The 72,089-nt window shown below is 34.9% G+C and overlaps 2 protein-coding genes, 2 long non-coding RNA genes and 2 pseudogenes across 5 annotated transcripts; 2 read left to right on the forward strand and 4 right to left on the reverse strand.

Annotated features, from left to right (window-relative positions):
- Nucleotides 1–19,990: 19,990 nt before the first annotated feature.
- On the reverse strand, nt 19,991–23,698 carry LOC145164273 (pre-mRNA-splicing factor SLU7-like; annotated as a pseudogene). Its single transcript, XR_013739799.1, has 14 exons — nt 23,617–23,698; nt 23,471–23,526; nt 23,109–23,240; nt 22,905–23,017; nt 22,766–22,836; nt 22,351–22,514; nt 22,208–22,268; nt 22,042–22,136; nt 21,845–21,957; nt 21,567–21,652; nt 21,424–21,463; nt 21,266–21,330; nt 20,884–21,104; nt 19,991–20,384 (listed from the first exon to the last, which is right to left on the reverse strand). The product of XR_013739799.1 is annotated as a pre-mRNA-splicing factor SLU7-like (transcript).
- A 1,059-nt stretch (nt 23,699–24,757) lies between these two features.
- Nucleotides 24,758–26,055, reverse strand: LOC145162740 (2-alkenal reductase (NADP(+)-dependent)-like; annotated as a pseudogene).
- A 16,016-nt stretch (nt 26,056–42,071) lies between these two features.
- Nucleotides 42,072–43,147, forward strand: LOC145162741 (Cytochrome c oxidase biogenesis protein Cmc1-like protein). Its single transcript, XM_079081800.1, has 3 exons — nt 42,072–42,281; nt 42,704–42,851; nt 42,931–43,147. Exons 1-3 carry the CDS (start codon nt 42,227–42,229, stop codon nt 43,007–43,009), a joined length of 282 nt encoding a protein of 93 aa, XP_078937926.1. The 5' UTR covers nt 42,072–42,226; the 3' UTR covers nt 43,010–43,147.
- Nucleotides 43,148–43,851: 704 nt separating this feature from the next.
- Nucleotides 43,852–44,954, reverse strand: LOC145162742 (uncharacterized). The gene is made up of 4 exons (XM_079081801.1): nt 44,890–44,954; nt 44,695–44,785; nt 44,445–44,608; nt 43,852–44,381 (listed from the first exon to the last, which is right to left on the reverse strand). The coding sequence occupies exons 2-4, from the start codon at nt 44,740–44,742 to the stop codon at nt 43,967–43,969; spliced, it is 627 nt and encodes a 208-aa protein (XP_078937927.1). The 5' UTR covers nt 44,743–44,785; nt 44,890–44,954; the 3' UTR covers nt 43,852–43,966.
- An 861-nt stretch (nt 44,955–45,815) lies between these two features.
- On the reverse strand, nt 45,816–53,132 carry LOC145162743 (uncharacterized). The gene is made up of 3 exons (XR_013739290.1): nt 53,070–53,132; nt 51,181–51,230; nt 45,816–45,911 (listed from the first exon to the last, which is right to left on the reverse strand). It is a non-coding gene; the product is annotated as an uncharacterized LOC145162743 (long non-coding RNA).
- A 9,295-nt stretch (nt 53,133–62,427) lies between these two features.
- Nucleotides 62,428–63,015, forward strand: LOC145162744 (uncharacterized). The gene is made up of 2 exons (XR_013739291.1): nt 62,428–62,616; nt 62,741–63,015. It is a non-coding gene; the product is annotated as an uncharacterized LOC145162744 (long non-coding RNA).
- Nucleotides 63,016–72,089: the final 9,074 nt, after the last annotated feature.

Genomic DNA, 72,089 nt, shown 5'->3' on the forward strand with positions numbered 1-72,089 from the left:
CACTCTCGGGCTCTAGAGATCATATCGTTTAGGGTCTCGCACCCTGAAATACTCATGAACTTCCTAATGTCATCCCGCAGCATGTCGTGATACATCACTTTCTTCATCTCCTCATATGCTACATATTGCGGTACCAATAAAGCCCTCTCCCGAAACTTGGCAGTGATCTATGCCACAGTCTCCGTGCTTTGGCGGAGATCCAGAAACTCTCGCGCCAACTGCTGTACCTCGATCGCTGGTGCAAACTCAGCTCGAAACCTGGTCGAGAAGTCATTCCACGACATAGCATCGTCTGTATCATCACCCAACACACTAACGACCTCTTCCCACCAATCATGTGCCTGATCCTTCAACAGGCAGGATGTATATCTGACCTTCGCTTCCTCGGGGCAGAAACTTGTCCTAAACACGTTAGCCATATCTGCTAACCACCTCCTACTGATAATGGGATCCCTCTCCCCATGAAACGCAGGAGCTCCACAAGCACGGAACTCTCGGAAAGTCAGTGTGCGAGCTCCAGTGATAGCCATAACCTCCGTACGAAACGCGCCCAAGCGCTCAGCCACTATCTCTGAAACACAACGAGAAATCTCTGATGAAACGAACTCTTGCAACTACTTGCTAATCAGCTCAACGTCTGCACTTGAGCCAGAACCCGATCCTGGACCATCTCCCTGAGAGCTCATCTCCAACTGAAATACAACATTCCAAAAGTCAACACATAACCAAGGGTCCCTTCCCCATAAGCTTCTTAGATTCTCCAAGACTTTCACCGATTCGAGTATGGATCCTGTGCTTTCAGTAGTACGGGCCCAATACTACCTTCCACACCTATCCATACTTTCCTCGACAATCATCCTGAATCCTCTAAGTCACTTTCTCAATACAAACACCAGAACTCACTATACCGCACCGCTAGGCTCACTGAAGCATATCCTAGGCTTACCCTAGGGAAATCTCCAATCCCAAACCCAGTCCTCATCTGCTGTAAGACTCTTCATAATGCCAATTAACCACTACATGAATACCATCACATGTGAAGAGGCTCGGATAATCCTTCGAGTAAAGGACTCGTCCCTACAACGGTTAGACTCATACGAGAGTTGCACAATAGGGTCAAATCCAGCACTCTGATATTATTCAACCCTGGTCACATGTGACTTAACGTATTCATCTAACAGCTAACTCCCATCACTCGAAGTCTCACAAAGCACAGAGCAAGTAGCATTCAGATAACGGAAAATCTAACCAAACAAGCCATTCTATCCTCTTATCAAGAATCTATACTAGCATGTAATTCAAAGGCTCATACAATCAGGCATAACCTAAATAGGCCATCCTACTACTGACTGATCAGTTCTAGCATGCAGATCTACAAGATCACATAAGCATACAAGGTAACTCTCCTAGATCCTTAGCCATAATCTAGCATGCGAATCACATAATCATATCATATCACATACAAACATTTATTGGTATTTTGGGAACCATTTACTTGAGCTCGGCCGATTGCACACATCACACCCCTTTCTTTTCAAAGTTCTTTTCTCTTTTTAAAGTCCTTTCAAAATTCTTTTTATAAAAAAATGATTTTTCTTTTGAAAATTTTCAGACTAAGTCCTCATTTTGAGTCTAGACACACCCAAGAGTGTTCCCAGATCCCTCAAACCAAGGCTCTGATACCAACTTGTAACATCCCAAAATTCAAGACCAAAAATTTCATTTTTATTTAATAGAAAAACACTTAACAACTTTGTTCCGAACATTGAAAACGTTTCATTTAAAATAAATATCAGAGTCTAATCCCAAAGATCACATAATGCGGAATAAAAATGGGTGAATGCGATGCGATCCGCCCGAGCTCCTTTTCTGAAAACTGAAGGTACCTGAAACCAAAACTGTAAACCGTAAGCACGAAGCTTAGTGAGTTTCCCAAATACCACATACCATACATATCAACTGGGCTATACATGCCATACATACTGTGAACCATACATATAAATCATATATCAAATAAGTTGCTATGTTTCGCATATAGTCTTGCCGTTATGCCACAGGCCGCCACGTGGTCTTTCTTGCCAAGCCGGGGACCACCCCCTGGGTATTACAGACAAGTGCCAAGAGCCGCCTCCTAGTCTTCCACGCAAGTATCACAAAGAAACCTAGCATACATACTACTCTACTTAGCTAATGAGCATACAGTGTGCTACGAGCCACCTCCTGGTTTTTCATGCATATTGCCTAGGGCTAACCCCCGGGTCTTCCTATCATACATAATAACATACTGGGTGTCAAGAGCTACCTCCTGGTCTTTCATGCATATTGCCAAGGGCTAACCCCCGGGTCTTCCTATCATACATAATAACATACTGGGTGCCAGGAGCTACCTCCTGGTCTTTCATACATATTGCCTAGGGCTAACCCCCGGGTCTTCCTACCATACATAAACTAAATGGGTCGGCATTGTGGCCGTAGACCCATACAAACAGTGAGGAGACTCACCTTGCACTGCTGAAGTCCGGCTGATACCCCTCTGGCTGCTATCTGGCAATTCCTTAACTGCTGATCCTTCGGCTCCCTGAGCTAGCAATACCAAAATATCACTTAGTCCAAATCAATAATCATTCTTAGGGTAAACTGACCATTTTACCCCCTAGTACAACTTGCTCCCTATCTAAGGCCCAACACTAGGTAGGCTTCCCAAGCCCACTAGTGGCCCACTAATGGCCCAATTTGCTAAATTGGGCCCAATCCTTCTAATGAGCCTTACCCTAAGCCCAAACATATTCTTGGCCCAAATTATCTAACTTCTGATGGCCCACTAAGGCCCAAGGAACCAAAATCCCCTGCATGGCCCAAACCGAGGCACAAAACAAACCAAACACATATCTGATGAGTATGTTGGGCGTAACCCTATGTACGCTAAGCATACAAGCTAAATGGTGTGTACGCTGGGCGTACCTGCATGTACGCTCAAGGTACTCCGTTGTTAAGTCACCTTCGCTTTAAGTGCTTAATACTCTACTCCAGAAGCTACAAACATAGATCCAAGTCCTTTTCAACGTCTTAAACCATAAAGTCCTTCACTTGGTGGCTTGCAACCCACCAATAGAGCCCAAACTTGAAATATGATAACTAACTTCCATGGAAATGGTCTTAACTCATGCATGAATCCATTAGGACATCCAAGATGGCAACTTTCTGCCTTAGGGACTCATTTAGAACTGAGAGTAGCAACTCCAAGTCCTAGAAATCAGATTGAACCACAAAGCTTCAACCTTTGGACCAAAATGGTCCAAAAACTCAATCTAAGAGATCTAAGGAGATAATCACCAAGTTTAGATCTTTATAACTTGAAATGGTTAGAAATGAAGCAACAATCCCAGATCTGCACCCTCTCCTTTGAACCACCACATTGCCTTGCTCCTTTCTTGTTTGGAAAATGGATCCACAACACCAAGATGCTTCTCTAGTGACCTTCTAAGCTTCAAGAACACTCAAATATGGATTAGGGTTTTGTAGTAGCTCCTTTGGGGTGGAAATGGAGGCTGGCCTTCGATACATAAGGTTCTTTATATAGGGCTCAACCCTAAAATTAGGGTTTGGGAACTCTGAGCGTACGTTGGGCGTACGCCTCTCCGCACCCGTGTCACTTAATCCTCTATGTTGGGCGTATCCCCAGCTTACGATAGGCGTACTCGCGCGTCTACCACCTTGCATGCATGGTCCTTTCTTGCCATCTTTCTCCATTAAGGACCAATAATGCCAATAACTTCAAAGTGTTGTAATTCCTTCATTCCAAGTCCGTTTCCGACGAACTTTATATCCACAAAAAGGTGGCAGGAAGCCCTACGCTCCTAGTCACACCCCCAAGCCTAAAACCTTCCTAATAATATCAAGACACATAAAAAACTGGATCATCATATTACGCTTATGCCCTTGTCCTCCGAAGCCACAACCGGACATTTTCAAAACCGGGTGTTATATGTATGTTTCTAGAAAATCCAATATTTTCTTAAATGTGAACTGTAGTCTTAAACCCTAAGACCAAAAATGTAAGTAATGATGTGCTAAAAGTAGTATGTAGCTTTATCTTTTTATAAAACTATTGAAGTGTAAGTTACCCCATAAACAGAGTAGTGGCGCTAATCCCTATGTGAGTTATTATAACCATACTTAATACGACTAGTGGCCTGTACGACGTTCTTCAGGCGTCGAAGCTGGTAGACATTTGTCACCCTAGACTTCCGGTCTAACTGTAGCGAACAGCATAGGTGCGGGATAGTCAATCCCGTATAGATCTATACACAACGGTCTCGCTCTCCCTCCAGGAGACTCTGATTATAATGCAGGACTTAAGGTGTACTTTAGGTAAAGTACGTGAAGAGAGTGTGTCTCACAAGAGCCTTAACTGATTTATGTGAACTATGACTCCTTTTTCTTGTAAAACGAAATAATTATATCTTTGAATAATTATATGTATCTTCTGAAATGAAAGTGTGGTTTGTGACTTCAATACTATACCAATTATAGTTTATCTTGTTTGTTTGAAACTATTTATATAATCTTTTATATAAATATGAATGTGTATTCTTGTCTTAGTATTAAAATATCAAAACATAATATCTTTGGGTTGTAACCCACCAAATTAGTAAATGACTGTAACGTAACCATTTTTGCTAGAAAGGCTATCTTTTAATAAATGTTTTCAAAAACCATGGAGTTTTACAAATCATAAATTTTTCTTATGATTTTGTAACATAGATTTTGTTTGTTTTGTTAGCTTTGCAATTCAATCTAATATATATGTATCACAATAATTATACAAAAACTAGTATTAACCATACGTTATGCAAATAATATTTTATCTTTAACATAAGATGAAAACATGTAAAAAGTATGATAAACAAAGTTTTACTTGTACCCCCCCCCCTCCTAAAAACATGAAAAGCTTGAAAATATGGCGGTATGAACTCACCTTGAGTGGATTTTTGTGGATGATTTAAAGGATTGAGATGAGGATTTTGAGCTTGGAACTTGAATGGAGCGGATGAACTTCCAGGAAAGGTTATTATCCTAAGAATGTCAACACACAAAAAATGTGTGTAAAAATGGTGAAACTAACATAAAATCGTATATAAACACTAGGGTATTATGAAAATACTTACCAAAGAAAATCTAAGGATGAACTTGGGGCTTAAATCCTTTGAAACTTGGAAATGGATTCTTGACAGAAGGAGGAATTTTAACAATAACTAAGAAAATGGTGAGGTTTTGTGAAGATAATATTGTTTAAATAAAAGGAGTAGGATTGATGTGAAGTTTACTTTGATAACTGGTGGTTGATAAGAATAAATCCTTAAAGATCAAATAGATTAAAAACAGGTAAACAAGAACATGATATAATCAAACTGGTGCTGAATGATTAACAGTCACGCCTCAGGAGAACTCGATGAAGAATTGCTTCTGTAGTGGCGTAAACTAGGGTTACAAAGATAATTATGAGAGTTAACTAAAATATGTAGCATGCATGCACCTTATATACTATAACCCTAACAGTAAATACGAGTGGATAGACCCAACTCGTTTATACAAAATGGACTACACAAAACAGGCCCAATGACGCAACACTAAATCTTCAACAATCTCCCCCTTTGCGTCAATTGAGACCATAGCCATCTAGTTCTTGATTCGCTTCTGCACTTCGTAGACTTTGGGAATGAAGCTCAACAGCAGCTTGCAAACTTGAATATACCAAGTGATCACATCCTTGAAACACTTCACGTCATCCTTGTTGTTGCCCTTAAACTTCACAACCAGCTCCAGAATAAACTCCAGACAAGAAATAGTAAATAAGTGTTTGCTTCGAGATGAAAGTATAACTTGCGTCGATCTACTCCTGGACGATCTCTAGACGTGTATACCACAAACCATCCTTCCTTGTAAATTTTTCCTGGCTTGAGCTTCTCGAAGTCTTTCGAAGCTTCCTTTGGAACAGCACTTAGTTTATGCCTCAAAACAGTGGCAATATCCACATCCATCATTCCAACTTCCTGAATATAAGACCTGATCAAAAGTTGAAGATGGGACATCACAGGTTCGTACTTCTCCTTCTCTCTCAGCAGAATATTAAATATAACCATCCAGTCATGGGGTTTCAAGCAAGGCAGGTCTGCGAGAGTGAATTCGCAGGCTTGACATGCTGATCCTCTCGCAACTTTAAACTTTGCATTAGGGAAGCTTTCGGTGTTGATCGGCCCAGTGACCTTTACAGCAACAATCTTGCTCGCACTCCAAGTCTCGAACTGGGGCTTCATATGCTTCAAGTAGAAGGAAAACAACAATTGATCCGCAGTACTATCTGTGAAAGGTACATTAGCAACCTTTACAAAGGCACGAAACCTGAACGCCTTTGGTGTGATTGGTAGGTCTAATTGCAAATCCTGTGTATTTTGGATGTCAAAGGAAGCAATTGGATCTAACCAATACTGGCTTGGCATATCCACGGCTTGGTTTTGAATGCGCTTCAGGGTCCACTTAGGAAATAATAACATTTTGCTTTTAAGAGTGGCCTGAGCTTCCTTTTCAGCTCTTTCTTTCTGATCTGCCTCTTTGACAATGCGGGCATGTTCGTCTATCTCTGCCTCGCGAGCCTTCCGCCTTTTGAGCTCAACTTCATCAGGCTCTTCGTCTTCGCTATCATCAATAATGGGTTCATCGTTGAATAGCTTTTCTTTGTTCTTTGGTTCTTGCTTGATGACAGGAGGTTTAATTGGAGCTTTGGGGTTTTCATTCGTTTGAACTTTGGAGCTACCTTCTCCCCCTTGTTTTGGAAAAGACATCGGCCTCGAAACACCCTCCAAACGGTGTAACATAGCAAACACCGGTCTTAGCTTTTCAGACAAATTCTTCCTTACTATTATTGAGATCATGGGATCACGAGTCTCAATGATATCAGAGAGCAGTCCAGTAACGTCGGAGATACAACTTCTCGTGACTGTCTTTTCTGCTAGCAAATCATCGACCTGCTTTTCAGTGTAGTGAAGCTTGGTTTCCAAAACTTTACACTTTTCCTCCTTGATGGCGAGAGCATCTATGATGTTGTTTTCTGTTGCCAGATCCTCCTGAAGCATTGTGATTTTCGCAGCGAAAGAAGACTGGAATGCTTCATGATTAGACTGAAACACCTTGCGAAGTTCAACAAAGTTCGCCTTTTCCGCTTGGAACATGGCACCGACATTCTGAATAGCCTTGTTCGTAGTCGCGGTGTTGGCGTTGTAGGTGTTCTTGTAATCTTCCATGAATTCTATTGTGTCAGCAATTAGTTTATCGACTTTTGCGGTCGTTGCCTTGCAGACATCAGTAGAGTCAGAAACAACCTTGGACAAAGTAGAGACATTAGCAGTATGTTCCTTCGTAACGCGCTCAAGGATTGACTCAACAGCGGCTTTGGAGTAAGCCTCAGAAGTGGAGACTTTGGATGCGAGAATCAGTTGGTCAATCTTCTCATGAAGAGATTTGAGTTCCCCTTTCGTAGTAGAGACTTCGTCTTCACTGTCAATCCTTATTTGAAAAGGACTGTAAGAGAATCCGTCCAAATCATCATCTTCATCATCTCCGAAAATCATTTTCCGGGTCATCTGTGCGAATGGGAGAGATGGGTGGTGTAACATGGCTTGAAAAACCTGAAGTGTTAGCCCCCGTATCAGATACGTTGACTGAACTTGTAGGTGCAGTAGAGGTTTGAGGCGGAATGGTGGATTTTGTGAAAATAGGGATTGAGACTGGAATAGTTGTGGGTGGTTGAGATGATACAGGTGGAGGTAGAGGTGCGATGATAATTAGGATAGAAGTAGTTGTTTTTGGTGAGGGAGGTGGAGAAGGAACAGAATCATTAAGTGGGGGAGTTACCTCACGATTCGGAGATGGTGCGTCAGTGTGAACAGGTGGTTCGTTGTGAACTTGTTCTCCTTACTCATTGCGAATAGGTCCTTGTTCTTCAGTGCGAAAGGGCTCATCTTCTGTATTACGAACAGGGGGATCCTCCTCAATGCGAATCGAATCAGTATCGGAATCAAAATTTTCTCCTTCACTCTGAGATGGAGTAGGAGTGGGAGACTTTTGCCTTCTAGTGGGTTGCTTCCTTCGCTTTGGTGCAGCAGTAGAAGCAGCAGGAGCCTTTCGCTTTTTAGAGGGAGGTTTCGCAGCCTCAGAAGGTCCTTCTTTCGTAGTGTCGTTCTTGGTATCTTTCTTTGACCCTCTGCCCGCTTTCTTGGCTTTATCTGCCTCAGCAAAAATTTCTTGGAATTCGTCAGTTAATGGACGAGGTCCAGAAGGAGTAAGAGAACGATAACCTTCTAGAATTTTACTGGAGGGAGGAACATCAAGAAACATAGCTTCCAGAATCGAGCCGATGAATGAAAACTTTGACCTATCAGCCATAATGATACCAGTTGTATGGAGTGTTGCAATAGAAGCTATCAGTGCATCAGACATCACTAGAATTTTAAGGCGCTTTAGTGCTCTGTTAACGACGATGGTCCAGAATCTCGCATAAGAGATCTCACTGTGACGAGTAACAGAGTGAGTGCTCTGGATAAGTTGAGCCCAGAGGATAGAACCATAGTCAACATTTTGACCAGTATACAGGCCATACATCAGACCCATGAAGAGCTTGCTCACACAGTCGTTGCCAGTGACCCTTTCAGAAAAGTCTTTGAACAAGATAGTGAACAGGGCGTTCCATGTAGGTGGAAGATTGGGTTTCTTGAACTTGGAGACAGCAGTGAGATTTTCCTTGTACACCATCTGATAAAACATTTCCAAGTTAGCAGCGTTGGAGACGGTTTCCGGGTTGACCATGTTTTGAGACTGAGGGAGCCCTAACAGATTGCAGAACGGGTTTTGGAAATCGAGGTTGTATGATGATGGATGTCGAAGTATATCCGTTGTTCTTCCTTGACATAGTTGGCCATTGTGTATGCTTTGGAGAGAATCGATAGTGGAACATTCTCAACTTGAGACAAAGCAATGGTGAGAGGGGAGTATTTCAGGCACTCAATAAGAGGTAGTAGAAAGGGATCATATCTAACAGGATCCAGATCGATGATGAGGTTTTGATGTTGCTTAACGGCCAGAAGAGATGAATGAGCAGTTTGGTATTGAACAGAACGATTCACAGATGAAGCCGCCATTGATGAAGCTTGAAGAAGAAGATGAACAGTGGAGAGATTTGTAATCGCCATAAATCGTTGAGAGATTTTGAAAGTGGTAAAGAAATATGGAACCGTCAAAACCCTTATATACGATTTGATTTGGTGAGGAAAATCCGGAGAGAGAGTATCTCGAATACTGAACCGTCGCCTGAAAAAGAGCGATTTGACAGTTGTGATAAGTCAGAAGCGTGCGTCACGCGGTGTATTAATATCTGTCCGTTCAACTTTTCACGCGCCCGTTTGAATTCTTATCTTTTAAAACTTGTCGCGTCAGCTCATTTCCTTTCGCAGTAGAGAAATCACGTTGAATTCATACAACTGCGAACCTGAAAATTATTTGTAACCACGAACTAGACCTTTGGAAAATCACTAGGATCTTCGTGCAAGAGTGTCAAAGAAAAAGAAATAAAACGAAGTTTATCTGTGGTATGTTGTGATGTCTAACTAGAGACATAAATCTATTGATCTCAGGCAAAGATCTCTTTCTTCATAGTCAAGAGAGACTAAGAAGTGTCTGTGTGGTTTCCTGTTGAATACGATCAAATGTTTGATGAGAAACACCGAAAGGCATCTTTTAATAAGGCTTATAAAGGTGGTTCATCCTTCAACCAAACTACGAACTTGACATAAGTGTGAAAGTTGGAAAAGGTACTCGTGTGACCAGTGTAGCCTGTTGAACGAGTAGGTTTGGAATTTATTTAAAGTGACTTGGAAAAATATTGAAATCTCAAAAAAAAAAAATTAAACTGGATCCATTGGAAGAAATGTCTTGGGACGAGAACACTTCATTACGATCTCTCAAAAGAAAAGAGATTTCGTGGTACTGACCACGAATGTGGACTTCCGTTAATTCTTGGGTGAAAATACTAGAACGTTTGATTGTTCACCGTCAACTCATATAAGGTGTTGAATTTTGGGTTTCACTCAGTTCATGGTAGAACGAAACTAAGATCATTAACACAGATGTTTGTGTAACCATAAACCTCAATGGTAATTTCTGAGAGTCTCAAGGGTTACATGTATGGATGCGAAAGTGATGAAGAAGAAAGTAGATGGTTACAAGAGAGTGAAAGTACCTCTGCAATGCGAAAATGACCATGCAGGTAACTCTTAACTCAATGTGAGAAGAGTAAGGTAGCTCATGACTAATGTGAATTCGTAGCCTGAGTTGGAAGAATTGCTTGGTGGTATCAACTCATTAAGGCTTCACAGTCGAGTCGTTGAGGCTTAGGTCAACATACAGCAGCATGCTTCTAGGGACACTTAGCAAATACATAAGTTACGAGATTTATACCTGCCCCATCACACGAGTTGATAAATGTTGCGAACATCTTCGTCTATGATCTTGGTGTGAATCTACAGTTTTTGGAATTGTTTTTGTTTTTTAAATGTTTTGTAAAAAGAAAAGAAATAAAAATAGACACAAATTAAAAATATTTTTGTGATTTTGATTTTTCTGAAAAAAAATGAAATAAAACAAATAAATTATTTTTGGTTTTGGAGATTTTCTGAAAATGAAAATAAAAAAAATAAATGAATTAAAAAAATAAAATATATAAATTGAAAATAAAGATAAGTAGTGATATACAAAATGTACAAAAGGATATATGAAATACCAAACCACGAATGAACAGTGCCCTGCGAACTACTACGAATGTTCGCATTGATTCGCATCGACAAAATAGACTGTGAATGAACAGTTGACTGTGAAAGCCTGCGAACGTTCGCACCGATTCGCAGTGAAGATTTTATGAGTGCGAAAGTGGATTTGGTACTGAATCAGCTTCCATTATTCCCAGCCCTTGAAGGATTCTATTAAATGTTGTTTCAGGTAGGACCTTGGTAAATATGTCATCCAATTGATCAGCGGATCTTACGAAATGATTCTTGACATTGCCATCTTCCACATGATCCTTGATAAAGTGATACCTCAGTGTTATATATTTCGTCTTTGAGTGTTGCACTGGGTTGTGACAAATGTGAATGGCACTTCGTGGGTCATAGTTGGTGGAGAACAATCTCCATCAGAAAGAGGCTTAGTAGAAATGGGTGATATAAAACCCTCCCCCTGCAGAGAAGCATTCGTGGTTAGAGGTGTAGCATCCTCCCCCTGGAATTGTGTGTTAGACCCAGAATTCTCGTAGTTCCTCCTTTCTTCCTGTCATGTGACGTGAACAGCCACTGTCGATGTACCATTCAGTGTTGAACTGTTCGTCACGAATAACCTGCAACATTTAAGCAGATTTAGGAACCCAAAGTTTATTGGGTCCTTGTGAGCCTTTCATACAACTAGGAAAAGTAATATCAAGATCAACCATATATGTTCGTTTTATAAGAGTGGTTTCATTTTTTCGTTTGATGGTGAAAACTTTGATTTTGTTATCTTTTGAGTTAGTTTCTTTAGAATCAAAGGTTTTATTCTTGTTATTAACTTGATTCTTGATGGGCTTCTTTTCAGCTTCCTTAGGGTTAGCATTAGTTTTCTTAGTTGGAGCTTTCGACTCTGAAAATAGCTTTCCCTTGCCTTTGATGTTATTAGGTGTTGACTTCGTGGATTAAGAGTGACAAGGCTTTGGTCTCTCCATTGGTTGCTTTGTGAAGAAGGGTTTTGGAGTTCCTTTTTGCTGAGAGTCCCTTGGACTATGAGAACAACAATGCAGACACTGATTGGAGTTCACTTGCGAAGGAGCTTTCGCTTTGTGATTCATTCTTCTTTCGTAGCGAACATAATCTGAATTTTGGGATTGCTAGAATTGCTTCCTTTCAGTGAGATTTCTTCTATATCTGTCATTCCTTTGTCGTTTTTGATCAGCAAGTTTCTTTGATGACTTATGGATGTTCACCTTAGGATTCACTTTTCTTAATTCAGGTTCGCTCTTCACGGGGTTGGGTTCGCTGCGAACCTCCTTGGTACCACTAGGACTACCTTTTGCAAATGCTCAGCGATTATTTAAGGGTTCAGCCACGTATCTTCCTTTGACTTTCTAGGAAGTTCTTTCAGATAAACCAACGGTTTCGTCAGCATTGTCTATGGGAGATGACCAGAAGAATTCATCACATCCGTCTTTGTTGTCTTCGTCGACAATGGTTTTTAGCTCGACGGTTTGATTTTCGGGTACCCCATTGACTTTAAAAACTTGATTGGGCGTTATTTGAACTTTTGGAAAAACAATTGCTTTTTCTTTCAAAATTTCAGGTTTGTTTTGAACAACTCTTGCGAACTCAACAGAATTTTCAGAAATAAGAGCTTTTGCAGGTTGATATTCATTTTTAACAAACTCTGAGCAGTGAACCTCATCCTCTACAGAAATTACACTCGTATCACTATCCTCGTCAAATTCAGAAGTGCTTTCAACATTTATTTTATTTTCTGAACTCAATTTGGCGTTCAATGAATCAAATTTTTGCACAGTATCAGATTTGATCTGCTTTTTATCATTCTCATCCAAAATTTGTTTCAACATGTTTTTGTGGTCCTTGGACTTAATGTAATTTTCAATACGTTCAAGTCCGAATTTGTATGCTTCAGAAGTTTCTTCAGACGAAACAATAGATTCTCAATTGTAGCAGTCTACGTCTATTTCGTCTTCCTTTAAATCGAGGAATGGAAAAATCATTTTATGGATTTTCTTACCGATTTCACAATCAAGGTGCAGTTGAGTGATATTAAAGTAAAGCCTTTTTGCAATCAAACAAAAAATGTTTTGCTGTTTTAAAAGCATTAAATTATCTCTCTACAAATAAATAGATTCATCCCTAGACTTAGACAAATCCAACTCAACCTTCTGGATCCACATACGTCTTTCCTCACTCTTGGATGTTGTCCTGCTTAATTGATCAGTTAGGTTAGAGTTTGATAACCGGGTTCGCTTTAAACTATCGCTTATACTTGAAAAGGTGAATTTTAGATCGTGAAGTTCTGTTTCGTATCTAGATACAGGAACATTAAGTGATTCAAGAATGGAATTTACCTTATTGATCAGCTGTTCGCATTCGTTGATTTGTTCTGAAATAGGCCTTGCTGCGAAACAGCTATCTTCTCTCCTTCCACTCCCACTTGCATTCTCATGCATTGGCGATCCACCTTCAGTCACCATCAAGCATCTTCTTGAGTACTGCGAATTCTGTTCTTTCGCAACAAACGCCCTTCCATGTGTTGGCTTGCATACTTTTTCATCCTCTGAGTCTGTTGACCAGAATTCTACTCCTCCGAACTCACCTTGAGCCAAGTTTTCCTGTACAACAAAAGCAGGCATGGAATTATCATTAGATTTCTTCTTCTTAATCTCTTCCAGCTTTCGCATGTGATAGGCCTCCTCATCCTCTCCTTCATTCTTCTCATTCTTTCTTCGCAACATGCACTCCTTTGCAAGATTGTTCTTACCATGACAATAGTTGTAATTATATCCGGAGTCACCAACTACCTTTTTCTCTTCCTCTTTCTGTGAACCACTTTTGTTCTCTTCTTTCACTTTCTCTGAGCTATAGCTTCCCTGCCAGTTTCTATTTTTTCTTGAAGGAAACTTCTTCCTAGCAAATCGCTTAGGGTTAGACACCATTAAAGCAAAATCTTCGTTTGAGAGCTCGTACTCAGAATGATCTGAATCAGATCCGTCATCAGCAAAAGTCTTGCCTTTCGCAACTAAGGCTAAAGACCCCATCCCAGACACCACCTTTGCTTCTTTCATTATTTCACTCTCTCGCGCCTTCAGAATTCCTACAAGCCTCGCAAGAGTATAGTTCTTGAACTGTTCGTGTGCTTTAACAGTTGACACCACTGCCTTCCACTCTGATCGTAGTCCGTTCATGAACGTGACCTTTTGCTCAATCAGTTCACGTCCAATCTCGTGCTTCATCATCTTGCTGAGAATATGATTATATCGATTGAAAGTGGCATGCAGAGTTTCTTCAGGCTTTTGAACGAATTCGCCAAACTCGGATAACAAGAGCGTATGAGTCAGGTGTTCTAGATCTGCGTCTGTGGAATAAAGTTCTCTCAACCTATCCCATATATCCTTCACTGTGTCACATGAACTTACAAGACGAAAAGTATCCGCTTGCAAAGCGAATCTGATGATCCTCATTCCTTTAATGTTGCACATGAGTTTGTCTTTTTCGTCTTGAGGCACGTCCTTCACATCAAGAAGCAGTTGGTTATATTCTTTCTGGGTTTTGATTTTTCTTTTGGTCGATGTGTGAACAAACAAACCTAGAGTGATTGCTTCCCAAATCAGATAACCATTCTCTTCTGAACCTAAAACATAATCTTCAAAGTGCAGCGCCCAAACTTCATATTCTTGAGGAAAAAGAATCGAGATCCTGGTTGTTGATCCGATGCTGCTTTAGATATTCAAGGAGTTGATATTTGAATCGTCATTCTGCATGGTGAATAATCTTTTAATACCTGCAATTAATCAGACTATAAACACTTATTAGGTTAATATCGAGATCACAGAGTAACGTCAATAAATCAGTGACGACTCTTAACAGATCCAATATTTGTGGAAACCCTAATAATTTCTTCAAACAGAAGAGATGCGTATTATGTACACAGTCTCCTGCTCTGATACCAATTGATAAGAATAAATCCTTAAAGATCGAATAGATTAAAAACAGGTAACCAAGAACACGATATGATCAAACTGGTGCTGAATGATTAATAGTCACGCCTCAGAAGAACTCGATGAATAATTGCTTTTGTAGAGGCGTAAATTAGGGTTACAAAGATAATTATGAGAGTTAACTAAAATACGTAGCATGCATGCACCTTATATACTATAACCCTAGCAGTAAATACACTCGTTTATACAAAATGGACTAGACAAAACAGGCCCAATGACGCAACACTAAATCTTCAACAGTGGTTATTTCATGGATATATGTTGGGTTATTTACGTGGGATATTGTGAACTTTGCATGGGAAAAAGGGTGGGATATCACATCTTAAAGTCAAACCTTATCCACTGGAAGCACCCTAGGATGGCTCACCCTTGGTTTTCGGCCATAAAGAAGGTGATTTCGGCCTAGGCATGGCTGAAATCCCTTGGTACCTACTCCTATTGATGATTTCGGCCATATAGTGTCACAAAAAAAGTGTTTTCGGTCTTGTATTGAAAGGTTTTCGGCCTTAATGGGCCACAAACTAAGGATTTCGGTCTTTTAGTGTTTCCATGGGTATTTTTTCGGTTTTGAGTAATAGAAATCACAAGGATGGTGGCCTTAAAAATCGAGAATTCAAGTTCATGGTATAAGTACATGTTTTTATGTTAAAACTATTTGATTCTTGTTTGATTTGCATGGACTTTTCAAGGCTTAATTCAACATGAATTTCCAAGTGTATGTTATCTTTAATCATACAAATGGTGCCCTCTTGGCTTTCAATAACATTATTATATCAAGCATATACTAACAAATACTACAACAAAGGGGAAATTTTGGAACTTCAGTTATATACGTATGAAGTGGCTTCTTACCTAATGTTGTGGGGGAATATACTTCAACCAATTATATGCTTCTATATCATACAAGCTAAATTCCCTCAACCTATGGTTAAACTCTGGGACTGTTGTTGCGGTTGTACAATTCCACAAGTGGTCTTTGTACTCCATAGTTCTTCATGTTTTTCTCATATTATCATCTATATGCCTGAGACAAAACCTGTGCTCAGCACATGGGAACAACTAAGATCCTGTAATCCCTGTGAAGGCAATAAAACATAGTTAGTATAGTACATCCAAATATGTCAAATGTAAACAACTAATTACATACCTTTTTTCTGTCACTTATGAATGTGAAGTTTGAGTTTTCATATAGGTTGAGATCATCTCCAATACACTCAAGAAACCATTTCCAACTATCAATGTTCTCAGTCTCAACAATAACATAAGCTAGGGGGTATATTCCATTATTGGAGTCTACCCCAAATACTGTTAAAATTTGTCCTGGAAAAGGGACCTTCATAAATTCCCCATCAAAACCTAGAAAATCCCTTAGGCAATCTCTAAACCCCTTCTTCATTCCACCCAGACACACATACATCCTTTTAAACCTTCTTGAGGTAGCACTTGGGTTGGGTTAAGAATAAAATTGTAAGTTCATAGTTGTATCTGGATTGGTAGACTGTAACTCCAAGATGTAATCTCTGATAACATCGTACTGCTTATTGTAACCCCCCTGCACATGTTTTTATGCAGTAGATTTGGCCCTGAATACCTTGTGAATAGAGAATCCAACTTGATACTCCTTTTGTATTTGTTCTTGAAGAGATTTGACTATGATTTTTGGATTGGATTCAATCTGATACATTATCTATTTAGAAATACAGTTTGTAGTTGCAGATCTAAGTTTTCTTGTCTGGAGGCATCTATGATCATGGTTGTAAGTTTTTATGAACCAAGTATTATCTACTGTTGACCTAGAACCTTGTATCACCCAAGGACAAGGGGTAGGTTAACCCACATGACCATCCTTAAAGGCTATAGTTCCTTTACAGAGAGCCCTTAACCTCATTTTGTAGTTTTTCTTGAAGAATATATTCCTTCTCATTTCCAGTGCATGCAGTTGTATCTTTTCCTTTAACTCCTTCTTACTTTTATATTTTTGTCCTATCCTAAAAGTTACTTTGTGTATCTCACCTTGAGAGCACCTTGTCTCCTTCCCCAATTACTTTAGTACAATTCTCCTTTTTCTTTCGATATCAGAACCCTCATCCAGTGAATCCCATTGATCATTATCTATACCATCCAATTATTCAGGGTCCTCCTCACTCTCATTATCTCTATGCTTTATAACTATTTTTTCAGGAAATTCTGCTTCAAGATCGATATTTATGTAAAAATCGCTCATATCTACTTCTACATCAAGGATTATGTTGTCTTCATCCACCCAAAATTCACTGTCCTCACTCTTATCACTTCTTTCATCATTCTCTTCATCAGTCTCTATCTTATCTTCATCTTTAATTTCATCATCAACTGCAAAATCTCTCATCTCTACATTGTCCTCACCTTCATGGACCTCATCATTTACATTCTCTTCATTGATTTCATTCATTTCATTGAATTCATTGATTTTATTCATTTCATTGAATTCTTCAGTGACTTCCATATTAACTGCATTGTCCTCACCTTCATGGACCTCATCATCTACATTTTGTTCATTGACTTCCATATTAACTGCAGAATTAGAATGTAAAATCTGTTGGTACAACCCAAGATCAAATTCATTAGCTGCCTCATCAAATTCCATATTAACTACATTGTCCTCACCTTCATGGACCTCATCATCTACATTCTGTTCATTGACTTCCATATTAACTGCATAATTAGACTGTAAAATCTTTTGGTACAACCCAAGATCAAACTCATTAGCTGCCTCATCAAATTCATTAAATCCCTGGTCAATATCATTAGCTGGATCATCCTTATTCCCACCAATCCTAACAACACCAACATCATCCATGGACAATTTCTTAATACATGATGACAATGGTTTGTCCTTGATAAAATCCCTTTTCTTATTATACTCAGGGGATATTGACAAGGCTAAAGCAACTTCATTGTCTATAATAACTTTTCTTACAGGTTTAGGAGCTATAAAGTAAGTAAGCAAGTTAGACATACCATGTTCAGTGTAAACCCTTATCAGTTTATTCTCCTTCACATACTGGGCAGGATTGAGAACATCATCATCATTTCCTAGGGCCCGTAATCCAAAATGCATGTCTCCTTTAGGCCCTCAAAAATTATAGTAGATAACTAGAGGAACTGAGTATCCTAACCCTTTCATAATTGCATCCATCTTGTGGACAAAAAACTCTTCTATATCCACCATATCAACATACGTCACAGTACCCTCAATGTAGTTGACATCTAGAAACTTTGTGAACTCGCCTCCATAATGTAGCTTCATGGTAAACATTGTAGGGTGTCCATCTTTAAGAAAAGAGAAAAAAAACAAGCTTCAGAAGGGATAATTTCTTATAAGAAAATCAAGTGAATGATTAAAAACAAAATTACGTACCATAAACCACCCTTGGGTCGAATGACGTGCTTGACAACCTTAAGTGTCACATTGGTATATACATCCACTACGAAAGTCTCCTGATCGAAGCTAACAACCTTGGTAATCAGATTAGGGTTCTTGATCCTCAGTCAATGACAAGGGAAATTGAATCAGCTCACAGTTTTGAAGGACTATAAATGCGAATTAGGCTCGATATTATCCGTATGGCGATAATTACATATGTATTCTCTTTTATTAATATTAAATAAGGGGAATAAATATGGAATTACCAAAATACCCCCAATTTGACAAGTCAAACATATTTTAACAGGAGGAAATAGACGGAGGTTAACCCTTTGGACCAAAGTGGCAATTTTGAACAAACCACAGGGACCATTTGTACAGTTTAGTCTTTCAGAATATACATATCTAATTCGTTTGAAGTCGTGTTAGCATGCGGTTTAATTTCAACGTGTAGTTTAGAATTTGTACAGGATTTTAGAGTAAAATTTTATCATTTTTAGTTTAATATTCAATGACTTACAGTCCCCCGAAGTCGGGATATCAAAGCTAAAATTTTCAAAATTCAATCGACTAAGTGATTACCAGAAAATTCTGGTTTTCCAGGGTTTTTGGGTTTTCCAGTTCTAGACCCATTTTACCCGGTTCCACCTGACCCATGCACTTTGACGTTTTTGATTTTTCCGGTTTTAGACAAACTTTACCCGGTATCTTACGACGAACAAACGTGGAACTGGTTCCTATATACCGGTCCGGATTCCGATCCTACAAAAAATATTGTTAACCGGTTATCGGGTTTTCTGGGTCGAAGTCCATCCGAGTCGGGTTTGAACCCACTTTCATCCGTGGTGGGCAATAGACAGACTTTAAGATTACAATTAAATCTCATATTAAATTTCATTATTTGATTTGTACTTAAATAACATCTTTTTTCTTTGAGATTATAAACTTTTAATAATTTCGATGCAAGTGTTTCATAATGTAATAGTAAACTTAGTTCGTGGGATATTTTTTTCTTCTTAATCACAATTATCAATTAACTCGTTCTATTTTTAAGCCAACTAATTAAACATATAAATAAAATCCAATCATAAAAATTATAATCTTTGTTCATTCTACTTGTTTAATTATTCGATTTTTATTGTATTGGAAAGACCATACTTAATGTGTGCATTATGGTATTTTTCAGCATGGTTGGTATTTTTTTTTAGCACACAAATGTAAATATATAATCTACTCCTAAATTAACACTTAATTCACTACTAGAAACATGAGTTTTAGAGACAGACGAATCCATCGCAAATCCGTCGCTAAATATCATTTGCGACGGATCAGCCACAAACATACTCCATAGCGAATTAAAGGGTGGCTAATAACTTAGCGAGGGATTTAGCAACGGATTAGTTTTCTCTTGCGATCACCTTAGCGATAGAATATCCATCGCAAAATGGCACTTAATACTGTTATTTAGGACATTGGCGAAAAAACCTAATATCACTATTTCGTCGCTAATCACTTGCAAACCTCTATATCTGTTTTTTCTAATCCGTCGCTAATCCCTCTCAAACTTTAGAGGTGATTTTTTTTCCTTCCGTCGCTGTTCTCTCGCAGATTTAAGATGTCATTTTTTTTTCTTTCCGTAGCTACTCCCTTGCAAATACATAATATCATAGTTTTGTTTGTTTTGATTCTAAAACAAAATAATACCAAAAAATCAAATAATTAAATTAATCCCAAAACAAATATTAACATTTAAATACCAAAAACACCAATGATTATGCAATCCAAAACCAAAGTTTAACATTAAAATACAAAAAGAATCTAACCATCAAAGTTTACCAAAACATCCATAAACATCAAATATCAAAGTTTAACATTGATTGATATTTGATTTCAAAGTATAATGTACCATAATTCTAAATTTCCTCTCATATTTTGCATTTCCGCATACACCTTCTCCATTGTTTGATATATTGTGTCCAAAAGAAGGATCAAAATGGAATTGGATTCCAATTCCCGTTCAATCCCATGGAATTGGGAAAACCAATTTCCGCTTAGTTTTTCCTGCAATGCAAGGAGACTTGGTTGCTTGATGTCTTCATGTTTTTTGCTAGATTCAGGGTCTTTGTTGGAAGCAATGCTTTTCTATTGATGAAAAAGAGATTAGTGTCTACTCATATGAAACCAAATGCAGGACTGGAATGGAATTAAATTCTCATTCCAACCAAAAAGCAAATACACATAAACATAAACATCAAATTTGTAATCTCTTAAACATAAACACCAAATTTGACTTGCCATGGGCCCTTCTCTGATTGCATGCAACCGCCTTTATCAACTAAAATTTGAGTTACAAATACACCTAACAAGATGTATGTTCTAAGGGTCATTGCTTAGATGGAATGGAATGGACAAAGGAATGGAATGAACAAGGTAATATAACTTATATAAGGCAAATAATACATTTGAGGTTTGATCCGGAAAAAAAACACAAAATATAAGGCCTTTTATGAGATTAACCCTAAAAAGAATTTCATTGAGCATAGTATTAAAACCCAAATAACTTTACAATAAAAACAACAGTTTATTAGCTATATTCATACCAAAATTTATAATTTAATGAAAATATAAAATATAAAAATACCTGGCCTTTGATGATTCTTCTAGCACGATCATATTCAACTTCTCTTTCACTTGAGATTTCAGCTTCTCTTTGTTCACTTTATAATTCTTATACAACAATTCAGTTTGTGAAGGAGCAACTTGCATATGGACATCATTGCCCTTCTCAAATGCTTCCCATGCATGTATGTTCAGTTGCTTGAACTCCAATGCTTGTCCACTTACTCTATTCTGGTTATCCCCCTGCAATTCAACAACATATAATAATATTAATTTTTTGAGAAAATATTTATAAAAAATAAATAAATAAATAAAGATAAATCAATAAAAGTTATTACTCACAGCATAGAACTTCTCATTTTTTTATAATTCTCATTTATAAAAAATTAATTTTTAAAATATACCGTTGGACCTGCCAACAAAGAGGTTCCAGAATCCGCAATTGCTGCACAACCAACACTGCAAAATCCTGAAATTGAAAAACATTGGTACATAAAAAAAAATCTACACTTTTTTATAATTCTTAATTTCAGATGAATAAACAAGAATAGCCTGAGATTACTAGTAGTTGTATCTCCAATAAGGACATCGCCCATATCAAACTAAAAACAAAAAAGAAAAATGAAATTTAGATAAAGAACTATATATATATATATATATATATATATATATATATTTGTAGATATGTTATAATAAGATAGTTACCTGCCAATAACCCTTTTGATTCACAGGTACATATGTGTGTTTTCCCTTAAAATGATTAGGATCGACCTTGATTTACCATGTTGTACCTAAAACGGTGTGCAAATATCTTAATTAACAATCTGAATCTGAGTAAATGACCATTTTACCCTTTATTTAGAAATGACACTAACATATTAAGCCACCTCTGTTAGAAATAACTCAAAGAAACATTGCTTTATATATGTCCTAATTAAGTTATGTATCAATTAAGTCAATAAGAAACAGGGCAAGAAAACTACCACACAGGAACAACATTTCCAACAGAGAATTCTTGAAATCCAAGGCCAAGAATACCATCAAACTTGGCTGCTAAGAAAGTGAAGCCAGGTTCTTTTGTTGCCTCTATAAAATCCTGAAAAAAAAAAGATTAAAAGAAAAAGTATAATGAGAAAATAGTAGTTAAGTGAATCAAAAACCAAAATTTCTTAATTCTTACCTATTCTTTAACAACATGATCACCAAGTTGGACAGAGTCTTGGCTAAAGATACCAGAGATAGCTCCAGTTCCATATTGAATAGCAGCAGATGTCCCTAATTGACATATGAAGAAAATACAGTTAATTACGAAAATGCCATCGAGAAAAAATCAAAAGAGACTATACCATTTTTCTTGTAGGTGCTTGAATGGCTCGCCTTGTACTTTGAGTGAAAAAGGCAAGCAACCTGTATCCATATCAAGAATTATAAGCACGTGATTGGAGCTATAGATTGAGAGAAATCTTGAATTAGAAAAGTCAAAACTCACTGAAAAGTAGCACTTTGAAGAAGGCACCCATAGATTAGAACTTCCAGTATCAAAGATCACAGTGAACTTTTGAGAGGGAGTTCCAATACCAATCTCACCATAATACTGAGCATCCATGTAGTTCTTTAATGCAATAATGTCAGTGTTTGAATCTGTGAGAGGGCCTCAAAGACCAAAGTTTCTTCATTATCTTCGTCATCACTAACAGCTTCTTCCACATTTTGAGTGTTACCCTTTTCCTCTAACTTCTTAAGTTGTTGATCTTTAAGAATTTCTTTCTAGATTCATCACAAGATTCATATCATTCAATCACATGAGCATAAGATGCTGCATCATACCCATTCCACCTGTCTCTTTTTCCATCATAATCAAAGCTCAAAAGTCTCTATTTTCTCATCAAGTGTTATGTTTTTACTTGTCCATTTTTCCCCTAGCTTACGTGGCCTCTCCATGCATGTCTTGGTTGTGTGTGTCATAGCTCCACAGCTTAAAACAATTAAAAAATTTAGCAATCAAGTTATAAAAACTAGAAAAGTAAAATAAAATTTGCTTACTTTTCGCATGCACCTTTTCTGTACTTATCAGCTTGGTATATTTTTGCTCCTCTGTCATACCATGACTTTGTGTAATTGGGATCTGACTTCCATTTCCTTTGATGTTTTAAACTCTTCAGGACACAAGAAAGATGGTTTTACTTTTAGTTATATGGTGACATGATTAATGAGAATGCAAGAAAAAGAAAATGGAAAAAGGCGTACAGGTCTCTCTGCATTGAGATACCAAGGAGCAGATGACATATACCGAGGAATATGTGGATTAATTTCTTTTCCATCTTCATCAACTTCTGTAGGAGCAAGCCCAGCTTTTCGGGTTTCTTCAAGTCCCAGCTTCTGGATTTGAAACTTATTTTCAAGTTAAAACAGACTCTTAATTTAGATTACATAATGGTAACTATTTTAGGAGTTTTCCATGATGAAGGTCTGATTTTCTTGTGAACCAATGAACATTAATCGTGTTCCCACTTCTATCCGAAGTGAATCCTACATGTAGCCGCTGTAACAGGGGCAATTTAGTCTTTTAACTTGTAGATAATAAAGTCAAATTGGTTACTATCACATACCTGATGAATATCTCCCATGAAATGAAAAAGAAAGAGCAGCGCTTCTGTGAGATTATCTGCAAATATATAATAATGTTTTTCATCTTCAAAGTGATAAAATCTAGAAGCAAAGAATCAGATGAAGAAATTTGTGAATTTAATTACACTGAGATGTTTGTTTGCCATAGTCGAGTAGCTGAGTGGTGTAGTTGTTAATTGCTCCGGCAACACATCTTCTGGCCACTCCATATATTGTTGTCGTTTTGACATTAAGCCCCTTGTCAAATGCCTACACCCGGCACCAAATTCATATCATACAAATTCATCCTGTGAGATTATTAAATTGTAATAGGAAAAACAAAATGTACGTCAGCAACAAGAAAACCCTAGGAAAACCAAAATTAAGGAGTTATGGAAGACAGAGCTTAGAAAAACGAGTTCTGATTTGATCTAAAATGAAAGAGAAGAAAGAGAGCTAAATGAAAATAGAACTTATAGACAACCAGAAACCAGACTAGGAAGGTGATGAAGGCTAGAGTTTACGATAAATGATGAACCAATAGACCAATTGTTGTTGCAGGGAAACGGCGAGTCAACGAGGAAAGCAGATGGACCGAGAGGAAAGAAAGCGATGATGTGATTTATGAGGTTTTCCTATACTTTTCAATGATACTTCAAAGAGGGACAACGCAGGTGGACGGTGGTGGAGGTGATTTTCCGGGCGGAGGAGGAATTTGAGTCGACAGAGGTCGATTAGGGCTTTTGGAGAAAATTGTTTAGAGTTTGGGAATGAAAATAAAACGAGGGAAAGAAAAAAGAAAGAAAAGCGGGGAATGAAAAAAAGGAGGCATCCATTTCTGTGAGCGATTGGCGAGGGATGGGAAAAAAAGGCGTGTGATTTTTAGTAGTTCGTCGTTCCCTCACTAAAATGTTTTAATTTGCGACGGATTAGCGAGGGAGCGATTTTGTCGATAAATTCTTGCAATTCAATTGTTGATCCCTCGGTAATACCTCTCTAAAAGTCTATAAGTATTTCGGTCGAAATATTTATGCATTCTGTCGATGATCCCTCGGTAATCCATCACTAATTAGCTACGGATAGAATCCGTAGCTAATTTCGTCGCTGAAGGTTATGTTTCTAGTAGGGATTCAAATCCTATTCCATCTATGTCCACGACAGGATTTGAATCCTCGACCTCAAAGAGGGAAAACACTACCCGATTTAACCTCCAACAATGGGTCATATTGTAAACTATCTTTCAAATTACTCTCGAATATAAGGTAATTATTTTCAAAACAAGTGTACATCAACGGAAGATTCTCTCATAGTACGTAGCAAATAGATGGTTACTCGTGAGCTACTGCAACAACTTGTTTTCCGACATTTTTTCCTGTAAACAACCCAACCAATGCAGCCGGAGCATTCTCAATCCCTTCAACAGTGTCCTCGACATACGTTATCTTTCCTTCTTGAATGAGAGGCAAAACCGTTTCCAAGAACTTAGGATACAAGTGATAGTAATCTGGAACCAAGAACCCTTCCATTCTGATACGTTTCAAGATAAGGAACGCAAGGTTGTGAATGCCTTCATGTTGATCAATATTGTATTGTGAGATCATCCCACAAACAGCAATGCGACCTTTAACTCTCATGTTGACTAGTACTGCATGGAGCATCTTTCCACCAACATTCTCAAAGTAAATATCAATACCATCTGGAAAATACCTGTCACAACGAAAGTCAATAGCTTGTGAGATATTGTCTTAATATTATTTTAAAGTTAAAAGCAGCATTGAGGTCAGGCTCTTCTTTATAGTTAAAAGCCTCATCGAACCCAAACTTGTTAGTAGATCGACCTGGTAATAATAATTGGATAATTGAGATTTACAGGCATTAGTGACACATAATTTGGTCGATTTTGTTCTATTGAATTTCACCTTTTCTTTGGATCCAGCACTTCCAATAACATAACAGCCGTAGAGTTTGGCAAATTGCCCAACAAGCTGGCCAACAGCTCCAGATGCTGCTGACACGAACACGGTGTCTCCTTTCTTGGGTGAACAAATCTCGTACAAACCAACATAGGCAGTCATGCCTGGCATTCCTAAACCATGTCCGGATTCAAGAACCACATAATATTTTAACAAAAATTAATGTTTCGATCAATAACTTAACCTACCGAGGATTCCAGTGTAGTAAGAAATAGGGACATTTGTATGTTCAATCTTTATCAATGACTCAGCATTCCTGATCAAGCTATACTCCTCCCAGTTAGTGGAAGGTCCTGATATCAAGTCACCTTTCTTGAAGTAGGGGTGAGTCGAATCCAAGACTTCTGAGACTCCATATCCGGATATAAGCTGCAGAATGAAATGAAACAAATTTGGTGGATAAATCCATTGGAAAAAAGTAATCTTTATAGTGAGTGAGTGATGTAGACATACCGAACCAGGAGTGAAAGAAGGTACGTAACTTCCTGCATGTAAAGGTCTTGTTCATTCGACCCCTCATGTAGGGGTCACATGACAAATAGAGATTCTTTGAATATCACCTGCTTGTTTCTCACCACCACCACCCCCGGCGACACGTCCACCACCTCTGCCATATTATGGTTTATGGTGTAGATAACGGTTGGGCCCTTATCTCAACGAAGAAGGTATAAATTTATTTAATATAAATGTTTTATTGTTTCTAAAGTAGGATATGGTTAGGTAAGCCGGCCTACAATCGTTGCATCCAAGAACATGGAAGATCTACTTCTTAAATATTTTTATTTATCCTATGTTGTTTTTTCTTTCGTTATCCTTACGTCGTTGTTAGTTCTTTTCGATGACAATGATGTCCACAATTGTCCAATGCTTATCTTACATATAAATTTTCTAAGGATTGTAGTGTGTGGTTCGCTCGTGTTGACATTTTCTTTAAATACTAACAGAACATCACAATTCAAGCATCATCATAGTGTTGGATTGAATGTATAATATGGGACTTACTGATAGGATATACGATTTTTAGAGGTGCAGAGGAAGCAGAAGATGATAATGTCATTGATTCAGTTCTTCAATCTCTTGTTGTAAGGGTGCATGCACCAAGTAGTGAGTTTTTTTTTTTTTTCTTTGTTTTTGGGTTGGAGGTATACAAGAATACAAGATACCTCCAAGTGTTGCCCCTCCAATATCCATATGTGGTAAATGAATTGATTCAATGGCTCTCTCTCTCTCTCTCTCTCTCTCTCTCTCTCTCTCTCTCTCTCTCTCTCTCTCTCTCTCTCTCTCTCTCTCTCTCTCTCTCTCTCTCTCTCTCTCTCTCTCTCTCTCAAAATGACAATATTTCAGAAAAACACAATTTTTTTTCCACTATAAATACAAACATCTACATTTTCAAAAATCATACATTCTTTCCAACTCCATTCCACCATTCTTCATTTCCTTTCCTTTTCCCTCCACTTTCATTCTTATTTTATCCAATTCCATTCTAAATGGATTCTCAAGGCAAATTCAAAAAAAGACGGATCGCTTCCTGAAACCTAGCTAATACAAATATTTTCCTACCATGGTCTTGCAAATTTTTGAAATGTAAAACATAGAATCCAAAGAATCTAGGGGAAAACTCGTTCCCACTCAAAATGAACAAACAAGAAAAGAACTTGGACCTGATGTTAGGATCACATGGGATTATACAAAATGAAAAAGTCAAAGAAATGGACCGAGAAAGAAGAGGTGGCTTTGGCTAAGTCGTATATCGATGTTTCTGAAGATAAGGAACACAACAAGCAACAACGGTCGAAGGCAATTTGGGAGCGAGTTCTAGAGCATTTTAAAGCTTAACTGAGAAGTTTAGATCATATAAAGCACCAAATGAACTCCAAATAGAAGGATCTCCAAAAAAATGAAATGATTTCAACTCCATCAACAACCGAAAGATGAACAACCTAGAAATTATGAGATCCAAGGTAGATGTTATAAAATCGACACAAAGCGAATATTGACATTTTTTTATAAAATGAAAGTTTTTCTTCATGAGTCGGCTCTGGGATGTTGTGAAACTCCACATTAAATTGGAACGCATCATAAAAACCAGTGAATACGCTCTACCCCCTTCATGCAAAAAAAAAAAAAAACAGTATTCATCCAACACCTATACCACCTCTTCGGATGCATAATTTCCACCCAGATTTGTCGACGACCATGAAAATCATTCATGTTGATAACTCACCACATTTGAGACAACATAAAGCGAAGAAACTGACATCGATATCCTTACAACCCCCAAAATAGTAGATATAATCAATGAATCTCTTACATTCAAACTATAAGCAAAGCGGTGTAGGAAAAAGATATAAAAAATATCGAGATGAAAAAATTATGCATCATGTGAAAAACCAAACAACGGAAAGTTGCATACTTAGAGTGCGATATAGAGGCACAAGATATCCAATTTTTCTCAATCTGCATGAACATTTTGTAGATGTATGTTGCAAACGGTGCTTGAGAAGAACGTCAAATTACTGAAAAATATGGTTGGGATTTTAGAATTCCATTTAAGGATTTTAGTAACCGTTTTAGGATTTTAATTATCGTCTTTGAATTTTAATTTTTTATTTTATCTTTTTTCCATTTGTACTACTTTATGTTTTAATAAAAGAAAGGTTATGTTTAATTTTATTCAATTTTAATAGTTTTAAAGTAGTAAATGTTTAATTTTAAAACTAACAAAAATTAAAGAATTGAGCGAGTTGGGATTAATGGGAGGGATGAGTTTCTATATGTTGTGAGTTGGGATGGATGGAGGTGAGAGAATAGAGAAGATGATGTGGTAGTAATATGAAAAGTGGGTTGGAAGGGGTGGTAGAGATGAATTCCCCCCACCATAATATATTTTGAGATGAAGGTAGTGGTGACTTCTTATTGGGTGGGTAGGTGGTGGAAATATCCTTCTTAAACTCTCGTAGCAATGAGGAATCTAAGGAAACAAAGATAAGGAAGCAATATGAGCTTGGTCATTTCATGGATCTCAAGCTTAATCAGGAAATCCGTGACACGAAATCATGAAGAAGCTGGAATAACTCAAAAAGAGAGTGGCACCTAGCCATTGGGAGCGTCTGTTGTCTTTGTAGAAGAACCATATGGTCTTGGATTGGCCCCCTTTGTATGACCTAAAAAGAAAAAGAAGTTCATGCTACTATAAGGCCTCTAACCTCCTCCCTTAGGACATTATTGTTTTGCCCATGGGGACGAGCAACCACCGACTTACAAAAAAAATTCAAAGATTCACCAAAAGAGCTGCTCAAAAACCCACTATCCCTTCAAAGGATCCTTTATCCGATCTATGGTTTATGCTCATCGGACAAGTGGCATATAGAGGCGTCACCCCTACCAAACATTTATGGACTCTTCATCTTTTGATTTCGAGTGGGACATCCTGAATTGTCACACCCCCCAAACCGGAACGGCGGAAACGTTCGGGGGTGGATGACGTCATGTATAGTATCACAACCATTGCATTACAGTAATCAAAGTAAACACAACTATTACATTAATTAAGTAAAATATTTACATCAGTTTGATTCATGTTTATACACTTCAAAAGTATAACAATAGTAAAAGACGAAACTCTATACGCTCCGTCTTCTCAAAACTCCAGGAGGTACCTGTCTACTGATTTCCTGAGAATACAAGCAGTTTTGAAAGAGTATCAGCATAAAGCTGGTGAGTTCATAAGCATGTTTTTTAGAGGAAAATCGGTTAATGAATCAATGAATGTATTCGTATGCTTCCAAGAAAATCCATTATTTTCTAACATGTGTATTTTGTTACTAAATCTCATATCGTAATAGTTCATATGTCTAGTTACCATTGAATGTGTTGTGCATTGTTTGATTGAATAAGAAACATCTTTTTACATGAAAAAAAAACTTTGGTTATCACCAATATGTATAGTAAGTTCGGAAAGCTCTGAAAAATTTAATATGTATAGTAGTTCTATTACTTTATAATAAAACTAATTAAAGTTATTACCCTTCATACATTAATCGTATATTCTTAGTACCAAATTTATGAGTTGTTATAACCATACTTCACCATTGAATTGCCTGAACGACGTTCTTCAGGTGTCGGAATCGAAATGACTTTGTCACCCAGGCCTGCCAGCCTAACTGTAACTAACAGTTATGGTGCGGGATTGTCAATACCGTATAGATCTATACACAAACTCATGTTCTCCCGCAAGGAGACTCTGGTTATAATCTCAGGGCTTTTGTTAGTACTTAAGTAAGTACGCGAAGAATGCTCACTCATAAAATGTTATACTAACGATTACATGTAGAATAAAATGAATCCATTGAATGTAACTTGTTGTCTATATATCTCATAAACTACACATTATATAGTTTATATATTTGATTGCATTGAATCTATGTTTTGTACATTGATATGTTAGTTGTTCCATAAACTATACCTATTATAGTTTATATGTTCATTCATGCATTCAATTCATGTTTTACATTGAAAGTTCTGTGATTATGAAGAAAACTTCCCTTATGCTCTGCATAATACAAAATGGATAAAATATCTATATATTTTATAAAAGTATAGAAATTGTATGATTGTATCAATTTCATCCGTTTTAAGTTTATTGAAATCCTTGTTGTATAAGTTTCACAAAATCATTTATGTTTGGCTTGTATTCCCCCCTGAAAACGTAAAAAAAACAGTAAAGGCATAGGGGTATGAACTCACGGTTAGTTGTGTGCAAGCATAGAATCAACGGACCGAAATGAAGACCCTCGAGTTGTAGTGTGACACTTAACGGAATCCTAATAACCGTATATGTATCTAAATTAGCGATTTCGTTAGATAAAGTGTTAGAAAAACACCTGTTTTCGGTTAAGGAATGTTACCGGGACTTGATTGAATCGAGGAAAGTGGGTTTTCAGTCTAAAGCACCACTTAGGAAATGTGTACGGTCGTGAAGGGGGTTTACGGCCGTGAACTGTCTACGGTTGTGAAATGTTTACGGTCGTGAACTCCTCTCGAAGGGTGTACGGCCTTTGAAGGTTTGAAGGGTGTACGGCCGTGAACTGGTGTGCGGTCAATGAAGATTTGCAGATTTGAAGGATGTACGGTCGTACACTCAAGAACAAGGATGCCGGATTTCGATGAAAAACGTGTTCTAGATGCTCCGAAATGACTCTCAACGGTGATTCTCGATGATTTTTGGAAGAATACGGGTGTTCTTGGGGTGTACGGCCAAGAGTTTAGAGAGAGAAAGAGAGAGTGTCCGGCCAGAAAAGTGTAAATGAGGGGTAGGGTCTCGTATTTATAGGATTTTTCGAGGTCGGTGGTGGGGTCCACCCAACGTTGGCCGTAAACGAGTGTACGGCCGTACACGGGTTTACGGCCGTAAACTCACTTAGGCCGAAAACCGATGTTTTGATCAATGGATAATTCGAGGTTTCGTGAAGTTTTGGTTCCGACTTATATAAAATTTAATTATATAAAACTAGATGATTTTCTAAACCAAGAAGTTTGACGGAAACTTAATAAAATTCAAATTTTATTAACAGAAATCGGTTAGATAGAAACGGAAAAAGTTTTGGGTTGTCACATGAACTCTCCAAATGGTAGGTATTTGTAACATTTGTTTTTCAAGTATATTTTTCTTTTAAGACCATTGGTTAAGACTTAAATTTTGGGAGTTTGACTGGTCGTGGCGTGGTGATGAATTACCACGGCGCGAGCCACATAATTAAAATAGATGCATCATCTTGCGTGACCATGACGCGGTGCATGTATGGCCACGATGCGGTATTGGTAGAGGGTTCTAAACCCAATATTCCGAGATTGGAGCCCTATTTAAGGGCACTAACCTCAAAGGTTGCCTAATTTGTTAGCCTCCACACTCTAAGATCCTTACCCTCACAAACCTTAGCCTCCAACCTTGATTCTTGAGCTTGTTTTGTGGTATTTGTGAAGTTTGAGGAAGAAAGAAGTCCTTTGTGCTGCAAGAAAGCAATGACATAGCTTGGATCCACCATGTACTTCAGAAATCCAATTTATTTGAGGTATAAATCTCAGATATTGACTTTCTTTTTCTTAGATCTTAGTTTACACGCCTTTTTGGTGGTTATAAGTCCCTTTCATAGAGATCTTTGGAGTTGAGTTGGAAGAAAGGTGTGTTTTCATGATCTACCTTTAGGTTATAAATGCATCTTAGCCTACTTGGAAGCTAGGTTTGTAGTTTGGGTGTTCATGAGACTTGGGAATGGATAAAGTTAGAAACTTTATCCATTAAGAACATTAGAAGCATCAAATATGAGCTTTTGAGCTCTATAAATGTAGGGTTAAGTGCTTAATCCATGAAGTTGTTTTGAAGTCTAGCCACGACGCTATGGTATGCATACTACCGCGCGACCATAGGGTTGGCTACGAAGCTGCAACTCATCCTTTGACTTTTGACCAAGTTTGACTTTAGGTCAAACTTTAGGGTTAGGAAAAATATTGATGATTGGCCCTTATAAAATGTCTAGGTGGGTGTTGTATCAGTTATTGCATGTGACAGGTTGTAGGGATATCTGCTTTCGTCTGTGGGGTGAGTTTTCTCACTATACTTTGTATTACAGTATATATCCTATGTATGTTAGGATGTTGATATGTTGTAGTGATCTATTAGATTGGTAAATATGTTATGATTACCTGTGTTTGCTTGTTATTTTTATTTGCATATATAGACATATTGTGGTTGGGTTGAGGCAATCCAGTTGTATGTTGTAGGTCAAGAGACTCAGGTGGTTTAGATCATAATGGAGGCCTAATGGGAGCAGACCGACTTGGATGTTGTAGGATCCGGATAATGATCCAGCCTCGTGTTGTAGGCCTTGTATGCATGTATTGTTGTGTGGGCTATTTCGGAAAACTCACTAAGCTTTGGATTACAGTTGTGGATTTAAATGTTACATGTACTTCTAAGGATCGGGGAAAGGCGAAGGCATGGCTATACACATCATCCATAAGTTTTTATAATTTAAGAGAGATTATGTTTTGATACTCTGATGTTTATGATATGTTGTGAAACAATGTTTTTGATGACTCATGGTTCTTTAGAAACTACTTTTATTCCTTTAAAAACAAAATTTTCACTATGATTTTTGGGATGTTACAGTACTTCCACATATTTGATCCCATGGAGAGGTCAAAAACCATTGATGAAACTCACTATCAGGAGAGGTGAAGTCACGACGAACTCCTAAAGTAATACGAGTAACATTTCCTTGGATGGACCCGCATAGTGATTATGACGGTTATAGGATTCCATACATACTCATTCAAAACAATCGCCTTATTATTTCTTCGATTTAATATGAAATGATGATGCGGAGTACACTCTAACCCAATATGATTTTCCAAGTGCAAACCCAACCGATTTGCTGAACCTAAGGAACACATTTTTCTAGAGGATCCTTGTGAAAGAATCTACTCGCCAAGATATAGCTACGGTCCGAACATACCTCCAAAGACTGAGCATGGACTTTTCCTCGATCAATTTTTAATTTAACTAACTCCACCCCATGTTAAACTTTAACACCATGTTCTCGAGATTAAAAATTAAGGATTGGGAGGAGAGGGATGGGAGGGGAAAGAAAGGGAAGGAGATAAAAGGAGAATGGGGAGGTGATAAATGAGTTCTTGAGTTTATGGGGAGGGAAAGAAACTTCGCTGTCAAATGATGTTTTCACCCCTGGTTAGGGTTCATCAGATGGAAAAGATGGCGGTGATAAGGAAATGGAGAAGTGAAGATGATGTGTGTAAGAGAGAGAAACAGAGATATGAAGAACATGATCTATGAGAATAAAAAAGAAGATACAATGAGAAGGAAGAACCCGTGAGAATGAAGATGAAGAATCTATGGCGTTAAGTTGCAGGAGAATGAAGATGAAGCAAGGGTAAAATTTGTCATTTTGTTGCTTTCCTTCACAATCTGCCCAAAATTGGGCGGATACAAATCACGTTAATTTCTTCATTGCCTTTTCCCTCTTAATCCCTACATTTCCTTTACTCCCCCTCAAAAAAAATGAAGAACACATCATTCCCCTTCATTTCCCTCATAAAAAACTAGAGAATAGGGTGTAAGGAATTGGATACAAGTTTGGATGGTATATAAGAAGGGGATTTTGGGATCACTGTCAATCTAGAGTTAAGCGTTATCTACTTTTTCGATGAACTGGATCGGTAAATGTTTTTTCGAATTAGTTAGAAACATAGTTGCTCGAACATCTTCCTTAAAGTTATTATTAAGGTTGCCCTAGACTTTGTCGGAGTAAAGCTTGAAATAACAAGACATATCAAATACATGTTCGATGTCTAAATATCCTTTAAGAAGGCGATGGACTTCCTAGTATAATCCTATGAAGCTTCGTAATAAATGCTACATTCACTTAGAAGGAGATTGTTCGAACTTGGAAGTCACATCGACGTAAGTGGTCCTTGGAAGAAGTGTCCAAAGAAGTGGCTCGAGCGAAGATCGGAAAAGTGAAGTCATGCGGAGCCAAAACTATCCGAAGAAATTGACTTTATGTTTTGTTTATTTATGTAAACTTGAAAAAACAATTAGTATGATAAAGATGCCATTGTGTTATCTGTGTAATCCAAATTATGATCCACAATCATTCTTGTGTCAGTTTATTATTTTACAAGATGGATTATTCTATTTTTCTATAAGAAGTCAACACGGTTATAGGTTGATTAATTGTGTAGATAACAATGTAACTCATTGTCATATTAAGTTAAATACTAATATCTTTCTCACCAAGTTATACTTATAATGTTCATTTACGTTATGGTCTATTCTTTCTCATTTATGATGCATATAAGTTGCTAAGTGTCTATAATATTCCACAATCTTTCTATTTGTCATAGTATTTTTGTTTTATCGCTTTAGTTGAACACTTATTTAATGAGGCCCAAGCATACAAAATACATCCTCTAATCTAGTTACATTATTTCGGTCTGAACCCTATTTGATCCATAACCGAGTGGATAAGAGACCACTCAACACCAACTTGTTAGATGTTAATATTTGATCCATAACCCTATTTTGGTTCGAACCGTATTCAATCCATACCAGAGGGGATAAGAAACAGTTGACAAACTCAGGTAAGATGCAAAGCAATCATTCTGTGGTACACATTTGACGAATCCGATCCAATCTAGTTCGGATGACGTCACCAAGAATAAGATATCTTTTAAATCCAATTTTAACTATTTTAGGTATGATTTTAAACTCAGTTTCGATACATATTTTTAATAACCTGGTATATGATCCGTGGATCAATCCAAATACGGGCCTGAATTTATGATTGGTTAGGATCCGATGGATTGGATTATCCGATCCAGTTTGGTCAAAATCCAATTTTGACCAGATTCAGATTTAGGATCAGATTGGATCCATTAGGGTGAGCATGGTGTGGTTTTGGGCTAAATCTGCATTGGAAATTGCATAAATCGATTTAATCTTGTTAAAACCACATCGTGTGGTTTTTGTGTTTGGTGTAGTTTCCGATTTTATCCGCGATTCTGTTTTTATGTGTTTCGGTTTGATTTATTCACCGCAATAGGCATGGTGTGGTTTTAAAACTGCAAAATTGATGGATCATATTCGTATTTGTTTAGGCTTATAATAATCAAACACAAATATAAAACGACATTGTAACTAATTAGCAAGTAAAATGTTAGAAACTATCGAAACGATGACTAATACATATTTGAGACGACTTACAACAATATTTTTGTGACAATATATATATATATATATATATATATATATATATATATATATATATATATATATATATATATATATATATATATATATATATATATATAGGGCTAGGTTATTATGTTGTAACTATCTATTGTGTGCATATAGGATTGATTGTGGACCAATTATTTTATTTATTTTAAGAAATTAATTAATACATATTACATGTTGAAGATATAATGAGCATTAATTAAATCTTCAACATTTAATATGCATTAATTACTTTCTTAAAATAACTAAAATGATTGGTCCAGAATCAATTCTACATACACACAATAGATGTAAGAAACATTTGAACCTAACTCTCTCTCTCTCTCTCTCTCTCTATATATATATATATATATATATATATATATATATATATATATATATATATATATATATATATAGAGAGAGAGAGAGAGAGAGAGAGAAAGAGAGAGAGAGAGAGAGAGGTAGGTTCAAATGTTTCTCACATCTATTGTGGGCTAGAATGCAACAATAAGAATTTAGTAAATGATATCCATAATTATATGTATATTAAATGATATCCATAATTATAATTCATTTTTTATGAAAACGAATATAATTCGTCATTATGTCAGCAATAATATTCTTTCAGAATGAATTCGTATCTAGAAGAATGACATTGTATTCTAGCAGAATGGGAGTGTATTCTAGTAGAATATACTATCGTTCTTCATATTCTATGCAACTTTATTGTATTTTAAGTGAATGCATCCTCAAAACAAAACACGAAATCACACATAAAAACCTAGATGCGAATTCATTCTAAAAGAATGTTATTGATGACATTAATGACGAATTTAATTAGTTTCCATAAAAGGAGAATTATAATTATGAATATCATATCATACATACTTATAAAGCTAGCATTTTTCCTTGAACCTCATGCATTTGAAACCCCCATAAAAATTTGCAAACACCTCATGCATTTGAAACCTCCTATTTTAATAAATATCACTCAAAAGTCTCATAATAATGATTAACAATTCAAAGGTTTTATAACTTATATAATATATTTAATAAACAATTAATGGATACTCTACTATAAAAAGGTCAATCTTTTTAAGTAGACACACAAACACAAATCACATACAAAATTCACAAAGAAAACAACTTTAAAGTTTTTTGTGTTGGAATTTTAATGTAAATTATATTAGATTCATGTTATCGATCATATGTTATGAAAGGTGATATATATAATATTTAATTAACTATTGTATACATGTTTGTATGTTCATGTTGCTTCAAAACAATAATTAATTAAAAATCATGGATATGTCATATTATCCATATTATCCATGTAAGCCTTTTTTAAAATGTAAATTGTCAATCTTATCACTTTAGATTTTAGTATATATGTTAAACATTTTAATTATAATAATAAGTGTTTTTTAAAAGTTTCTTTCACTTATTAATAATAACAAATGGTTTTAAAATTAATAAGCAATAATTATAAATAATAAAATCAAATTACATGGATATGTCATATTATCCATGCAAGCCTCTTTTGAAATGCAAATTGTCTATCTTATCACTTTTTTTTATTTAATGTATGTTTCACATTTTAATAATAATATTAAGTGTTTCTTACAAGTATTCTTTAACTTATTATTAATAATAAGTGGTTTAAAATTAATGAATAACAATTTTAAATGATAATAACATCAAATTATAAATTACATTTAGCTATAAATAAATTGTATTTTAAATGAACATCATTATTGAAATTAAAAAATGATCGCATAAGTAAAAATATAATTAATCAATAATAATAATTGTTAAAAATAATAGTAATTAGATAATTATATTTAATTCTATTAATGAGGAATGTGGGTTCATGTCAATGAATATTATTGTTTAAAATAATTGAGATTATATATATATATATATATATATATATATATATATATATATATATATATATATATATTAGTGTAAAAATATTATCTCAAAGTTAATGTCAATAACATAACCATTTTAAACATATATTTTTCAATATTTTAACAGTATATTTTTAATCTTCGCTGCGTAACGCGCGAGAATTCGTCTAGTATACTTATAAAGGAATCATTTTCCTTTCACCACATTCATTTGAAACTCCCATTGATTTTTCCTTTCACCACATTCATTTGAAACTCCATGACATTCATTTGAAACTCCCATGACTTTTCAATTTCTTTCTAATAATGATTGTAAGTTGGTTAATAAGGTTAAATAAATATAAAACCTAAAGTGTAATCATATATAAACTAAATTTCAATATTAAAAGAATATATTTTCTTCTACTTATAAAGTTATGGTTTTAACATTTAACATATTATACTTAATTTATTAGGTCTAATATGATGTTGTATGTAAACAATTATCATTTTAAGGCTACAACTTTTGAATATTTTTTATAAAATACTTAAATTGTTAATTTAAATATAATTTTACAGGATCAACTTAAATATAACTTGTAGTTCAACTTAAACAACCTAAAGAATATTTTGTAAATAGTTAAAAGTGATAAATTATGGTGTCTTTCTAATAATGATTATAAGTTGGTTAAGGTTAAATAAGTATCAAACCTAAAGTGTAATCATAAATAAACTAAATTTCAATATTAAAATAATATTTTTACTTCTACTTATAAAGTTATGTCTTTAACTTTTAACATATTATGCTTAATTTATTAGATTTAATATTTTGTTGTATGTAAACCATTATCAGTTTAAAGCTACAACTTTTGAATAGTTTGGACAAAATACTTAAATTGTTAATTTAAATATAACATTATAATCGTTAAAAGTTTTCAAATAAGTAGCTTAAAATAAATTACAATAACAATAGTTAAAAATAAACTCTATATAAATGATTATATTGTTACCTTTAAAATCAAAAAAAAATTGTTTGATGTTTTAAATAATTACATTGATAGAAATTAAAACGTGAAGCAAATAATTTAAAAAATAATTAACAATAACAACAACTATAAATAACATTAAACCATATATTATATTTAATTTTATTAATGAATAACCCGCGGGTAGAGGTCATTCAAAAGACTGAGATTATGCAGTTTTAATAGATGTATATATTATCATATAATTCAAAATAATCAATATACTATATCAACTAAGTATACAAATTATTATATCATATTTAATAACAACATTAGTGTTATATTTAAAAAAAAACATATATTTGTAAATATTTCAGCTATATAGATGTTTCTGCGCAACGCGCGGGCATTCGCCTAGTAATATACGTACAATTATGAAAATCATTTAATATCTATCTTTATTTAATTAAATAATTATTTAATTTTACTAAATTTCTATTGGTGCATTCTAGCACACAATAAATATAAGAAACATATTAACCTAGTCCTATATATATATATATATATATATATATATATATATATATATATATATATATATATATATATATATATATATATATATATATATATATATATATGGTGAGGTTCAATAGAGAACCATAATGAACCAAAGAACCAATCTTTTTTTCAACTTTTAGAACTTATTTTTTATCAAAAAAAAAAACTAAAAATACATAAATTCATAACTTTTTATTCTTTTTCCAATGATATCAAATTCGAATTTTTTTTTTTACGTCAAATTCACAATGTGAATCTTTGAAAATTCACCATGTGAATCCGAAAAATATTTTTCACATTCACAATGTTAATATATGAATTTAGATATTTTTAAATTTTTTTTTCGATAAAGAATAAGCTCTAGAAATTGTAAAAAAAAATTGGTTCTTTGAAGAACCAATAATTATGGTTCTCTATTGAACTTTCCCTATATATATATATATATATATATATATATATATATATATATATATATATATATATATATATATATATATATATATATATATATATATATGTTTTGAAACTAAAATTTAAAAATAGAATCTCGCTCGTTGGCTTCTCTTTAGTAAATTGTAATTGAAAAGAAAACATGAAAAGAATAACATATTATACAAATATTAAATACGTAAAATATATTATTCAAATATTTAAAAGGTCATAAAGTGCGTGAAATACATTTTTTAGGTGCAATATGTAATGCAAAACCGTACCACGACATAAATATTCGGTTTTTACAAAATTAAAAATCATAAGTTATTTATTTCGTTTCGGTTTATGGGTGTAGATTTTTCGGTTTTTCAACTTGTAGTTCGGTTTTTGTTCACTCTAAAGATTCATACTAGATAGAGGTGACAATTGTTGACACATCCCGCGACACGACATGAAAATAAACAAGTTTGAGTTAAAATTTTCAAACCCAACAACTTGTTTATTATATGGGTTATGTTCGGGTTAACATATAATTTTGTTGGTTGATATGTGAATCCGATTATTTTATTAGATTAACAAAATAAAAAAAATAGAATTATTAAATAAAGGAGAAAGAGCAAAGAGTAATAAGCAAATGTATAATATTTAGACTTCTTACATGTGACCCACGAACTCATATAATTAAATGAGTTATATAGGTTGAGTCTGAGTTTGGTTTTTCCGAGTTAGGTTTACTAAGACAACACAAAGATTTATATGAGTCGTGTTTGGGTAGAATTTTCTTACCCATGAACCCAGTATATGTTACCCGAACATAAAACAATTGTCATCCTAAATTACAGATATCTGGTTTCAGTGTACACCTCTAATCATTGTAAATTGTAAATGGATAAGACTCGGGGGAGCGGGCTGCGACGTGGTCGCAGTCTTGTGCCACGTAGGACAAAACACCGCTCCCTGGGAAAGGTAGAGGTGCGGCGGAGGCCGCACTACAGCTGTGGGAGGGAGCACTTCACCGACCAATTTGATTGGCTATATTTTCTTACCGTTGCAAACGGTCAAAATTTATTTTTATTTTACTAACATTATAAATACATTACCATTTTAAAAAAATAATTCACAAAACTTCATTTTTTTACCATCTTCTTCTTTCTAAAACCTACAAAAATGTCATCCTCCAAAAATCCTACCAACCAAAAAACACGCACTAAAAAAACCACACTCCACTACCTTCACTCGATCAACCGGTTTATTTGCCCCCTTACTACCACTATGGCGATATGCTTCCCTATTTTCCGCAACATATCAAACAACCACAACGCCCCACACAACCACTTCCACAAACACAACCACAATTCGACCCATATTTGATTCTTTTGATTTTGATTCTCAACTGGAGTTTGTTCCACAAACACAATCACAGCCAGGAACACTCATTTCTGAATCCGAACCTGAATTTGTTCCACAAGCTCAACCCTCTCAACAAGGAAATAAAAGAAAAGAGAATGTGGAATCTAAAATGTGGGAACCTCAAGAAATGTTAGTATTGCACAATCATGAATTGACGTTTCAGAAGATGGGAAGATGGGAGCTGACCAAAAACATGATCGTTTTTGTATGTGCGTTAGAGTTAGGTTCCACAAAGGAATGAACCTACGACCATATCATTCTAAACATCAAGTCTACTCGAAATGGTGAAAGATGAACAAAGAAGTCATGTTGTTTAACGATTTGTATAACAACATGAAACACTAATGGAAAAGAAGTGAAAGTGACGATGTGATTTTGGAGAAAGCTTTTAAGTTTCAAGTTTGGAATCTACTTAAAGGCAACAAAAAAATGGCAAAATCAAAAAACAATCGACGAGCACAACGATAGTGGATCAAAACGGTCAAGAACTTCCGAATCCGATCACACTTCATCGGATGCTCGTGTTGGTTTCAACCTCAACGATGATGAGCCCATTCAAGTGTAGCCCCCCCCCCCCCCCCGACAGATGGGAATGGACAAAACAAAAAGCAAATGCAAAGGCAAAGCGTCGGAGTCGAATGACTTGAAAGAAATTGGCGAGAATGTGCAAGGCATAAAAGATAGAATTGATAAATTTTTGTAACTTGCTTCGGATAGAGAGACTCGGAAACAAAGGAACAGCGACCTGAGAGTGCTACCGATGGACACGTCGAATATGAACGGTGATGTGTTTCAAGTTGTTTTTGTGATGAAGGAAGACGTCAAAAAACATTACACTAGTTGTTTTTAATTTCGAGCTTTTTTTTCCAAGTTTTTAATCATTTGATGTGTGTTTTTTTAAGTTGTAGGTTTAAACTTTCTAGTTTTTTATTTCTAATTTCCTAGGATTTTTTCTAATGTCATGTTATTTTTTTTAAGTAATGTAATGGTTTTTACTTTTAGTTAATGAAATCTTTTGATTTTAATTAAACTAAAAAAATTATTTATTTAAAAATAAAAATAGTTAAAGGAGTGTGACACCACTCCTCCATGTGTGTTTGGCATGAAATCACACTTCTGTGGCAAAAAAATAAGACTGGTAGGTGTGGGCAACGTCCACACCGACGTTATTAAGAAAAAGAAGAATAACGGCGTGAATGGAAGGTGGTGGTGGTAACGGGGAGCAACGCACATGCGTATAACGCCTAATAACGGGGAATGGGGGCGGTGTTTGCGTGTTATAACGTCCAATAACGCCCCTTGTGGCGTTGCTCATACCCAGCAGTGTAACATGTCACCTAATAACAGTGAAATGAGTGCAGCTTTTGTGGACCACTGCGTCTAAGAGACCTCCCTCATTGAGGTTGAGGGTTCAAATTCCGTCGTGGACATATGTGGATTTAAGGTGTAATTTAGGAGTAGGTTAGATTTGCCGTTTAAAAAAAAAATGTGTATAAGAGACCCTCTACAACAAAATGAGAAAATTTTGATAAATTTACAATAAAAGTTCTTTTATATACCAAAATGCAAATCTGATAATTTTAGAACTTGAAATCCGACAACAATATCACGTGCAAAACACACCCTAAAACCCCAATTGGAGAAGCGTCTCTTGATCAAGAACGAAGCAATTCAATTAGGGGATTTTAGAAGCCTCTCTTTAGATCTTTGTGTATCTTCGTTAACACAAATGGGTTTCGTCCAAGAAGCAAGAGAGAATCACGTGAAGAAGAAAGTCGAAGAAGGTATAAACCCTAAACCACCATCACTTCCCAATTCTACTCACGATTGTTGCTATTACTAATGATTATCTCTAAATTGTTCCCAATTTATATGTTGAATGTTATCGGGTTTATGTAAGAATCCTAAGCGTTTTTACGAATTCGAGTATCACGATTTCTTAACCTGCAATGACATTTTCCACGAAATAAGTCAAATTCACACATCAAGTAGCTATTTAGGAACATAATTAGGGTTCTTTCGCTCATCGCGTATAATCTTCAATCGGCACCCTCTATTCCACCAGAACGACGAACATTTTCCAAATTAATATGAATTGCTGTCAAATTAAGAAGAAACATTACAAAATCATCTCCACAATTCAATAAATCGATCTGGGTTTTCTGTATTTCTCTTTAAGCTATGCTTTCTTGTTCATTATCTGCAGCTTTACGAAGCAAAATGAAGGCAAAAGCACTAAAGGAATGTGATTATTACACTGCGAAATATGCTGAGTGTGCTTCAGGAAGAACATTTTCTGTCGTATGGGCATGTCGTAAACAAGCTAAAGAACTGAATAACTGTCTTCATGAATTGTAAGTTCATTCTTCAAACCCATTAAAGTTGTTTACTTTTTCTGCAATTAGGTCTTAATTATGGTTGATTTGGTTGCAGCACGAATGATAATGTTTTGGAACAAATGAAGAAAGAATACTCACTTCAAGAAGACGCTAAGAGACCCATTGGAGTCTAAATATGTTTGTTTTTTCTAGACTTATGCTATGGAATTTGCTAAAATGTCTAGATTTTTAGTTTTATTTCAACAAACTTATGTAGACATAAAGTTTATGTACTAGTTTCTATAAACGAAGTTAATCTATGGATTTGATAACTTTTCTTGTTTGGATTCTAGAAAAAAGCCAATTGTTTTTCAAATTAGGGCATTTAGAATCTAACACTAAATCCTAGTTTTTTGCATCAAGTTTGGTGCGAAGTTGCTTCAACCTAACACCATTTGTTACACTAAAAATATTGTTGGTAAAAAGTAAAACATGAAATAAGTGTTATGCTATTCATTAAAATTTAACAAGTTTGGTTTTGGTATTAATGTTTCCTCTGTAATAATTGGTCCTTCAACTTTGAATTTATACAATTTTAATTATTCATTAAAATTTAACAAGTTTGGTTTTGTATTAATGTTTCCTTTGTAATAATTGGCCTTTCAACTTTGAATTTATACAATTTTGATTATTCATTAAAATTTAACTAGTTTGGTTTTGTATTAATGTTTCCTTTGTAATAATTGGCCTTTCAACTTTGAATTTATACAATTTTAATTATTCATTAAACTTTAACAAGTTTGGTTTAGTATTAACTAGGATTTTACCCGCCGCGCGTTGCGGCGGCAGTAATATATGTAAGAAATAAAATGTAAAGTAAGTATGTACGTTTGTTAATAATATGTTGAATATATACAAAAACTTAGTTAGCGGAGGTATTACATTTGTCGATTGCAATTCCAGGATGTAGTTATCCTAACTTTTTATATACAAAAGTTACTACTTTCATTTTTACATACAAAAGGTGCTGCCTCTTTTCATTTTTTAACCTCTAGCGTTTTACGATTGAGGAGCACATATCCATCCTGTATTGCTTCTCCCTGCAAAAATGCCTCTTTTGGTATGCCTCAAAAAAGTTGATATCCTATCTGTCACCTTTTCTTTTGTTTATGCATGGCCTCATCTTCTATACATACGTGAAAGGTATTTTCAGTAAGTGTTTTATGTAGTGTGAAGTAGAAAGCTATAAAATAAGCATATATATCTTGCAAAACATGCACTTGTTTTTTTGCTGTTGATTTGGGATTCGGTGTGACAGGTTCGAGTGTTGGTTGTGGTACAACTTTGTTAATTGCCATTGTGCCATCTCTTTTCATAGCAATCTCGAAGATTGTTCTTTTACCTCGGATATGAAGTATTTCCGGAGGAACGGTGTCGGGATCTGAATATCCATGTGTGATGACCATGTCTTGACAATTTTTGTAAAGCATTTGTGTGATCGCTTCATTGAAGAATATAGCCTTTGCATTTGAACTTTCATCAGCAATTGTTGCGTTCACGCAGTACCTGATGATTTTAAGACTTCAATTGCTACAATGGTATGTGTTGTTAGTAAAAAGTACAATTTACATGAAAAGTGGTTCGGGAACATAGCCGTGGTCTTCACAAACGAATCGTGGGGTTGCAGCTTTTTGTAGGAATAACTTCTTTGGACAACGTGGACATGTAACATAATACCACATACGGTGCGATGTGATTTCAGTTACGGTTGCTGTGCAAGTAAACCTGGTTTGCTGCATTTAATAAACATGTTTTATTCAAAATATTGGAGTAATGAAGTGTTAGGTTGTAAAAAAAATATTAATAAATCAACTTATACCGTTGGATCTTCGTTAAACTTGTTTAGTATTTCACGAATGGGAAGCATTGGTTGACTCTGTTGTATATTTGGTTGTTTCAGCTGATTGAATCTGCAATTAAAAAGGGACATATTTTATGTCGGCCAAATATGTTCTTTTATATTTTGTGGTTGCATGATATTTAAATTTTATTTAGGTAAAAGATATGTGTTTACCTTTCAATGAAACTTTGTAAATTTGGGATTGGTGGGTTCAGAACTGCAGATGTTGCCTCTGTGGATTCCAGTTGCAAGTTATCTGTTAGAAGCAATTGCTTAAAGTAAGGAAATGTAAATGTTTGTTGAGGAAAGTAAAATAAGCAAAAACAATTGTTATGTACTTTGATATTCTGTTACCAGTGTAGCGGTAACTGCTAGGAGTTTTCCAACAGCTTCATCTTTTTTATATGAAAAACTGTTTGATCCCAGAAAGTGATTTCTATAATTTTTTCCCTGTTGTAAGATATGATGTTATATAAGTGAATTTGTTAATATCATTTTCGTTTGGTATACTGCAATTGGAGGTTACTGACCATTGGTCTTGTATTTTTATTTTTTTTATTGCCTTTCCTGATCGGATTAATGGAGGGGACACTGTCTCAACACGACCTATATAATCTGTATATAAACGAATGATTTTGACATTAATTGTTATTAGTATTTGTGTGACAAATGAAATTGTAGAGCATGAGTACATGTTCTTACCAACCAATGGTTGTGGGTGTATTTTTCTGATAGGAAGCATTTCGTATGTAGCAAAATCATAGAAGTAGTAGGGGATGTCTGGGTCATAGAGAGGTTCGAAATCGGCTGTGTCGCCAAGACGTACAGACGTTTCATGTTGGACGACTCTTCTGAAACCTCGGGCTGGGATCGCTAGGTATCCAGTTACGGTATAACATAGGTTCTGTTTCACTTTCGAGTTCAAAGTCGGCTCTTTATTTGGGTCTGCAGTTGCCTCTATGGCGTCTCCCTGTAATAGATTCATAGTAAACTTGGTACATATATATATATATATATATATATATATATATATATATATATATATATACGTATAATGGGATATTTACATGTCTGTCTACAAACAGGTAACATAATTCTTTGTCTCTTATGCGTGCTTTCCACTTTTTGATAACCCTGATTTGCAGTGGTATGGGTTCTTCGTTGGGTTTGACGTCTGCTATCCAATACATTTTACACTGTACGAAACACATGATGCAACATTAATAATGATCTTTTAATCAGATGGTTATGATGTAAAAGTAAATAACAACAAATGTTGATATAGATATGATAAAAAAGCAAAGTGCTTACATGTGGCTGTAAATAGAAAATAGAGAAAAAAGTAGTGATCAGTAGGAAATAGTAATATTATTGTATTAAATGTAGTAAGTTCACTACAATTAGAAAGATACATTATCAATGGAAAACTGTAAGTAGCATAAAACAGATATTTAGCAATGATTATTTTCCATGAAATGTTTTATTTTATTAAATAATAAGTCCTTATTCTTAAGAACCATCGACATCAAGTTTTGAATCTGTCAATAATAGTTGACAATTGTAAATGTATACTTCCGGTTTGCTTTATGATGTTTAGTGCTTTGAAAAAAAGATCTACATCGATAGGTTAGTAAGATCTGGGAGTATCTGTCATGGAAAACGTTAAAGTTTCACATACCTGAAAGAGTCGGTAGGATAATCAACTTTTCAATTGTAAGGCATAGTCATAGTATAATAAAAAGAGTAGAATAAGAAGCCAAAAATCTGAAGTAGGACCAAAATTGGAAGTGTGAACTTGTGAAAGCAAGAAAATGGTGAAAAAAAGGAGTACTGAAGAAAGGTGAAGACAATAGACATAAGTTATGGTATAGAGGTAGTTTAATTATGGTTTAAAGTACCATCTATTTCTGATAAAAAGTTTGAATAAACTATGTTTCTGGTTAAGTTTGCAGGTTCATTTGGTTGTGGAATAGTTAGAACTTTGAGAGATTGTGGAGATGTTGCTCTTGATAGTGCTACGTAGAGTTGACCATGGCCAAAAACAGGTTGTGGAAGATAGATGCCAATTTTTTTTAGCGATTGACCTTGACTCTTGTTTATTGTCATTGCGTAGCAAAGTTTTATTAGGAATTGTTTCCTTTTTAAGGTAAACGGAAGTTCATTATCTGTATGTGTCAAAGTGATGCGAGGTATATAAACTCGACGTCCTATTGCTGTTCCAGTCATTATCTGTGCCTCAATGACTCTTGATAAAAGGTGTGTAATTATCAATCGTGTTCCATTGCATAGGTCAGAAGTTGGACTGATGTTACGCATAAGTATTACGGGAGCATTGATCTTTAATTCCAGTTGATGTGGTGGAATACCATTGAAGTTTAACATGTCTAAGTATTCAGGTGGATAGAGTAAACCGGGATCACCATGGCAGCCGGCGTTTGGGATTATTGAGTCTGTACTTAGGTAAGTTTTGCTATTTCCAGGAGTCTTCTTTAGAATCATCATATTTATTTCATGGGCAGTTTCATTTTTTGGACATATTATTGCTTTTTCGGTAAGATTTAGTACCGTTGGGTTTTGAAGAGTAAAATTGTCATAAATGAATCCGATTAGTTCTTCGACTGCTGAAACATGTGGTTGTATGATGTATTGTGACGGTATTTCGATTTTCTTGGCATTTCATGGACCGTCAGTTTCAGGGATGCCTAATTCTCCATTGCCAACATCAAGTAACCATTGTGAGAATGTTTCCACGTCATGCGTAGTTGTGTTATCCATGTCAGGTCTTCGTAAGCGCATGTTTTCAGTTAATTTGTAAACTTTGAAATATTTCCATAAATGTGATCTCGGCAGTGAAGAGTTTAGGATTTCTGTTTTTGACGCTTTACGTTTAACAGGCAGGGTTTGGCGGAAATCCCCTCCTAGAAGTATTGATTTGCGACCGAATGGCTGATTAGTAAAACCCGTTAGATCTTTGAGGCTTTTGTCTAACAATTCGAAACACCTGCGATCATTCATTGGCGCTTCGTCCCATACTATGAGTGTTGTTTCTATTAGTAGTTGGGCAAGTTGTGTGTTTTTGTTTATATTGCACAACGAAGTATCAGTAAGATCTAACGGTATTTTGAAACGTGAATGAGCAGTTCTACCGCAAGGGAGTAATAATGATGCAATACCCGATGCAGCAACTGCTAGAACAATCTTCCCTTGAGAACGTAGGGCATAAATTATTGTTGTCCATAGAAAGGTTTTTCCAGTGCCACCGTGTCCATATACAAAGGCTAAAACTTGTTCGTTCCTTGTTAAACTCGTAATGACATATTCATATATAAGCTTCTGTTCTGGGTGAAGAGTAGCACGGTATGATTCATGGTCTTCTGTTAGTTTTTTCCTGTCGTAATTTTTCTCTTCCATGAGGAGTCTATTTGTTAAAGCTACAAGCATTTCTGCTTTTGGCATGGGTAACCCGAATGCTGACAATGAAGTAGCCGACGTTCCTGAACGTAACAATAATTCAATTTCATATAGAGCGTACTGCATTTGGTCCTCGTCATTGACTATGTGTTGTGTATACGATGCGTCGTCAGCAAATTTCTTCCACTGTTGTTCAAAAAGTCGTTTGGGATTTGAAATCTCACAAAATAAAAGCATATGTGTAAACAAAGATCTTAAATCAGCGGCAGTTGCCCATGCAACAGCCTCTTCAATTGCATTGAACCATTCATTGTCATCTCCAAGCAAGCCAAGCTTCTCACACGCACTTCGAAATGTCGGAAATAATTCACCACCTACGGTTCTTATGTCTTCGAAGGAACGACAACCTTTTTGATGTGACAACATTATTCGGAGGTAAAACATATCACCAGCAGATGGATGGACGTATATTAGTCGACCTACAGTTGGCGTTCTCTCTGTGACTCTACGTTTCCAACGTTTTCCGTTATTTAGCCATCGATACTCAGAAATGTAATCAATATAGCGTAGATGGTGTCCGCTGGCATCAATATTATTATTTGCAAGCCATTCTGTTAAAGTGGTGGCTTTTGCATATTCATTCGAGACAACGTTTTCAAGTTGTTCATTATCTCTGAATGTGATGTTTTGCATGTTTTCCAAATGAATAGCAAGGACCTTAAATAAACAATGTGGATAATCAGGTAATGTTGTTGAATGTGTAACTATTCATTATGGTTTGGAAAAAATTACCTGTACGGGAGGATTTCGGTAATGTGTTAAAAAATTAAAAATTCTCCATGCCGCCTCATGAGGACAAATGAATCTACTGTCTATAAAGTTTTTAATTTCGTCAATTTCAGGAGGAGTATTTGCCTCAGTATCAGCAACGGTCGAGGGATTTTTTTTAATAGCAAATTGTATACGGTCTGGTCCTTTTGATATGTATTTGAACAGGTATTTTATTAACATATTCCACCCACAATATTCAACGTTTATATGGGCATGAAAATGCAGTAACAAAGCCCGATTGTAGGGAACAACGTAACTATTATCTAAGAAAATTCCATTCTTTTGGACAAAGTGAGAAGCCTGACGTCTCTTGTAACGTGCATAACCATTTTTATCAAATGTAGATACCATTTGATATTCCTTGGGGAATTTTTTTGAGCAGGACGACCCTTTAGACATACATGGAGCCTTACCGTTAGCGATTCCACAAGGCCCATGCATCATAGATTCAGTTACTATCCTATACAGAACTGGTTCGGTAATTGGATCTGGAATCTCGGCAGATATGTAAGCGTCGAGTTGGCTGGCGTCCTTTATCTTGTCAGGGTGATCGATCCATAATAAGAGATGGCAGTGAGGGAGACCTCTCTTCTGAAACTCTATCGTGTATAGATCTACATTACCAAAGAAGGAAATTTGTCTTTGAAAAAGGAAAAGTTGGTCTCAATTGAAGCATTAGTGTAATTTGGTAAGTAATAAATAGATGACCTGCTAAAACTTTTCCAAACGGCTTTTGCGTCTTAAGAAAGTTAGTAAAGAAAAGTAGTTTCATGTGAAACACCCTTGCTATAACATCGGGACGATCTTCGGCTTTTAACGCGGGAAATCTATCCATGTATCTAACAATTTCTGGCCATTTCACATTACATGTAAATGTAATGAAATACTGTGGATTTCCATGAACTCTGCATATTGCCAATGCATCTTGGTAATGTTTATACATATAGCGAGGACCGCCAGTAAATGTTGAAGGCAAAAAAGTTCGTTTGCCTATGTCTTTCCCTTTAGTATCACCACGCATGACCGCGTCATGTATACCCTGAAGGAATTCATTCCGAAGGGCATTCTGATTATATCGTAGGTAATTAAGTCTATCTTGTTCTATGCATGCATACGCATCAACCATGTATTGTTGAAAGAGACGGCCACCTCTTAGAAGCAAAGTATACATATTTAGTCGATCGTGTAATTGGTAGCTGTAGAACATATTCATTGTCATTTTCCTATCGGTCTCTTGTTCATCAGCAGTTAAGCGTAGCTTATTAGACCAGCCACTTTCACCATGAATAAACAATAGAGGATATTGCAAGGGCATGTACAAAGGATGTAGAGTGTTTATTCGTTGAGGCCCATTAACGTTATGTCGTATGACAATGTCGTAACCATCAGAATCGGAATCTAAGTCAGTCAAAATAGCACCTATACAACCCGGAGTAGGATTACCATAACATGAAGAGTTATAGGAACTATATAAACGAATTGAAAAGTTAGGTATATCAGAAGACTGACAGAGGTCACGGGCGTTCCTGAAAAGCCTAACCAATTTATTAGTATTGTCAAGAGTCTGAATGAGTAGAGTGACAATGTCGGAGTTTAAGGGTATTCGATTTTCATTAGGAAAGCAGGTCATCCTATTAAACACCTCGTTTTCAGTGTCGTATACATACATTTGCAAGAACCGGGGGCGTTCATTAGGCGGAGGACAATACGAACCGAGTCGATGATAAACCTTACCTTCAATTTTGAAAACGTATGGTCCAGAGCCAATGTTTACAGATTCGTCTACTTTTCCACCAAAAGATGTCATCGCAAACATATTGTTATAAGCCCGTATATTGGCAAGAAATTGAAATTGATCGAATAAAGTTACCAATGACAAAGGAGGAATCCTAGAAATAAGAAGTTTATAACCTGGCCGTTTTTGCAACAATGATTATAACGTGCTTGATTAGACGACATTGCACTAACACGCTCATCATACCAAAATAATGCATAACAATGGTCACATACACAGGTACAATCACCATTGTCTATATATAAAGAATTAGTAGGTTGGATGCTAGACGATGCAATATGTTCATCAGGTGTTTGACGTCTCTTTCGTGATGTAGGCATAGGTAAAATAGTTATGGAAAGAAAGTGTTTGTGTAAATGAAATTAGATTAAGGCATTAACATATGATAATGTAAAAAACAAAGATAACGGAAAACACAAAATATAAACCTTTAAGCAAATGGCTAACTACACCATAGAGTAAGAGGTAGCCAATGTACCTGTGGAAAACGAAATAGCAAAATCAAAAATAGAGAAGCATATTATGAGTATTTACATTAAGAATGTTAGGAATCTGAATAAACTCATTTTATTAGATGGTCTGTAAAGGAAAATATCCATTTTAGTTTCTTAGGTTTTTTTAATGTATCATGCAATTGGGTAAACAGTTTTTCTTATCACCTTTTGTTGAATGAAAAAAGCTGTGAACAAAGTTTCATGTAAGTTTTGTAAACAAAGGACATAAGATGAAGTTGAATACATAGTATTTTCACTATTTATAAGGGAAAAAAATGTTTTTCAGATCAAACAGAAAAACATCATAAATAAATTTTATTAGATGGTATGTAAATAAAAATGTCCATGCCAGTTTCCTATTTTTTTTTAGTGTAGCGTGCAATTGGGTGAACAATTTTTTTATCAACTTTTGTTTAATCAAATAAGATACAGAGAAAGTTTCATGTAAATTTTATAGACAAAAGACATAAGATGAAATTGAGCAGACAACATTTTTAATCTTTATAGGGAAGAAAAAGGGTTTTATTAGATGAAACAGAAAAACATCTGAAGTTCATTTTATTAAACGATCTTTAAAGAAAAAAAGTCCTTGTTTTTTTTATAAAGAAAGGACATATGATGAAATTAAATAAATAGTATTTTAACTCATGCCTTTTACCATTGTAAAAACTATGATCTGGACCACTTACACAGTTTCAAAAGTATAGAAAATATTTCAGGTGTAAGTAGCCTAAAATGGATATTTGAGGGTGGGTAATTTCCCTTAATTGTTTTATTTCATTAAATAATATGTTGTTATTCTTAAGAACTATTGGGTTCCAATTTTCAAAAGTAACATATAAATGAACCTAACATCATCACACCTTTTACTACTCAACTAAACCAGAAACTAATCCTCAATGTGAATTTGAATGTAATGAAGATTGGGGTTTTTGTAATTAGCAGTGTATATAGCTGTGTTAGAGTAAATTAGAGGTAATTACTGTGATCATAATTATAAACCCCTAATTACAGCTTCTCATTTCAAAGAATTATATACTTTTATAGAATCTCATATTAATAAATTGGGATTATTAGTACCGGTCCATTGATGCACCTCAATTCTCATAACCTTTTCCCCAGAAAAAGGAAAAAAAGGAAAAGTAAACCATTACCTTTTTGGTTGAATGATATGTTATTCTTACATATGATATTAAGAAAGAAGACTGAAAGTACATATTTCAACTGCTGTAATATGATTTAATTACCGTAGACTAATCTTTGTAGATTAATATGATGAATCTTCATTTGATATAATTAAAGTTTTGAAGTGATTTACACATTAAAGCATATAAACCATTTGTGGTAAATGTTTGGGGGTGATTAAAGGTGGCAGTTGTCTGCTTCTGAGAAAAAGACACTGCCTGGTAAAGGCAGCCTTGTTTTGGTCGTTGCAACACCAATTTAAAAGTTACATTTATTTTGCTCTTACACTTTTCTTTTTTAACCTTATACTACAAATGAGTAGCTGTTAAAAATATGTTGCCTTTATGGAAATTCATTGTTAAAGGAATACGAAATAGAGAAGCAAGTAACCCTAATTTTCAATGTACTAAACTTTACTTCATGAACGTAATCAGGAAGGCTGAAAGTCAAACAACATCATAGAATAATAAAAATTGTACAACAGCCGGTAGTAATTTGGAATTTGAAAAAAAAAATTGGAAGCGAGAAATTGTGAGGCTAGAAAAAGGTCAGGAAGAGAAGGTTGAGTAATGAAAAGAAGTAAAGACGATGTACAGAAGCGTAAAAAGACATTAAAGGAAACAAACAATATTTTTTACCTGTGTTTGTGTGAGGAAGAGGGCAGAGGAACAATACTTGCAGCAGAAATGCCAAGTCTGGAAGAATGTGATAGAAATAAGAAATGGATATTAAGATAGAAAAAGGTAAAGTGGTCCAATAGAATTGTTTAAGGAACCGACTTATAAGGAAAGGGGTTAAATGAAAGGTAAGTAAAAGTGCAAGGGAGAGAAACAAAAAGTAACACCCACCGACTTTGGTTTTTAGAAGATATGTAATGTTTCCATTGTAATAATTGGTAGTTAAACTTTGAATTTATACAATTTTAATTATTCATTAAAATTATTCATCAAGTCTTGTTACGGGTTTAAAGTTTAGCAGGCTACCCATTAATCGGGCATATGTTTTCAAATTTCAAAGGACAATGCGCTAGTAAAAATAATATGAAAGCGAAAAGTGCTACAACTATAAAAATTGAAAAGTGCTTTGCTTTTTAATGCATTTAGCGCTTATGCATATGTAATACTCAAGTAGCTGAAGATAATAACATCATTGGAGAAAACTTACTAATACAGTTCTAAAAAATATAGTAATTTTTATTAATTAGTGTGCGGTTTTTTGATTGATTCTTTGGTTTGGGATGTTTCATAAAGTGTTATATACTTTCACTTAATTATCAAATTTTATCAATTTTGTAATGATGTTATATACTTTCACCACTTTTTTCAGTCAATCAGAAGCATTTCGTCTACTAAACTCTTCATTGGAGGTTTATCATCGAGTTCTTTTTCATGTGTTAGGCCAAACGTAGTGGAGTCGCCAAATGAAGCCGCTAAGCTCGCTAAGGGCATGAAAACACCGCCCCCTAGCGCTCGCTAGGGGGCTCGAGAAGCTCGTTAGGGGCTTGGCGAGACAAGAGAGGGAAGGATGTTGCATATGATTGGCTGCTTTACCCATCAATATGCAAAATCACTTTTAAAATCAGATTCAACAATCAATCACAAAAATAAGGATGCAAAATTAGAAATCAGGAGCTTCAATCGATCAGATGGAGAGTAAAAAAAAACCCAGGCACTGTTGCAGAGAACATCACCTAAACAGCACAGCGGAGCAGCCTCACCTAACGGAGGCGATGGAAGAAAACGATTGCACGCAATGGAAGAAAAGACAATTGCAGGATTGGAGCTGGAGGCAACATGTTCGATGAGAAACAGAAGACGATGGATGGAGGCGGCAGATAAGGGTATAACTTAATGGCGATGGGTATTTAGGCATGTTTTAACTTATAGTTACAAAACTAGTCCCTAAAGTATTTAGTAATCTATATATTTGTTCTAATCACTTCAGTTTTTGCAACTCTGATCTAAATATTAAATATACGATATTAAAAAATGTTTGTGTAATAATAAAACAAAATGTTTGTTTATTAAATTAAATAAGAAAAAGAAAAAAAAATGTGAGTGCTAAGAGTGTTACCACTCCCTACCAAATATTAAGATTAGATGCTAAATAGAGAAAAATGAGGTGACACTCAAAAATCTAATGTGACAAAGTGCTAGGAGTGTTACCACTCCCGTTAGCCTTATGTTCATGTTTCACAAAATAGTGTCCAGAATAACAGTTTGTATTATCTTATATAGGTTTTGCTTATGCAACCAATGAAATGAGGTTAAATCAAACAAAAGGATGTATTCTTCCTGAATTCATGTTCATGCTCCATAACATAATTATATATTTTATAGACTGACAATGAAATTGGAAATTTTGAAAATTTCAAAAGGGTTTGAAACTCATATGACCTTTTTCATAGTATGATTTGGGTTTATTCATTAATCGGTTGATGGAATCAATGAACAAAAAACTCAAAGTAGTAGATCATAAAAAAAGCACATGCTTCCGTTCTTGTCTAAAATGATTTCAAAGTTGGACTTTGTTAATCTATTGATGTTTGATAGTTATTGATTGAGTTAGGTGATCAGATCTGATTGAGTCAATAATGTCTGACTGAATCGGACACAACCATGAATCAAAGTGAGTAAGAGACATATCATAAGAGTCAGAACCGAGTTGTCAAGTCAGAGGATTCTAAGTGTGATATCAAACAGTCTAAATCTGACCGAATCAGAACAATCTTCTGTCTTACCCAGGAAAATGCATATCAAACAACAAGTAAGATGCTTACTTTGAAGAATGATTTGGAAGAATTGGAGTCTATCCACGAAATTGGAATTCTAAACAATTAGTTTTTGTTAATGCATGTAGATGTAGTGATAAATGAAATGTAATTCGTTTTCAATTAATATATTTTTCCATTAATATTTGCTATGCGTTTAGTGACAATTGAATAAAAATTATTTTTCATATTTTATGTATATATGTGGTTGATTATTTTATTATTATTATTATTATTATTATTTTAAGGCAGAAACTCCCATTTCATTAATTTAATTATAAAAAATTGGAAATGTAAAATAATTTTTTTTGTTAATGTTTCTATAGATAGTTGTTTGGTTGATAACGAAGTAAACAAAATACCATATTTAGTGCTAGTATGCCACTCATATTTAGTGCTAGCACGCCATGGCTCCAAGGCTTGTATGTGCCGCCAAGCTTTACCAAAACGCCGCCATGACTCATATATGTGTACAAAAATGAATAATAGTAGAAAATACATATAAAAATATGAATTATATACAAAATTGCCGCTTTAAGTCACGCCTTACAAACGACGTGGCTCGCCAAGCCTCGGAAAAGCTTGAGGCTTGACATTGCCGCCAAGTCACGCCTTACGTTATTTAGAACCTTGGTCTAGACTATTGAGCAAGGGCGGAACACGAGCCCTATAACTAAGGAGGCCAAAATCAATACTTCAACACTAAAAACAATTTTTCTTTTTTTCAAAATTATGATATATTACACTTATGATATACATATTTAATAATAACAAAGGAAATTAATAAAAAACTAACGAATATACTTTTAACAACTAATTTTTGCTTAAAATTAAAACTACTTTGAGTTAATTTGGTGATTATTACACAATATATATATATATATATATATATATATATATATATATATATATATATATATATATATATATATATATATGGAAAAGTAAATATACCCTTAAGGTATATAAGATTAGGTACCCTAACTATCAAAACTACGTAGTTTTGTTAAATGATTTAATTTTCTAAAAAATAAAAAAAAATCGATTTCCATACGTGTTTCTGTATTCACTGGCGAATTCAATTGGTGAATTTTTTTTGTTCTATGATCGGCTTGCTTCACAATCCCTGAGATTTTAAACGAAAGTTTTTTTTGACATCGATCACAAAAAAGATTTCAAAGAAATCGGAATTACAAGTTATTGTAATCGGAAATCATAGAAACCGTGAAGAATTCAATTTACAGAAGACTTAAAAAACAATTTCATGGTCATTTCTTTTTGTTCTATGATTAGCTCTGCTTCACTGAGATTTTGAACGAAAAAAAAAATTGAACATGGTCGTCGAACAGGAGATGTTGACAAAAATGTGTCTCTTTGAATCCTTGAAGCCGAGACATAAAACGAAAAACATGTTGTAGGGATTAATCATGAATCAATGTTCTCTGGAAATGATGTTATGAAAGAATCAAGTATTGTGATAACTAATATCACACAAATCCCTTGGACACAATTTTTAGTTTTTGTAAACGTGAATAAGGAAGAATAAGGAAACATGAATAAGGACTACGCAACAATTTTTCTTGAAAATTGTTTTTTTAATTAATTCACTGATCAAAACTACTTAGTTTTATGTATAAGGTATATTCACTTTTCCCATATATATATATATATATATATATATATATATATATATATATATATATATATATATATATATATATATATTTCTTAGTTTCAACGTTTTCATATTTCTTTTATGTTTTATAATACAAGACAAAGAACAATGATTTATTTGTTGAATAAATAACAAAAAAAGTTAATTAATATTAGAATAGTTGTTAGGCTTTTAGTCCGTATCTTATATCCATATTTACACTTCAAACTCATTAATTTAGAGAGAGAAAAAGAAATAAAGAAACAAAATGAGAGAAAGTACCTTTGGTATATATGTTTCTTGTTTTCTTAAACTCAAAGTTTGAGTAAAATTATATAAATTTGATCAGATTTTTTATCCTTTATTGAGTTTAAGAGATATTTTTCCATTAAAACAATTTTTATTTTATCAATGATTTTCGAGATTTCAGTTAGTTGATCGTATAAATTATCTTACGTATAAAAGTGATCTAAAATCAGGGGGCCTATTTAGCTAATTTAGGGGATGTTTGTTTTTTTTGTGAAGAGCTGCGAAACCACTTTTGTCTGCGCCGCGCAGACAACGTGCAAACATATGTCCTCACAGAGTGTTTGTTTTTTGGAAGTGCGCAGATCGAAAAACGTCTGCGCGAGGTCTTCTCGACGCAGACATGGGCCACTGTCTTCAAAGGTCTTCATACCTCATTTTAACCTAAACAAAAAAAAACATGGGCCACCGTGCAGGTTTTTTTTTTTGCTGAAAATACATTTTTAATGTTTATGACATGAAATTAAGTTTGAAAAATCAATTTATTTCATTAGCCGCAGACGTTAAAAACAAACAGTCTTCTTATTACAGACTGCAGACATTTGGTTCATCTCTTCTGCCGCAGAGGCTTGCAGATGTGGTCCGCAGACTGCAGACATTTTGGCTTCAAAAAAACAAACAGCACCTTAGTGATTATTGGTTTTATTTTATATATATATATATATATATATATTAGGAACCTTAAAAGCCGGGAGGCCATGGCCCCCCGGCCTCTATTAGGATCCGCCACTGCTATTGAGTATGAAGTGGGTGATGTTTTTATTTTTATTTTTTAGTAACAACTTTATAGATGTATACATTATTATTACACAACATATTTTTTTAGAGCGTCTAGCAAACAAATACTTACCAAATGGTTTGTGGTCTAGTGGCATCACGAGTTGACGAATACATATACCTTAGTTAAATATTGAAACTTCAAGTCTCATTTGATTTAAAAATGAAAGATGCTGATGTAGGACTAGTGTAGTGTAGTGTAGTGATGCATATGTAAGTAGTTCTACAAAAACAAACAAACAACCACCTATTAATTATATTCCCAAACCTACTCATATGTCTGTTACATGATTTGAATATTCAACATATTGATATTGATTGATGGACTCCTTTTTATTGCAACTGATACGTTGAGTCACACGTCCTTTGATATTACATAATATATGACTTTCAATACGCAAATTCTCTTAACACCAATACAACGTTACGCTAATTCTCTAAAAAATAATACAACTTTCATGAAGAAATCATAGTTAATTCTGAAGCGATCATAAACTCTAAGCTTGGAGAATAATAGAGTATAGACAAAATAAATAGTATTTGATATTTGGTGGTCAAAAAAAATGAAACGAAATATCATTTGATGAAATGAAAAAAAAAAAAAAAAAAACAACGAGCATCTAATATTTTCTAATCTAATGTGATTTTTTTTTTCTCTTGGACTAGTTTTCATTGGGAGATGAGTGTTTCCTTTTATAATAACTAGGAAAAGGACCCATGCTTCGCATGGGTAGGAAAGATTTTTTCAAACGTGTTTTTAAAGAAATAAAACTAAAATGGTAAAAATATGAGTTAGAAAATGTTAACGTAAAAGTTTAAAGAAATAAAAGTAAAGTGACAAAAGTATAAATTAGGAAAAGTTAAAAGTGGCAAAAGTATGAATTGGAAAAGGTTAAGGCAAAAGTATAAGAAAATAAAAGTAAAATAATAAAAGTATGAATTAGAAAAAGTTAAAGATGACAAAAGTATGAACTGAAAAAGGTTAAGACAAAAATGTAAACAAATAAAAATAAAGTATCAAAAGTATAAATTTAGAAAAGTTAGTAACAAATATATATACTACTTTATAAAATGTATATAATTGTGGGTTCCATATATTTTAAGACCAGTATCTTAAATTAGATCTAATTTTAATGGTAGAGATTATAGAGAAGTCAATCCATGTGAATAAGAATCAACCAATTCAAATAAAACACCACCACTATAAATTACACATTATACACGTCTTCCTCTCACCTTTGGAAAACCTAATCAGCTACTATCTCTAGCAAGAACTCTTACACCCTCTCATCCAAATTAAAACCCTAACCCTAATTTCCTTCCAGCCGCCAACATCACCATTTACAACCATCACTACCGTCTGGCACAATGTAAACAATCGCTAAACAGGCACCACCACTACTACAACCCACAACTATCTTATCGCTAAACTATCACACCTAATTTATCCGCTGCCTTTTTCCTTTAACCACCTAGAGTTGTCGTCGTTGCTAGGCTCACTTCCGCCGCCGGTGTTTGCGTCACCGTTGCACACATGCCGCCGCCCTTCGTAACCATTATCGCACCGGTCACTGTAGTACTTCCATCAACAATGACAACCACAACTCTCCTCTTTCTCTCTCTATTAAAAACCTAAACATTGTGTATGTTTTTGCAGGTCCTAACTATTCATATGTGTGTTTACACTGATGTTCCCCTTTCATGTTGTATATAAAACCCGTCTTTTTTATTTTTAATATATGACATCTTCTAACATTTGGTTTTGTTTTGCATATCTCGAAGTGTACAGAGGATGAGATGCAGGTCTTATAACTTTGATGTTCACACGAAGATTCTTTATTAGTTGTCTTACATTTTATAGTCTTATTTTTCATATGTAAATAATTATTTTATTCTTTGGTTTTATTTTTTAGATCTCAAAATGTTTAGACAATGGTAGATCTATTGAACTTAGATATGTACATGAAACTGTTTTTATATTTATTTTTCGATTTTTTCAGATCTGAATACTCATTTTTGTCTATGGTTTTTTTTTTGCTCTCGATATGTTTAGGAAGTTACAGATCTGATGAAGCTTTTGTGTGTACAAAACTAATTTTTTAGTTGATTTATTTTATATTTTGATGATTTTTTAGACGTAAATAGTTATTGTTGCCTGCAATAACTTATTTTGGTTTAATTACTGTATCTGAGTTTTATATATTGAGGTCAATCACTTGTTAGCCGAAGGAAGATCGCACTTTTGTGTTTGGATCTATTATTGTATTTGATGACCCAAAATATTTACGAGAATAGCATATTATAGATTTTTTTTTGTTTATATTTATATCTCAGTTGTGATATGAAGTAAATTTATTAATTTACTTTTTGATTGTCAGTTTTCATATTAGAAATTATTTGTTCTGACATAGGTATTTTGTGGTAATATAGTACAAGTAGATTTTTCTTATTAAAAACGACGAAGTTGAGTTTATAATCTATTATTATATAATGTAAAGCTTTAAGCTATTAGAAGTACTATATAGGTTTGTTTAAAGCAATCAACACATTAAACTACGATATAGAGATATTTTTAGTTCACCAGTTACTGTAAGCTATTAATTTTGTAATACAAAAGCAAACCAAATATTATAGTATGTACATAGTTTCATATTAACAAAACCTTCAACGACAGACAAACACAATATTTATGAAAGAATGTGGACAAAAGAATGATCTCATTTACATTGTGTATATTAGTTATTAACAATTAACAATAAATATTACAAAGGCTTTATTCATAATGAAAGGAAAATACATGATGAAAAGCTGCAAAACATAAAACTGATTTAAAAATATTTTATTTTGGCGTGCTTTTTTTACCAAAAGTTTCTTATTGAAACTTGAAAATTACAGGCTCACGCCTATCATTACAAACTGATTTAAAAATATTTTATAGGACTAAACAAACTAATAGACACTTGAGAGTTATTCATACGATATAAACTTTTTGTAAAAAAATCTATTCGCTTATGAACTTATTCTATTATAAATAAACTAAATGTCATAAAACATTATTTTGGATTTTTTAGGAAATGGTTGTATCTTTCTATATTTTATAATAAATGTAATATTATATTTTTATAAGGAAATGAATTGAAGATGACCTGTAATATAAAGGATCAAAGATGTAAGTTTAGTGTTTGAAAAATATAAGCGACACTTCTGTGAATTTCTAGGTAATTATGATTGCAGTAAAATTTCATAATTTTCCAGATTTATTTTGAATTGAAAATAACGCTTAATGCACTTTATTTTATTAAAAACAATCTTATTTTTTTTAAATCAAAATATTAAACGCCCTTTTATTAGTATCTTAAAACAACACTATATTTATATTTTTAGACCAAAATATAAATATATTTTTTTAATCCAAAACAACATATTTATATATTAAAACAAAAAGCAAGTTATTTTTAGTTTTAGCCCAAAAATAAACGTATTTTTAAATTTAACTAAAATAACCATATAATTTTATTTTTAACTCAAAATAATGGATGTAAATTACCTATATATTGTAACAAAAAACTATATTTATCAAAATATTCACTGTTATCTTATTAATATTATTTACTTTATTGATATAATAAATTTTATAAGTAATTCTAAATGATGGAATTCCTTTTGATCGATAGAAAAAACAAAGTTATGTAGTCATTATTGTATAGACTCTTCATTGCTCTTGGTTGTTAATATGATCCACTTTCGATTCATTCTTAAAATGTTCCAACCATGGTTACAAATTGTCAACTTCCCATCTAAGTTTCTACAAATCTCGAAAACACAACTAAATATTATGAGCGATCCACCCCTTAAAAAAATCAAATAAGCGTAATTATATTTGTTGCACCACCCCACCCCCATAAACCCTAAAACCTAAAGATAACTATCCGTGTTGTTCAAAAAAAGGAACTAAATGTTGTTTAGAACTTCCTCATAGTAAAACTAATCTCCATCGTAAAACTATTTGCCAAATTGAAACTATTCGTCATAAAATTTAGTCTAATTTGACGAAAGATGACTAATATAATTGAGCGGGTTTAGCTTAACTGAAAACACGAACATCAAAATCCATAAAAGTGGAACCGAATGAAAAAACTAAAAACGAACCGAAACAACCTGAATTCGAACAAAGAAAAAGAAAACAAAAAAAGTTTGTTGACCATCAACGTCTGAGATGCCCGAAATAGATCGATGACAAACAATTCGTCGGCTAGGAAAATATAATTAATCGCTGGAATGAAACTATTTGTCGCTCGCCGCATCGCGCGGGTTCGCTGCTAGTATATATATATATATATATATATATATATATATATATATATATATATATATATATATATATATATATTACTTTTAGTTATATAAATAATAATATTATTTTTAACTTTTTTAATACTATAATTAAAACAGTTTTTTTTTTTCGAAAAATAACTAATAATACACGACAATCAGATTGCCTTTGATGTACTTTGTGGGGAGCTCAATATCTTCGTCTCCAACATTTCATGGCGAATCACTCCCTTTCACCCTACCAAAGCTCTCCGCCCACACTAAACTCATCCACGAATCCACAAGATCTCGGAACCCAGCTCCGGCAGCTGAAGCAATTGCAACAGAAACCCAACTAGAATCTGAGGTTTCAATTCTTCTCTTCAATTTCAATCTAATACTGTTTTCCCTAATTGACTACGAATTAGGGCTCCGAAATGAAAGTCGATATGAAATTTGTTTCTAATTTCACATAAATTCTGAATTTGAAGTTCCAAAGCGGTGGATCTGTATGTCACTCGCTATCGTTCTGCTACATAGATTATGAAATTGAAGTTCTAAACCCAAAGTCAGGGTTATTGATGCTTTTTGAATTGAATTGGATGACTTGTTGGAGCTGAACTTTATTGGTAGAGATAATTGCCATTTTTTCCTTGATTCGATACACTACTCTTCTTAAATGAAATACACAGAAATGTTACCACTTCTGTTGTAAATAGAATGAGTTTTTTACTAGTAAAATATAAATTAAGTTGTTTATATTAAATGTTGGTCTTGTTTTAAACTAATTTAGTAGTATAATTTGTTTATATTATTGAAATTATTGGGGGAAATGAAACTTTGAAAAGAGAGTTGCATAATGATATTAAAAAAATAAAGAAAGGAAGAGGAAAAAAAAAAAGAAAAAGGAAAAGGAAAAGGAAACGGAAAAAGGAATTGTAGATTTTTAATGGACATCTTCATGTCATGTATAAATTATAAGGCTAGTCGGGACATCCTAACCACACACTACGATTGATGAGGTGGCACCGCAGTATGCGATGAACACTACACTCACCCCTCAATTTTCAATGTGGTATGTTCACCACAAAAAGCTAGCTTAACTCACTTCTTTTTGCGGTGCGATGAACACTACACCCACCCCTCAATTTTCACTGTGGTATGTTCACCACAAAAAGCTAGCTTAACACACTTCTTTTCTTTCATTTTATGACTATTGACTATTTGTGAACAATTAAAAAGAAGAAAAAAAAATAAACTAGAAGTGGAGTAAAGATATTGTATGACACCCACTAGTCTTGTGGAGTGAGGGAAAAATGATGTGGCGATGACGTGATACTGCAATAGTGTGGTAAGTGTGGTATGACACCCATAAGTCTAATCATTGAATTCAAACTTCACTATGGGGCTAAAAAATCTTAATCCAACTCCATAAATTTTTGGAGCTCATCTTGATAATCATAATGGATGCTTTTAAACCATACCCTCCTCTTCATTGCATGCACGTTTTTCATGTATGCAAGAACGAAGCAACCGATGAATCTTAAAAATCTAGTACAATTGCATAAATTCTTGGACCTCAGTCATGATAATTATAATGATGCCTTTAAAACTAACACTTCTTGTTGTCTTCATTTCCACGTATGTTCTTCATTTTCGTAAAATCAAAGCTTCTATTGGAGTTTAAAAATCTTGGACCACTCCATGATAACTCTTGGACATCATCAAGTCATGTAAATTCTAATGATGAACTCAAACTTCACTATGTGGCTTAAAAATCTTTGTAAACTCAATAAATGTTTGTACTCAATCTTGATAATCATAATGGATCTTCTAAAACACCACTATCGTCTTCATTTCATGCTCGTTTTTCATATCTACAAAATCGAAGCAACCAATAAAGCATAAAAATCTAGTATCAATGTATAAATTCTTGGACCACAATCATGATAATTATAATGCTGCTTTTGAACTAACACCGCCTTGTTATCTTCTTCTCAAGACATGTTCTTCATATTTTGAAAATGTAAGCATCCATTGGAGCTAAAAAAAAAAAGAAAATTTGTGAAATGACCCAAAAAAAAGGGGTGTTTGAAAAAAATGACCAAGAAAATGGAACTTTCAGAAAATGACCACGATTTCCGCAGAGAGGGTCTCTGCGGAAATCGTTACCCTCTAAGGAAGAGGAAAATCTTCGTGGAAATGACACCAGTACACAAGGCATTTAATAGTGCGAGGGGTTTTTATTTTTTGATGCGGTCCCTTCTAAAAACCATCTTATTAAATATCTACAGCATCAAAAATAAGAGAACCGCACCATAAAATAGCTTTGTTAGTGTGGTTTCCCAAAATCACACCATTAAAGAATTTTCTGATGCGGTTTCCCAAAACCGCACCAAAAAATCATATTGAAACTGCACCAAAAAACGATTACAACTGCACCAGAAAATAATTCGCACTTAAAAACATTGAACCGCACCAAAAAACAATTTGTACTAAAAACATTGAACCACATCATTAATCTTTCCTCTAAAATGTTTATTCGGATTTTTCATTTCACGTGAGATCCCTCCAAATTTCGTTCAAAATTTTCATTCAATCTTCCCTCTTTTATATAACGTTGGAGATGAAGCATCTTCTCATAATTATAGATTTGTCGATTCCATGCTTGAAAACGCATGTGAGGTATGCTCATTATTTATCTTCTTTTCATTAATGACATTTGAGACTCCGTTTTTCTCTTATTAATTGTAAATGGATGTCCTATTTTAAGTTTTAATGATGTTTTCTTGTTCTGAATCTCTGCAAATGCTTCTTTGTAGGTGATATTTCTCTAAGAAATGATCCAAAGATTTACGATGTTGCTTCAATGACTTTTAATCAATGGGTATTAAGCTAGATTTTGTAGAGTGAGTTTAAAGATGTTGTCGAAAAAGAAACTAAAAACGTTGATGAAATGTGATTTTCCAAGAACAGATTTTTAATTGGTAGAGAAAAAGAAATTGCAGAGATTGAAACCACTCTTTTTGGAGAAATTAAAATCAAAGAAGGAACAATTGGAAGCTCTAATGGACCTGCAGTTGAGGAAAGCGAAGTTGATGGAATCATAGGTAGAAAGTGTTAGGAAAATATAACCCAAAATTGTACGAAAGAACAAAAGCATAAAGTTCTTGACTGAGGCCTGTGTTTAACACAGTTTCCTTAAAACAAATTCGCCCTATATGGGTGTTTGTTTCCCAAGATACAACAGTGGAAATCAATTCTTCTAGATTGCCCGAACCCTCACTTGGCCCGGATTATACCTTGGTTGCAGCAAGAGAGAAAAGATGAAGCAGAAGCGTAAGAGATGAAGAGATTGATTTCGTTTCATTCGGTGTGTTTAACCAGTCACATAGGGATTGTATATATACTACCCAATGTAACCGATGTCATTAAAACGAAATCGTAACTGTCACAATTAAATAAGAGAATTAATAAAAGAATCAAAACCGAAATCTATGATTAATAGCTCTTAATTCGTTTTTTGTAACAGTTAATCAAAAAGAAAAAAATGCAAAAAAGGTCCTTGAACTTTTCTGGTCGACCGGTGGTGCATTCGTGTCCGCAGTCCGCGCGCTCGCACACAAGTTCAGTGGCCCGAAGCCAATTTGGCTCGCATTTGCACCCCCCCTGCGTGCGCGCGCAAGAGAGAGCCTTGGTTCTAATTAGTCTTACAAAGGTAGCTAGTCTTTGTAGTTATAAACCAATTTTCTTTTCCTTCTTCCTCCAATGTGGGATGAGTTTTAAAAACCCACTTAACTCCTTTATCTTCTCTTCAATTGCCTTACTTTGACAAGTAATTTCTCATTCATTTTTAACCCGTTTTGGACGTGTGATATATCGAAACGTAGATATCACGGAGGAGAACACAAATATATAATCAATAACTCGTTTTGATTATATTTAGAGTATTAAATTTGTGCTCAAAAATGGAGAAAATCCATTTTTGGAAATTAATAAAATTAATTTTCCAACAATCCCCCACATGAATGAAATTGCTTCAGCATCCGCAATTGCTAGCTGCTTTAGGTAAAATCCAGCAGTTGAATCATGCACATGATAAATAGGTTTGACCCTTTGAACATTCCCTTAAGATACATATTTATTTTACTAGCGGATCAGTAGACTCGATGTCCTTGAACTGTTCTGCCATTTGTGTAAATAATCAATCCATGTCTCACATGATTCTCCCTGACCTAGTTAGGTTCTCATTGATGTGTCCGTTTTGGTCGTGGACACTTGCTTGGTTCTGTAAGAGCTCTTAGGAACTTGCCCATTCAAATCCCTTTGAAGCGACCCCACTTCTCTCTCACATAGGTGACTATAACATAATCATTAAAAGCTAAAGCTTGATGATTTCCAACTTATCACCAACTACTATAAGCTTAACCTGCATCACTGTTATTTATAGGAATGGGTTGGGATTGACCCCCACAGTGATCCACATATGTTATATGCAAGTAGGTTGTCCCATTAAACCTAGATCTTGGGATCTCCAGTCAACTAGGTTGGGTTTTCCTTCGCAATAACTTATTCGTTCATGGGTTTTAATCCCATTCCTTTTGACGACTTTGCAACTAACTCCCTATTTAACCATTTGGTTAGCGGATCCGCAATGTTATCCTTGGACCTTATGTAGTCAACTGAGATAACTCCAGTTGAGAGTAGTTGTCGAATGGTGTTGTGTCTTCGACGGATGTGTCGGGACTTACCATTATACATATCACTTTGTGCCCGTTCATTTGTTGATTGACTATCGCAATTGATTGAGATTGCAGAAACTGGTTTAGGCCATCCTGGTATATCTTCCAGAAATTATCTTAGCCATTCAGCTTCTTCTCCACATTTATCAAGTGCTATAAATTCCGATTCCATGGTGGATCTAGCTATAACTGTTTGTTTTGAAGATTTCCATGATATAGCTCCACCTCCAAGTGTGAACAAAAACCCACTGGTTGACTTGGAATCTTTAATGTCGGATATCCAATTGGCATCATTATACCCTTTTATGACCTTGGGATATCTTGTATAGTGCAACCCATAATTGCGAGTGTACCTTAAGTATTGTAATACTCTTTTAATACTCTTCCAGTGTTCAACACTTGGATTACTGGTATATCTACTTAGTCTACTTATTGCAAAAGCTAAGTCGGGTCTGGTACAACTCATAAGGTACATCAAACTACCAATGATTCTTGCATATTCGACTTGTGCAAGCCCTTCACCTCTATTTTTACTTAGATGATGACTTGTATCAATTGGTGTCCTAGCTACAGTAGTATCACCAGAGTTGAACTTCTCAAGAATTTTATCCACATAATGGGTTTGATTCAAAGTAAGTCCATTTTCAGTCCTTGTGATCTTCACACCAAGGATGACGTCTTCCAGACCCATATCTTTCATGTCGAATCTTGCCTTTAGCATGTTCTTTGTTGATTGAACCATTTTATCGTTGCTACCAACAATAAGCATATCATCAACATAAAGGCACAAGATAACATAACCCTCACTTGTGTTTTTAACATAAACACACTTGTCACATTCATTAATCTTGTATCCATTTTCCAACATCACATGGTCAAACTTTTGATGCCATTGTTTTGGGGCTTGTTTCAACCCATATAATGACTTCACTAGTTTGCAAACCTTTGATTATTTTCCTGGGGCAACATACCATTCTGGTTGTTCCATGTAGATTTCTTCTTCTAAATCCCCATTTAAAAAAGCTGTTTTAACATCCATTTGATGTACTTCAAGATTTCTTATAGAAGCGATTGCAAGTACCAATCTAATGGATGTAATACGTGTGACAGGAGAGTACATATCAAAATAATCAAGGCCACTTTTCTGTCTATAGCCTTTAATTACTAGTCTTGCCTTGTACTTGTCAATGGTTCCATCCGCTTTCATTTTCTTCTTGAAAATCCATTTATAGCTTAGTGGTTTGCAACCTTGAGGTAAATCCACTAGCTCCCATGTATGGTTTTGCAAGATTGAATCCATTTCGCTTTTAATTGCCTCTTTCCATTGAGGTCCTTCTGAGGAGGTGACTGCCTCTTTGAAAGTTTGAGGCTCTCTTTCAACCATGTAAGTGTAGAAATCATCTCCAAAGACTTCTCCACTCGTGCCCTTTTACTTCTACGGGGCTCTGTTTCTTCCTCTATTTCTTCTTCATAAGAGGATTCATTGTGCTCAATTAGCTTTGAAGCATTTGTCTCAACCTTATGAAGACATGGAAACACATTCTCAAAGAACGATGCATTTCTTGACTCCATTATTGTGCCTTTGTGAATTTCTGGAATTTTTGAGTCATGTACAAGAAATCGATACTCACTACTGTTTTGTGCATATCCAACAAATATGTAATCAACAGTCTTGGGTCCTATCTTAACCACCTTGGGTGCAGGTACAACGACCTTTGCAAGGCACCCCCACACTCGAAGGTATTTGTAGGATGGTTTTATACCTGACCATAACTCGTATGGTGTTTTATCCGATTTCTTTCGTGGGACCTTATTTAAAAGGTAGTTAGCTGAAAGTATAGCTTCCCCGCACATTGAGGGTGGCAGCCTAGAACTTAACAACATGGCATTCATCATTTCCTTTAAGGTCCGATTTTTCCTTTCTGCCATACCAGTTTGTTGTGGTGAATAAGGTGCAGTAAACTCATGTATGATACCATGAGTTGCACAGAATTCCTCAAACGGTGATACATATTCACCTCCACGGTCACTTCTTAGTACTTTAATTTTCTTATTAAGTTGATTCTCAACTTCACTTTTATACACTTTAAACTTCTCTATAGCCCCATCTTTACTTTTAAGTAAATAGACATAGCATAATTTAGTGCAATCATCAATAAAAGTAATAAAGTACTTATTTCCACCTTTAGATGGAATTGATTTCATGTCACACACATCGGTGTGAATTAATCCAAGTGGTTCGGTTGTCCTTTGAATGGACTTGAAAGATTGTCGTGTTAATTATGATTCAGCACAAGTGTGGCATTTGTATTTTGAGTCAATGTGAAAGTGTGGTATGTGATTGAGTTTAATTAAACGACGAAGAGTATCAAAATTAACATGTCCTAATCTAGGATGCCATATATTTGAAGACTCAAGCAAGTAAGTAGAAGAGTTATTCATTTCATTATCATTGTCACTTGGCTTAAGAGCCATTACACAAAGTTTGAACATACCCCTATCAGCATACTCCTTACCCACATACACACCATTTTTGGTTAACACAAATTTATCTGACTCAAACACCAAGCGAAAACCATGCTTGTTCAACAACCAACCCGACACAAGATTCTTACGAATTTCGGGTACATACAACACATCATTCAACGTCAACTCTCTTCCCGACGTCATCTTCAACACAATCTTTCCAACACCTTGGATATTAGAAGTGGCCGAGTTTCCCATGAACAGCTTGTCACCATTATCTATAACCTTGAATTTTCTGAACCATTCTCTATTTGAGCAAACATGACGGGTAGCTCTCGTATCAATCCACCACTCCCTTGGATTGGACTCCACAAGATTAACTTCAGAAATAACGGCTGCAAGATCGATGTCAGACACATCTTTGGTTATCTTCTCCACAACATTTGCCTCCTTAGCCTTCTTTGGAAGCTTGCAATTTACAGCCCGATGACCCCGTTGGTCACAGTTATGGCAGTTTCCTTGAAACTTTTTCTTAAAAGTTCCACCTTTGGCTCCCAAGTTTGAACCCTTGCCTTTCTTTTGGAATTTTCCCTTTCCAGATTTGTTCTTCCCAGAAGTTTGACCATGCTCCACCACATTAGCTTTCTCAGAAGTAGGGGTATAACTACTCTTTTGAGCTATCTTATTGTCCTCTTCAATTCGAAGGCGAACAATAAGGTCCTCAATGGACATCTACTTTCTCTCATGTTTCAAGTAATTCTTGAAATCAACCCAACTAGGGGGTAGCTTCTCAATCATGGAAGCAACAGAAAAAGGCTCATTCAACCCCATACCCTCGGCATGTATGTCATGTAGGAGGACTTGTAGTTCTTGGACTTGGGACATAACAGTTTTGCCATCCACCATTTTATAGTCAAGAAATCGGGCAACCACAAATTTCTTTGTCCCGACATCTTCAGTTTTATACTTTTTGTCCAATGAGTCCCATAGTTCTTTGGCTGTCTTTGTTACACAATACACATTATAAAGTGAATCAACAAGGCCATTAAGAACATAATTCCTACACAAGAAATCAGAACGTTTCCAAGCATCAATAGCAGTTAAAGCTTGCACATCTCCTTCTCCTTCGGGCATCCGAGGAGCCTCTTCAGTTAAAAATCTATCAAGATTCAATGTGGTAAGATAGAAGAGCATCTTCTGTTGCCACCTCTTAAAGTTCAGTCCAGAGAACTTCTCAGGTTTCTCAGCATGATTGACTGGTATGGTCATCATTGGAGCTCCTTGAGCATTAGGAGTTCCATTAGGTTTTGGTGGTTGGGAACCTTCACCAGTAGTCATGCTACAAAAGGAAGCAAATATAAAATTCAGTAACCACAAAACTGTTAAATATTGTTTGTTTCCAGAAAGCAGGTTCTGAAAACTGTGAAACAAAAGAAAGAATCTGAAAATTGTTTTAGAAAACAATTTATGAAAACAGTAACAGATTATGGATGCAATCAACTTAAACAGAAAACAGGAGAAGCAGAAAATGTCTTAGAAAACGATTTCTGAAAACAGATTCTGCAATTGTTATGTAGAGGAAAAAAAATCGTTTTTATAAACACTTAAAGACGAATGAGAAAGAAATTAATTTTTTTTCCAAGTTCGTTTCGCACAAACGATTTGTTTTAAGACTGTTAGGAAAATATAACCTAAAATTGTACGAAAGAACAAAAGCATAAAGTTCTTGACTGAGGCCTGTGTTTAACACAGTTTCCTTAAAACAAATTCGCCCTATATGGGTGTTTGTTTCCCAGGATACAACAGTGGAAAGCAATTCTTCTAGATTACCCGAACCCTCACTTGGCCCGGATTATACCTTGGTTGCAGCAAGAGAGAAAAGATGAAGCAGAAGCGTAAGAGATGAAGAGATTGATTTCGTTTCATTCGGTGTGTTTAACCAGTCACATAGGGATTGTATATATACTACCCAATGTAACCGATGTCATTAAAACGGAATCGTAACTGTCACAATTAAATAAGAGAATTAATCAAAGAATCAAAACCGAAATCTATGATTAATAGCTCTTAATTCTTTTTTTTGTAACAGTTAATCAAAAAGAAAAAATGCAAAAAAAGTTCAGTGGCCCGAAGCCAATTTGGTTCGCATTTGCACCCCCTGCATGCGCGCGCAAGAGAGAGCCTTGGTTCTAATTAGTCTTAAAAAGGTAGCTAGTCTTTGTAGTTATAAACCAATTTTCTTTTCCTTCTTCCTCCAATGTGGGATGAGTTTTAAAAACCCACTTACCTCCTTTATCTTCTCTTCAATTGCCTTACTTTGACAAGTAATTTCTCATTCATTTTTAATCCGTTTTGGACGTGTGATATATCGAAACGTAGATATCACGGAGGAGAACACAAATATATAATCAATAACTCGTTTTGATTATATTTAGAGTATTAAATTTGTGTTAAAAAATGGAGAAAATCCATTTTTGGAAAATTAATAAAATTAATTTTCCAACAGAAAGTTCAAACACAAGATTAAGATATTACGATTGAACCATTGATTGAAAACACTCACCGAACATATCTAAATACAAGAAAATGAAGGTTCATAAGTAGCGTGGTGTGCATCAATGGCGAACTTGTT

The sequence above is a fragment of the Lactuca virosa genome, chromosome 3, assembly GCF_052849685.1.
Source record: "Lactuca virosa cultivar CGN04683 chromosome 3, Lactuca_virosa_CGN04683_v6, whole genome shotgun sequence".
Lineage (NCBI taxonomy): Eukaryota > Viridiplantae > Streptophyta > Magnoliopsida > Asterales > Asteraceae > Lactuca > Lactuca virosa.

Excerpts from the sequence above, each read along its gene's own strand:
- LOC145162741 (XM_079081800.1), top strand. The coding sequence starts at position 42,227 with ATGGGTTTCGTCCAAGAAGCAAGAGAGAATCACGTGAAGAAGAAAGTC. Across the intron at positions 42,282-42,703 it reads GAAGAAGAAAGTCGAAGAAG|CTTTACGAAGCAAAATGAAG; the intron begins GTATAAACCCTA and ends CATTATCTGCAG. Across the intron at positions 42,852-42,930 it reads AATAACTGTCTTCATGAATT|CACGAATGATAATGTTTTGG; the intron begins GTAAGTTCATTC and ends ATTTGGTTGCAG.
- LOC145162742 (XM_079081801.1), bottom strand. The coding sequence starts at position 44,742 with ATGCTTCCCATTCGTGAAATACTAAACAAGTTTAACGAAGATCCAACG. Across the intron at positions 44,609-44,694 it reads AGTTTAACGAAGATCCAACG|CAAACCAGGTTTACTTGCAC; the intron begins GTATAAGTTGAT and ends TATTAAATGCAG. Across the intron at positions 44,382-44,444 it reads GTTCCCGAACCACTTTTCAT|GTACTGCGTGAACGCAACAA; the intron begins GTAAATTGTACT and ends TAAAATCATCAG.